At 32.4% G+C, this 54427-nt stretch overlaps 2 protein-coding genes and 1 pseudogene across 2 annotated transcripts; 2 read left to right on the forward strand and 1 right to left on the reverse strand.

Annotated features, from left to right (window-relative positions):
• Nucleotides 1-10798: 10798 nt before the first annotated feature.
• On the forward strand, nucleotides 10799-11656 carry LOC134265749 (uncharacterized; the record flags this gene model as incomplete). Its single annotated transcript, XM_062747970.1, has 1 exon — nucleotides 10799-11656. A coding segment is annotated over one exon (636 nt), but the record flags the coding sequence as incomplete, so codon positions are not given.
• A 4636-nt stretch (nucleotides 11657-16292) lies between these two features.
• On the forward strand, nucleotides 16293-19773 carry LOC134265747 (uncharacterized; annotated as a pseudogene).
• A 155-nt stretch (nucleotides 19774-19928) lies between these two features.
• Nucleotides 19929-38972, reverse strand: LOC134265748 (uncharacterized). Its single transcript, XM_062747969.1, has 3 exons — nucleotides 38529-38972; nucleotides 37830-38006; nucleotides 19929-20459 (listed from the first exon to the last, which is right to left on the reverse strand). Exons 1-3 carry the CDS (start codon nucleotides 38970-38972, stop codon nucleotides 19929-19931), a joined length of 1152 nt encoding a protein of 383 aa, XP_062603953.1.
• Nucleotides 38973-54427: the final 15455 nt, after the last annotated feature.

Below are 54427 nucleotides of genomic sequence, written 5' to 3' on the forward strand. Positions count from 1 at the left end.
TTGTTAAGGAAAAATATCTGATTATAAAATAATACGCTAGTGAAAAATTGCTAAATTGAGACTTAAATAACACTGAAAGGTGGCGGAAAGGTCACTGAAAGACGACAGAAAGGTCACTGAAAGTCGACGGAATGGTCACTGAAAGACAACAGAAAGGTCACTGAAAGTCGACGGAAAGGTCACTGAAAGACGACGGAAAGGTCACTGAAAGTTGATGGAAAGGTCACTGAAAGTTGATGGAAAGGCTACTGAAAGTTGACGGAAATGTGTCCGCTGAATGGTGACTGAAAGGTATCTGAAATGTGACTGAAAGGCAATTGAAAGGTCACTGAAATGTATGTGCCATTCAGTGGCTGAATGGCCACTGAAAAATTACTGAAAGCCGCCTTTCAGTTTTAACTGAAAGGTCTTGTTTCTTCCTGTGTTGTTTTGTGTATGTGTAATTAAAATGGTTTCAAAATTTGCATTTTCATGTGGATGGCAAAAAGGGGCAGGAAATACAAATTAAGGAGGAGGAAGGTCAAGGTCACAGAAATGTGCAAGGTGAAGTTTTTGATGCAGTTGAATAGCTCTCACTAATACATATCAGCATATTATGTTTGATAAAAATATCTTGAATGATTTAATGAAACTGAGCTTAATTCACTTTTTTTAAGAAAAGAGCTCGAGAGGTCAAAGAAAAGGTTGGGGTCAAAATGTTGTTGCAGTTGAAAAGCTTACATCAGTATGAATTTACTATTAGCATATGAAGTTTAAAAAAAATATAATTAATGGTTTATTCAAAACTTAGATAAACACATATTTTAAAAAGTGAGGTCAAGGTCAAAAGAAAATTCAAGGTCAAAATAAGTTGATGCATTAATAGCTCTCAGCAGTATCTATCAGCATATGAAGTTTGATAAATATATCTTGAATTGTTTATTCAAAACTGATCTAGACATTAATTTTAGAAAAGTGAGGTCAAGGTCACAGGCAATGTCAAGGTAAATAAGAGTGAAGCATTGTAAAGCTTACATCAGTATGTATCATCATGTGAAGTTTCATTACACAACTTGAATGGTTTCTTTAAAATAAAGCTAAACACTAATTTAAAGAAAAGTTAAGTGAAGGTCAAAGGAAAAGTCAAGGTCAAAAGATATTGCTACAGTTGGATAGTTTACATCAGTATATGCATCAATATATGAACTTTGATAAAAATATCTAGAAAGTTTCTTTGAGCTCGATGGAAAGACAGATGGAAGGGTGGAGGACGGACATGACTGTATTCCTAATCATGGCGTGACATAAAAAACTTGAATCTACATTATATGTGGATGTTTCCATATCAAGATTATACAAGCAAATTCAAAGAATTGTGGTCCTCTGTTTTCTGTGTCTTATTGAATGGGATGCCATAATTTATGGCAGATTGTGTGTCAAATATGCACCCCTATCATATGTTAATTTATGAAAATTAGGTCAAAGGGGAAAAAATCATAGCATGCTCGAAAATATTTTTTTTGTTGCAGGTAATGTACATTTCAAATATGAAAGTCCCATCTCTTTTCAATCAAAAGTTTTATATATATATACATATATATATATATATATATATATATATATATATATATATATATATATATATATATATATATATATATATATATATATATATAATTTTTTTGAAAAGTAGGTTTAACTTCTAGGTCAAGGTCACAGAGTCAAAGTCATGATATATTTAGAAAAGTCTTTTCACATGTAATATACATGTATAATTTGAATGCCCTATCTTTTCTCTTTCAAAATTATTAATTTATAAGGTTATTTTTTGGAAAGGAGGTAAAACTTTAAGGTCAAGGTCTCAGTCATAGTACATTTAGAAAGTTTTGTGGTAATGTACATGTGAAATATGAAAGCCCTATCTCTTATTATTCAAAAGTTATGACCAAGGTTAAATTTATTGTGACAAAGATGGACAGACTAACAGACAAATAAGATTTAATGTCCCTCCCTTTCCCAAAAACGGAGGACAATAATGCCCTGCTCTTCTTGAGAAGAAGATTTATGATGAAAAAAATCCCCTGCATATTTCTTAACGCAAATCAATATTGTGTTTTTTATGTCATTTGTTTGTTTGTTCCTCCCAGTCCCTCCCAGAAAAAAGAATTCCGTATCTTGTAACTGAATGTAACGTCGATAACGGGCGATAACTCTTTAGAATGTGAAATTCGTCTTATTGCAGCATCGGATGACCTTTGATCCTTTAAACTTTAACCTAACCAGTTGCATTTCAGACTAATTTACCCAAATCTATACCAAAACTTGTACTTACCGACTGTCATAGGTCCCGTAAACTTCATGAAATATAATCCAATTAAAACACAAAATAATTCCTACTGACATACATGCAATTATATGTACACCACACGAGTACTGCACGTGCAGTGCAATCTGAAAATGATAATGGTAAAACTAGTACTTAATTTGGGTACGTGACGCAAGCCCAATGTGATGCAGGTCTTCAGATATATTTATAGTACAAGAACAAATTTTTTTAAATTATCATTTGCAAAAGATGTTTTATCTTAACTTTGCCATCTAGGCCTATTTCCTAAAACAGGCAAATAGGGTGTGTGTGGGTCACATGGTCACTTGAGAATATTATGCTCAATTTGATGAATACATGTATTATGTAAATTATTGAATTATATTTTATACCTTGGTAAAGCCCAATTTGAAGGAGTGTGCATTTAGAGGCAAACACCTTAGTGCAGGTATTACTGTCTCGTGACAGCATGTAGTTAAGGTAGGTCCGTACTTTCAGAATTTTCTGTCAAACTGATAATTTTTCAGTTTCAATACTTTGAGCAAGTCTTAAACTTACTAAAACACCCTTAAAAGACATATCTTTGCAGATTGATTTTCATACAACATGTCTCAGCACACATACCTCTAAAAACTCAACAGCCAATATTGTACATAAAAATGTGTGATATCATACTGCTCTTAGTTATGCACCAAATCACATCAAATTTATGTTAAAACTTATGAAGATCAAAAATATTCATTTACCAAGAGAAAATTTGAAATCTTTACTGCAAAACATTAACAAATCAGTGTTGAATCTGTCCATGCCTTTCAGAAAAAAATCTCAAAATATCTTTTTTTAATAAATTCTTAAAATCCAAAATGTTTAGAGGCCATTTTTTCTTTAAAACTATTGAGAATTATATCTAATGTTAACAAAAACAGCTACTTTATTATGATTGACCAGAGAATTTTAACAAAACAGTCTTTTGAAGACGTATACCCCCATTTTTGGAATATCATTTTTTTCAATTATTCAATGTAAAATTTTTAAATAATAAAAATTAAATGGATGATATAGGCTCTAAATCAATAAAAATAGATCTCAGGTTAGTTTGCTTAAAAGAAAATTAAAAAGATTTAGGTCTATAAAAGCAATTAAGAATTTTGTGTCTTGATATGTACTAAATGACATATAGGTCTTATGGACAGAATGCAAAGTGTTAATTTCCAAAAATAATGTATATAATATGCTTCATATGCACAATAACACTATAGTAAACAAATATTTACTTGATAAATCATTCTCAATCACCCAAAAAGATTTATATACATAGAAAAGTGAAAGTCATAATTTTATATTGATGTGTAAAATTAGAACCGGATCCGTAAAAGTGTGGGCCTGCCTTAATCAAATTACTTTGACTTTTTCTTCAATTAAATAACAATTAAATTACAGGCTTTCTAAGACATGTAATTAATTAAATTACAATAACTTTAATTAATTAAATTACAAATTACATTTTTTTATTTATTTTTTTTTTTTGAAATATTTTATAATCATATGAATATTCAGAACCGGGATCATTCACTTGTATATAAGCGCAGCCTCTGCATAAACAATACAAGAAATATTAATTATGTTATATGGGCATTTTGTATCTTTGTAGTTTAAATCATTACTTTTATGTTCAAAACAGCAAAGAACTATTCAAGATCAGTTTGATGCAACTGTCTCCACACAAAACCTACATATACACAAATTGCAAGGGTATTTTAATAGAGTAAAATAAGTCACAACTATAACCTCTCAAATTAAATATTTCTTTTTAAGGTAACCTTAACATCCTAAATTGCTATTCATTTGGTTAGAACATTTTTACTTCATAAATAATACTTGTACAGAACATAACTTTTTCAGATACAAAATTCATTCATAAAATTCTGTTTAGATGTTAAAATAATTATCAAATTGAAAGTTTTTCTTTTCTCAAACTACCGGTGGATTTTTAATTGAAATAATTATCTTCATGCATTGGCTTTGTCATCATAACCCATACCACTTTCAGGGGTTGATTTGCTTTGCTTGCAATTTACAGCTGTGACCTGGAGGGCAATTATCTCTTAATACCAATAAGAGAGAACCTCATAAATGACACAAACATTCCTTTTTTTTCTTGACACACACATTCTTATTCTACATTGATCAAACAACAGAGATTAAAATATATTGAATTATGTGTGTTTCATAGCTGAATAGACCTAAGAATGGTGGTGCAAAATTCAGATAAACATAAAACAAAAGAATTCAAATTTTATACAATGATTAGAAAGAAACTACATTATAATTATAAAATAAATTGTCTTCTGTATAATTGAAGGACTGAGGATATGTCTTGCAATAAAATAAAAGATAGTATAATGGGGAGGTCGTGGTGACAATATATCATGCATGTGTATTATATAAAGTAATTGAATGTACTTGAAAAAGTAATTGAAATTACATGGCATTTTTTCAGTGTAATTAATTAAATTACAATTACAAGTAATTGGAAAAATGTTCAATTAAAAATAACATTCAATTACTTCAAAAAATGTAATTAATTACAGTCAATTACAATTACTTTTTTCAATTACCCCATCCCTGCTGTATACAGTATTGTATTTGCGAACTATTCTGTATCTAAAATACAGCACGGTCGAAAAATAAGTCTGATTCAATTTAGCAAAAGCACCTACAAATGGTTTCCTATCATAAATTTTGGAGAAATACCCGGTATTTTCCTGAGAATGTAAAATGTCAAAATTTCTCAATCACTTTTTAAAAACTTATTCCATACAGAATCTACACGTGATTTCGATCCAAACTAAAAGGAAAATTCACAATAACGGAAAAAATCTTCTACAAGTAAAATCGATCCAAACGAAACGGAAAATTTGTAATAACGGAAAACATCCACTCTCCTCGTGCAAAATCATTCAAGTCCATTTTTTCCCGCGTTTTTATTTTTTAAAATCCTTCTAGCTGATGACAGCTACACGTCTCTTTCACTTCGTTTTTATTGTTGCAATTCAATTTGAAAATAAAAATCCTTGACATCAAAGTCCATCAAAGAATTTTCTGTATAAATCCTGTTTTTGTAAATCTAGTTAAACCGGAATTTTATTTAAGACCCCTGAAATATATTATGACCAATTTCCATCTACAAAAGATCACTACAACGACGGTTAAATCATCCACCTTATCCATTAAGATTGATTATCACTCGATTACGTCTACCCCGTTAAATTGTCAAAACTAATCTGACCGAATTTTACGTTTTGCGTGGAAAAATATATACTGCGGTTGCGTACTCCCCGTCGGGGCCTCATCTACCGAACTCTGGCGGAATTTTGGATGCTGCTTAGTTATATTTTTATTTGTTTATTCACCAATCAAGGGCCCTCTGGGGGCATATACAATTAAGAGACAAACAATATTATCATTATTATAACAATGCAAAATTGACATGATCCTCACTTGTAAAAGTTCTCAGATTTGAAATACTGATATACAGGGTAGTTCACAATGAAATATTAGCATTACATATAATATAATAATAATAAAATATGAAGAAAAAAAATAATAATAATAAAATACCAAGCTCCTTTATACTACAATGACCAGGCGGATAATAGCAAACAAGTACATGTAATCAAATTATTATTAATAATAATCATATTATTACGGTGGGCGGAGCTCTTTTTGATTGATCCTGTCACAAATCATTTAGAGAACTCGACAGGTTCTGTATCGTAGATACAAATTTGGGGATGGAGACTCGTGCTGCGCACTCGTTCACCCCAAAATTTGTATGTACGATATAGAACCCGTTTCGTTCTCTAAATAATACTTAAAATAACACTGATTTTTCCAAATTAAATTAAGTACAGCTCCGTAAAAAAATCATACAAAATAGGCATATAGGTGATATATGAAGGTTCTCAGAATTTCATGATTTTCTACTCATAGATTTCTCTCACACTATGAACCATGAATGCAAAAAAGAAATGTTTTGGTTCATGGTTACTATGGAAACGAGAGTAAAGGAAATTTTCTTAGCAAACAGCCAATTTTTAGCTTTGATAAACAAAAAAATATCTTAGTTTTCGAGCACTAATTAAATGTAACTACTAAAGGAATTTCTTTTTTATTGCTTTTATTCTCAAGAATAACATCTTAAGTGCTTTCACAATTAAAGACATAGAAATATAATTTAAGATATTTGTATGATAGATATGGGTATATATACATGTTTTACCTTTTTTGCTGACTCGGCATTTTCACTGATTTTGGAATTATTCAATGTCGAATTACTCAAATGATGGACCTGATACAGACATCGTGTGTACATAATATAAAAGCAGAGGATATTTTCTTTTAGAATTTGAATTCCGAAGCGTATAATTTTTCCTATTCGTTGCCTAGCAACAAAAATGGATGTTTTTATGAATAAAAAAGAGAAAAAATGTAAAATCCTGAACTCATAAATCACATAACTTCTTAACTTTAAATACTTTGAATAAATTAAAAAATGAATTACAATTTTTGAAACTTTTCTACAAATTAGGGACCATTTTACAATTTCATATCTCCATGGTAACAGCAATTTCTACATAGCAACACATCATAGAATGTTATTTTTAGCACGTCCATGTATAATTGTTAAAGATTCTTCAATCCGTTTTTATTTAACTTTAATCAGGCAGATGTAAAAATGCAATTAGCATCTTATAATTTTCTTTTTAACCCATGGCAACGTTTTTGAGCACATAACAAACAATATAATCTATGAAGAGTTGATAGTCATACTCTGTTTCGCACTTCAACAGTTTTTGGTATACAGAATCAAGATTACGTGACATTCATTATTGACATATAAAATGATTGCTGGTAGAAAATATGTATTAATATACATGTATACATTCTGCAAACAAGTCTTAAAAAATTAATCTTAGAATATATCATTACATTTTTGTCTCTCCTTTTTCATGCCGAGTTCATTCATGTTTCTAAAAGAAAAGAAAAACGAGCATACACGCACGGATTTACAAGTTTTGAAAAAAAAATGTTAATGAACTTTGTTAATCGGCATTTTATGAAAGAAATGAATTCAATATTTTTATTAAAATATTTAATAACCAAAATGTTGTGTAAATATGCTTCATTAGAACGATGATAAAAGATAAAGTCAAAAACCTGGAAAGTGCCTGTTAAATGATCATATTTCATCGTGATTTTTTTGTTGCCATTGCTAACGAAACATTAAAAGAGAGATTGCAATCTAAGATATATTGATCCAACATATATGTATATGATTTTAAACAATAAACCTTTTAAAATTATTCATTTTAACTATTCATTTTAATTGTCAAAGACATTTAAGAGCTGGTTCTGAGGCATTTAAAATTAATAGATGATGTTATGGATTAAAAAATCCCGCTTCAATTTAACATTTTCAGTATGCTTGCATGGTTGAAAAATATTTACAGTTAAAAATCATAGCTTATAAAAACAAAGTGATTTTATAGCTAGTTGTAAGGGGGTCAGCATTTCTACTTAAGTCGTAGGTCTTTTAAAGATCATTTTGTTTGTTGTTTATCTCATTGACCTCCCCTTTCCAACTTCCACCACTTTTTAAAATTTCATTCCTAATTTAGATTAAAAAAGAAGTTTTATAAAATAAGTTTATCCATAAAAAAAAGATATGGACCGGATACGAATTCTGAAGTTTTTCTTTCAGTGACCTTACACTTGCCAAAAGGAACTTGGGTCAAGGTCTTGACACACCCTACGATCATAAACAATATTTTTTTCAAGTACTAGATTCAAGTTTATCCGTAAGAAAAATATGGATTGGACACAAATTTCAAACATTTTCTGTCAGTGACCTTGAACTTGCAAAAATAACCTTGGGTCAAGGAAATGACACACCCTTAGGTCATACCAATCTTTATTTAAAATGGGAACTCACCAAGTTTATCCGTAAGAAAGATATGGACCGAACCTATATGGTACAATGAATCTTACATCACTGAATTCACGGGAGGGGGCTTCCTCTAACATTTCGATACTTTTTTTCTTTCAAATGCCTGAATTTGCATAGTTTAGTTTGACCTTCCGGTAACAAAAGGGGTGGGGGCTTCCAATCAAAACTTACATATCAAAAATACAGCAAAAGATAATTCTCAGAAAAAGTGAGTCTCCCTCCCACCGCATACTGCCGGGACAATTCAGACAATTCTCTTAATTCATTAAAATTTCTCAATAATATATTCTTGTCATGTTTATGCATACTCCTTTTTGTGATTTTTTATGCACATGTTTAAAAGTTAGTTTCTTAAAAAGATGATCCAAAAATGGCATAGCTAAAGTTTGCTGGAATTTTCAGATGAAATCAAAGTGAAACCTTGCATGTAACTTTTGGGTGGTTGGTACCCAGGGCCAAGGTTTTGAAGTTACGTGAAGGAAAGGAAATACGCAAAACTCTATCTAGCGAGCAGAAAGGGCAGATATTGATCTACTTATTTCATTCAAAATATTAGATCTAAAAATATCTATAATAATACAGAAAATCAAAATCTCTCTCTCTCTCTCTCTCTCTCTCTCTCTCTCTCTCTCTCTCTCATTTTCTGCAAATTGAAGGGGACGTTTCACCCCCCCTCTGGATCCGCCAATGAAAGCATGTAAAATCCACCACATGCAAAGGCGGATCTTGTAAACCCCCCCCCCCCTTGATTTTTTTTTTTTAAATTTTGTTTGTATTATCCTATAATCAAGGAAACACCTGTTTTGTTAGAATTCCTCACTGAAAAACTGCTGCGGGCTTCAGTGCAGCCCTTACCCCCCCCCCCCCTCCCATGCCTTCTACTGTGCCCCCATAATGAAAATCCTGAAATTAAACGAATTACATTTATAACGAATTAGATTCCAATCCATGGCACTTTAATGTTTTACTGTCTATAGAAAAGTTTGAATTTCTTTCCTCAAGAATAACAAAGCCATGATTATTATTAGTAATATTAATTCAGAAGCATCCTAAGTGCAGATTCAAGTTTGTTCAAATAATGGCTTAGGGTGGTGATCACAATAGACGATAAAACGTGTAAAAAAAAATTTGTAAAGCTATGATTAGGTGAAAAAATGAGGAAGCATCTTCAATTAGTCAAATAATTCAAGGCCACTATCTTATTTCAAGTTTTCAATACCAAACTTTGAAGATCTGACTTTTTTAAATTCACTACTACATTACCCTTATTTGGCTATACTACAACAAAAAGTGAGTTATGTTCAAGACACGATGTACATGTAGTTACGATATCGACATAACTTTTCCCCTGCTTTCACTGAAAGTGGGGGTATCAATATCGGTCTGTCTAGCTGGCCGTCCGTCTGTCTGTTTTTCTTTTTGTCTGTAACACTTTCCTTTCCCCGCGATATCTCGAGCACCCTTTTGGATTTCACAATGAAATTTTACATATGACCTAGAGGAGATCCCTACTGATTTTGAGGTCAAAGGTCAAACACCAAGGTCATAATTTTATAACTTTTGTAATTTTCAATACTCTCATTTCCGCACGATATCTCGAGAAACCTTAAGTTTTGCATTGACATTTTATACCACAACTCCATAATGTTCTTAGGAAGACCCCTATTTGTTATACATTGAACATTGACAGAAGGAAAACTCATTAAAACAAAAAGTATTCTAATATACACACAATAATAGAGACAATTCAAATATTATAGCTAGGATCAATATCCTATCTTTTTTTTTTTTTTTTTTTTTTTTTTTTTGCTTCAGTACATACATTTAATAATTCTGAATATCTAGGAGGGGGCTTTGTGGCAACACACTTTGAAAAAATTACGCACTTTTTTTTTCAAAGTGCGATAACATTGGGACAAAATCAACACACTTTGAACTTGTATTTTTCAGTTACGTTTGTAAGTTTTATATGCGTAAAACAAGTAAAGATTTCAGCAACTTTTATCCATATCCAAGAACGTTTTAAAATATTTTTATGTTTTCAAGCCCAATTTCAAAAAAAAAAAACATCATCTACTCTTTTATAAAAAGAGCTGAAATTAAGCATAATTAACTATTTCACATTGATATTAAAATTATTATTCGATTATCATTGAAATCCTTTGCATTCAACAAAGATTTTAAAGCCAAACTGACAATTGTATTGAATTATATGGGTGCAAAATGTAGGCGGGAATAGTGAGTTAGCATACATATTTCTTAATAAAACTTGCCGCAATGTAGTGTTTTATAAAAAAAACATAAATGTCTAAGAGAGAGGGTACAGTATAATCAAGGATTAATGTTAAAATGTACAATTTTATAAGCAACGACAAGATGACTGACATCCATGTTGTGACGAACTCAGCACAGGTTTTACGATTTAAAATAAAATTTAGCAAATGGAAAGTTACAGTCAAAATTATTTAAACACATGAATATGCCCTCATTACCAGCCACAAAAGAATTTGACCCCTTTCTGCGGTGCAGAGGATGTTCTATCCAATTTTTACCCTTGCGATTTGGATATCTTTGGAATGAAACACAAGTCGGCTGAACATGCCTTTCAGTACATTAAGGCAGTAAGATGCGGTGACCCAGATTCGGCCAATATCATCAAAGATGCCGATGATGCCCTTACCGCTCTACGCTTAGGCAAAAAAATAAAATCTAACGAGCAGTGGGATTATACCAAAGAGGCAGTGATGGAGGAGATCTTGGAAAATAAATGTGTCCAGGTCCCTGTTTTCCGCGATAAGTTGTGTACTTCAAAGCAATCGACAGTATTCGTTGAAGCAACATACAACAACGAATGGGGCTCAGGGCTTGACCGTGATGGTACATGCAACACCAAACCCGAACAGTGGCCAGGAAAAAATATTCTTGGTGTCCTGATGATAAAAATCGCAAGAAAAGTTCGAAAGCGAAAGCTGAGTGATTCAGCAAAAAACGAAAGAAAACAAAAACAAAAAGATCATTCGAAACAAAAAACAATACCGCAAATGCTTAATAATCTGAGAGAAATGTCCGACAGTGATGAACCTAGCACGGAGAGTTGTGATGATGATACGTGTAAGTAACTGTATTATCTCCGGTCAGACTGATGCAGCATTTCATGAACTTCGGTATGTGCTCAGTTATATCTATTTACAGACAATTTTGGCATACTTTAAAAATGCTGTAATGAATTGGTATGTTCTATTTTTACTTGTTAAGTGATAAGACCTAATTTATCCCCCCTCCCTTTTTATAACATTATTACACATTTATATCAACCATACAAATGAACAATTTAAGTTTACTTTCGGTGAATGTAAGAGGTCTTAATTCGCCGGAAAAAAAGCAAAAATCTTTACATGGTTAGAAGAGTGTAAAATAGATATTATACTTTTACAAGAAACTCATTTTGTTGAAAAACATGTAGAAAACTATAATAGAAAATGGAATGGGAAAATAGTTCATGCTTTTTCAGATTCTCCTTTTAGTAGAGGAGTTTCTATTCTTTTTAGACAAGAATGTAATGTAGATATTTTAAATGCCCATAAGTCTAATGATGGTAGGAAAATACTTGTTAATGTAAAAATAGACGATGACTCATTTACAATTATTAACGTTTACGCACCTAATAAAGAGTCAGATAGATTAGCCTTCTTAACAATTCTTAATTCATATATTTCTTCGTTTTCTGCGCAAAATAGTACAATCATAATAGGAGGTGATTTTAATTGCAATTTTGATAAAGAAAATGATAAATCCAATAAAAAATTAAATAAACTATTAAATAAATTCGACTTAGTCGACGTATGGCTTAATAAAAATTCTAATATCAACGGTAAAAAATATCATTGTCAGACGAATTCCTGGTACTCACAATAATGGTTAAGTGACCACAGATATCTTAAATGTACTTTAAATCTTAGTAAATTAGATAGAGGTGCAGGTTACTGGAAATTGAATGTATCTCACCTTGACAATGATGATTACAAACATGGTATAGAGGAAATATTTAACAATATTGATGAAACGCTAGATCCAATTTTAAAATGGGAAACGTTTAAAATAAGTGTACGTGATTATTCTATTAAATACGCGAAACAATCCAAACATAATATAAATATAAAGTAAAATTACTTGAGGAAAAAATCGATAAAATTGAATGTTTGCCTAGTCTAGAAATTGATATGAATGAAAAGCGAAAACTAGAGAAAGAATTAGATGCAATGTATGATGAAATTGCTAAAGGAGCTCAAATAAGATCAAAAGCGCAATGGATAAGCGAAGGAGAGCGAAATACTAGTTTCTTTCTAGGTTTGGAAAAGAAACATCAAACGAATAATACAATAACTGAATTAAAAAAGAATAATAAAACCATTGCAAGTAATAGTGAAATTTTACAAGAAATGTGTCTTTTTTACGAAAACTTATATACAAGCAAATCTGTTGATGGTAACAATATTTCTTCATATCTACAAGACATTGAATGTCCAAAACTCAGTGATCGCGATAGAAAGTTTTGTGACACATTTCCAACATTTGATGAATGCTCTGATGTGGTATACAATTTAAAAAGTAACAAATCTCCCGGATTAGATGGATTACCAGGGGAATTTTATAAATGTTTTTGGAATAAGATTGGTCCTCTCTTTTACGATGTAATATTAACTATATTTGAAAAAGACGAATTACCATATTCTCAGCGATTGGCACTTATCACTCTTTTATTTAAAAAGGGCGACAAGAATAATCTTAAAAACTATAGACCATTGAGTTTAACAAATACCGATTACAAGATTATAGCTTTTGTTCTAGCCAAAAAATTACAAAGCGTCATAGATAAATTAATTAGTAATGAACAATCAGCATATATCAAAGGTCGTTACATAGGTATTAATGCAAGATTGATTTTAGACATTTATGAATATTGCATGGATAATGAAAAAGACGGAATATTACTATTTTTAGATTTTGAAAAAGCTTTTGATTCAGTCGAGTGGAATTTTCTTTTTCAAGTTCTAAAAAAATTTAACTTCGGTGATAATTTTCTTCAATGGATCCAAATTCTATATAATAAACCAATATTCAGAATTAAAAATAATGGTTGGATTTCTAAAACATGTAGCATGAATAGAGGTATCAGAAAAGGATGTCCTATTTCAGCTCTATTGTATCTATTTGTGGCAGAAATACTGGCCTTAAAAATTAAAAATAACAATGAAATACAGGGTATTAATGTTTTAAACATGAAAAGGGATATTAAAAATATTCAGCATGCAGACGATATCACATTGGCTTTAAAAGATATATCTTCTTTGAATGTTGCAGTTAAGACTGTTAATGATTTTTGTAAACACGCTGGTTCAAAGGTCAATATAAGCAAAACACAATGTATATTATTGGGCAGTCTAAAAGATAAATACACTAACATAGACGGCATACATGTAACAAATGATGCTGTTTGATGTTTAGGTATACACATTGGCCATAATAAAATTCAATGTTATGAATTGAACTGGCTAAAGACTTTTCAAAACATGGAAAAACTCTTTGAATCGTGGAAAAAAAGAAAATTGACTATTTTTGGGAAATCATGTGTCGTTAACTCTTTAGCTACGTCAAAACTTATATACATGGGTTCAATATTACCAATGCCCGATCCCGAACATATTCGACAAATTAAGAGAAACATATTTAACTTCATATGGAATAAGCGCGATAGAATTAAAAGAGATACTGTGATCGGAAAACAAGAAGATGGAGGTATAGGTGTGATAGATATTGAATTGAAATTCAAGGCCTTAAAGGCGGCATGGGCTAGATACTTGATAGACAAAAAGTGTATAATAGGCGAAATAATAAGAGGATATTTAAATAGTCTTAATATTGATATCAACTATCTATTATCATTATCGGAGACAAAATCACCAGACTTTAAAATCATTTCAAACATGTCGGTTTTTTATAAAGAAGTATTTTGCAGTTTTAATGATTGTAAAAGATACATCGATGAAACTAAATTGTCTAATGTAAGTTTTGCTCAGCAACCAATATGGAATAATAATATGTTTAAATATGAAAACAAAACAATATGTTACAAAAATTGGATCAAAAGTGGGATAACACATGTTAAAGACCTTTTTAATAAAAATGGAAAATTTAAAACTCTACAAGAATTGTCCGATGATTTAAAACAAAAATCAAATTGGATGTGTGAATACAAAATATTAAAAACAGCGATCTATAAAAAATCTTTAAGATTCAATATGACTTGCTGTGCATACATACAGAATATAGGGGAGCGTTATTTTGATTTTGTAAATGGTGTATATTGTATTGAAGATAAAAAATGTAATTTTTTTTACGATAATTTACTCTGTAAGAAATTTAAAGCCCCAAGCCATCAATTAATGTATAAAAAATTATTTTCTGTTGCTCAAGAGAGTTGGAAGGATATATATAGAAATAAGGTTAAAGACATCTATGACAAAAGAATATGTGAATTTAACTATAAATTGTTGAATAATATATTGTGTTGTAACAGTTTTCTTTTTAAATGCAAATATAGAACTTCTGCTTTATGTAATATGTGTGATGAAATTGAAGATATTAAACATTTACTTTTTGATTGTGATCATGTTCATATACTATGGAAAAATCTGAGTTCTGTGTTAAATTTTGATGTACAGTGGAAACATGTCGTCCTAGGTTTTTATTTTGAACGGAATTCCAAAATACAATTTTTAAATACTTTTCTTTCTTTTTTAGCATACAAGATATATAAATTTAAAATGTTTTGTAGAGTTCAGAACAAAACTGAAACAGAAGATTTGTTATATTCCTATGTAAAAACAAATATTATAAACAATATGAACATTTTACTGAATTCAACAAAAACTCACATGTATAAAAATAAGATGGTGACATTTGTAGAAATGCTTTAACTAAATATATGTTACTCTATTTTTTTGTTATACTAACTATCCTGGCCCGGGTTAGTTAGGAATTGTAAACGGGTTTGCATATTAATGATTAATAAAATTATTAAAATTTAAAAAAAAAAAAAAAAAAAAAAAGAAAAACAACATGAATATTTACATTCGTTTCCATGGCAACATTTTTGGTTTGGGTTTTAAAGACTTGATTGCATAATTTATAAATTTACGTGTATCTTCAAATTCTTTTGGCAATCATTTTAAATACCCAATTTTCCGTGAAATTGATTGTGTATACCAAAACTGTTGAAATGCTTTCAACTTTTCATACATTATATATTGGTTGTTATGTGCTAAAAAGCGTTGCCATGGATTATAAGAATTAAAGTAAAAAACTTTTATAAGATGCTAATTGCATTTTTACATCTGCCTGATTAAATTTTTACAAAATGGATTGAAGAATCTTTAACAATTGTACATGGACGTGCTGAAAATATCATTCTATGATGTGTTGCTATGGAGAAATTACTGTTACCATGGAGAGATGAAATTGTAAAATGGTTCCTAATTTGAAGAAAAGATTCAAAATTCTTATTCATTTCAAAGTTTATTCAAAGTATTGAAAGATAAGAAGTAATGTGATTTATGACTTCAGGATTTTTCACTTTTCTCTTTTTTATTATAAGAATATCCATTTTTGTTGCTAGGCAACGAATAGAAATTTCAAAAAATTATACGCTTCGAATTCAAATTCTAAAAGAAAAAATCCTCTGCTTTTATATTATATACACACGATGTGTGTATCAGGTCCATCATTTGAGTAATTCGATATGAATAATTCCAAAATCAGTGAAAATGCTGAGTCAGCAAAAAAGGTAAAACATGTATATATACCCATATCTATCATACAAATATCTTAAATTATATTTCTATGTCTTTTATTGTGAAAGCACTTATGGAGCGACTTCATTTGGAACTATTGTACAAACTATAGTTACTCGCGTAACATATGAACAGGTTTTTTATCAACAAAAGTGACATCACTTCAACTTTGACCTTTATCCGTGATGAACACACGTAGGACCCTTATACTCCTGTGGTAAGCGAAGATCAAATATGGCGGAAACAGTAGACACGTGAGTGCAGAGAAGTTGATTTTAATTGTTTTCAGGCTTTGTGCAATGATTTTGATTAAGTTTTCTAGTGTTTTCGTATTTTACATGCCGTCACTTTTATTTTGCATGATTTTAAAAAACTAATATGTTTTACGGTGTGACCGTTGGGGCGAGCGCAGTTGTACCATCAAAAACACTTGAGATCAGCCACTTCGAACGTCAAGCCGCGCGAGACATCTCGACTAGCTGTGACGTCATACGACGTCACGAAGCTCGTCGGAGCTTACGGAGACAGCCGAGCCACTCTCCCATGCAGAGTTGTCGTCGATGGTAGAGAGTGAATGTATGAGCCGATGGTAGAGAGTGCAGCCGAGCGTCTGTTTGAAACTATAGAACTAGTGCAATTTGGGTCGAAAAACATTGCAGAGTTATTTCTTGTTTCTTTGAAAGATTTCTACAAACTGAAAGCCTGATATATACATTACGTTATTATTTATTTATTTATTCGGCAATATTCGCGCAAAGGACATTGGGTAGTGCAGGAATTCTGGGAATGTTGCAAAGAGAAATTTTTTTGGCTGACGTATGTACAGATTTCAATCCGAATTTCCTCTGTTCTTACACGTTAGTCTATTGAGCTCGCTTCGCGACGCTCGCTGCGCTCGCTATAATGCGTTATAGGTCGCTAAAAATGTATGGATCTGAATTTTTCTGATCCATGTAGAGAAACTAGTTATCGGTGCCTCTAAAATTGAAATCTGGATGCGCGAGCAAGGAGGGGAAGATGGGGGTGGGGGTGGGGGGTAACAGACGATGACAAAACTGTAAATAAAGGTCATCACTGTGTGACAAACTGAAATACTTGAGCCCCTAAACATTTCACATGTAGCGTATGCACTTTTGTTTTTAAGCTAAGCTTTCACAATTTTATAGCTTATATTGCATTACCTTTATTTGAAATCAACTTACATGTAAGTTAAATTCAGACATATCACTATCAGATTTAGTCAACGGTCAGCTGGTCAGCACTTGTATGTTATCATAATCAAAATTATTTTTTTATATAGAATAATAGAATAAATTTAATGAGACAACCTCACAACAATTTGAAAAATATTTAGAAATATAATTTTAAAAATAATCACAGGTTTCCAATTTCCAAATTGCTAGCATGTTATTGTGTCATTTTAAAAGAAGATATTTTATTTTCTGTTCACTGTTTTCTACCTAAATCTGGTTTAGTACTTAATTATAATGCTCTGTTTTAATTTAGAGTTCAAATCACAGTGAGGAGGAGGAACACAGGACAGGAATGTACTTGTGTTATGTCCAAGGATCTTGCAACATTTTTGAAGGATCCCAAAGGAGGTAGGTATAATATTTTTCAGTACAGGAGAGTGGTATGAGAGTGGTATGACAAAAAGATTTCATATATTATAAATGCTTAATTTTTTATTCCTATTAACTGAAATCTCTTAGGTTTTTAACAGAAATAAACTGATTTCTCCCTTCATGGTTGTCACTCATGTTTACCATCTGGTAAAAATGTTTTAAGAAGTAGTCTGGAATCTGTAGCGTTTACCACTTTACATTGTATTTATGTAATTTATTGTTTTTATTATTCAGATCCAGACACTAAGGAATCTATTTACAAACTTATGTTTGATTCTCCATCTGAGTCGCCTTCTGAATCACCTGCCTCAGCTGCATTGCATCCTGAATCAGTGGCTACAAATACACAGAACTTTGAATCACCTGCCATGAACATGCAAAAACCTGAGTCAGATCCTGAATCACCTACTGCAAATGCACAATTACCGCCTGCTAATTCATTGCCAAAGACAGTTCCTATGGAAGATGGTGATCAAAAGGTACATTTTGGCCTTAATTATAATTTGGATGACGGAGACAAAATTCTGAACTGTTATTCCCCCAAACTCTTACAGATATATTATTCTGAATCATCTGAATCTGGGTCTTTTCCATCGTCATGCTTGGCCTCAACAAGATGTTTTACCTCATCTTTATTCACTCCATCTTCTCCTTATCTGTATACAGAAAATAACATGATTCAAGTGGGCCCTAAAACATTTCTGACCCCAGAAGAGTTTCAATCAAATATTAATTTGAAATTAAAAGACTTCAATAGCTATGGAAAGAAGAACAAGAGAAAAAATAGGAAGAAATCTAAATGTTGTAAGCTTATATATATATCATATACATGTATTGCTAAATATTTAATTAAGGCACGTTTATTTTTTTAACAGTTAAAAGTAGAAAAAGTAATGACAGGTGGTTGAGAAAGTGATTTCTTTACTGCAGATGGCTAATTAGACACATTATAAATTAATTAGCTGTGTATTTTGTTCAATAAATAAACTTTTACATCTTTACTTTGACTTTAAATATTGTATAGTCTACATAGCCATCAGAGCAGATTCATTACAAGTACCCTGTTAAATGCACCATAGTTTATATGAAATGCTCTTTCTAAAAGTGTACCTGATATTACATTTATAGAAAATTTAATTCACAAAGAACTCTTTTCAGGTTCACATATGGGACGAAAGTGAAGAAAGGCAACTAATTTTCCAACGAACCAATATGGATGAAGCCTTCCATAAAAACAAAAATCATGACACGTTATGGAATAAAATTTCTGAAAACATGAATGCTGAAGGAATCAAGGTTTCTAAGCTCCAAATCCTGAATAAATTTAGAAATATGAAAAAAAAATACAAAGAAACTATCGACTTAAATAAGCAAACTGGAAATGAAAGAATTGAATATAAGTACCAAAAAGAATTCGATAATTTATTTGGCAACAAACCATCAACCAAAGCAACAGTATCGTTTGACAGTGGTGCAAGTGTTGCAAAGCAAGAGAAAGAGATACCGATAACTGATAAGAAAACAACTGATAAAAAATCAACTCACCCAAAGAAAAGGTCAGCAGAAATGATTTATACTAAAATGGAAACTATGCATAAAGAAATGAGGGAACAGATGCAAAGGCACCAGGAAGAAAAGCTGCAACGCTTTGATAGACTTCTTGATATTTTCGAGAAATCTGTTGATAAAAAGTAAACTTTAAAGTGTCCCAAAATTGCCTACATACATGTATTAGGCTCAATTTAATTTCAGAAACCTCTGATTACCTGCCTTCTTTTTTGTTGTATTTTTACAAGTAGTAAAGGAATATTTTGAATTCATAAACTTTTATGTTACAGATAAACAACCTTTTTCTGTTGATACATAGTTACATGTATTAAACGTGTATTGAACTACAGTTTTAATGTACAGTTGTGTGATTTACCCAAAATATGACAATCATATATTTTTTTTGTCTGTAAATCAGAAAATGAAATTGTTTGTTTTTTTGTTATTTTTGTTGCTCAGATTTTAATTTTGTTAAGTTTGTTGTTCTGAAGAAAGATATTCAATGAAAAAAAACAGTTAAATTAGCTCGCCTTTTTTATTCTGAACTTAAACAATGATGGTTTTAAATTTGTGCAACTAAAAGCAAAAAGTCATGGAAGTCCCTGAACAAGCTGATTCCTCTTTTGCACCCCATCTCTTCCATCAGGGTACAGGTTGGGGTAATTATTAGGGTGTCCATTGCCATCGTTAGGATCATTTGTTAAGAAATCTTCCACACTATCATGATGCAAGATACAAAGATTGTGTAGTATGCAGCCAGATACAATTGTCTTGACAATCTCATCAGAGTCATGTATTCTTATAGTCGTTACTTCTTGTAGTCGCCGAAACCGTTGTTTTAGATGACCAATAGCCCTCTCTACTACCTGTCTTGCAGATGACAAAACTCGATTAAATCTCCTCTGATTTATGTTTAAGCGACCGTTGTCTTTAAACGGAGTTATTAACCAAGCTTTTAATGGATATGCACTGTCTGCTATTATATACTTATTCACGTCAAAGTACTGTCCAGCTGTAGCATTGGTAAAAAGACTTGAATTTCGTAGTACGCGAGCATCGTGAGTTGACCCCGGCCAACCAGTGTATATGTCCCTTAACATTAAATCATCGTCAACTACTACCTGTAATTTAAAAAAAATGTATATTTTTAGTGTGTGTTATTCATTAGCAGGTAGTAACTTACTCAATAGTCAGTATCATATTTATGTTCCCCAAACGAAGTTGGGGAACATATTGTTTTTACTCTGTTTCTTATTAGGGTCTTCCGTCTTCAGCGGAAGACCCTTCTATTATTCTTCGGTTTCTTTTTTACCTTTATTAGGGTCTTCCGTCTCCAACGGAAGACCCTACTATTATTCTATTGTTTCTTTTTCACTTTTATTATTATTATTCTTTTTTTTTCTTTACAATTTTTGTGCAGAAGATTTCTCGGAGATGGCTCGACCGATTTCCTTGAAATTTTCGGAGAAGATGTATCTTCATCTAAACCTTATACGTTTTTTTCATTTTTTTGAAATTCACTTCCGGTCGGAAGTTATCGCCCTTTGATCGAAATTTTGATGACCTCCATGTCTGTGATGGAACTCAATAACGACTCAAGCTAGAAAGCTAATTTTTTCAGGGATGATAATGGACATGTTGCCATATTGCAACATGGTCAGGAAATTTTCCGGAAGTGCCTAGTATGGAAGCTCGGTAGGGGTCAAAATTTAGGACACGTTTTATGACTGATTTTTTGAGACATTTTGCATCATATCTTTTAAAGTATCATTATTTTGTGAAAACATATTGCACAGAATTTGTGCAGAATGACAAGATCTTTAATATGATATCAAGAAAAAAGTGCTGACTCATCACATTAAGGGCAAAAAGGGGCCAAAAGTCTTTTTTCGATAACTCTTTAGCAGTCAATATTTTGTTATACATTACTGAAGCAAAAATGTTTATCTCAACTATCTACAACTATATATTATGATTTGAGTGTCGCATGGTGCATAATAAGGGGCCATAAGGGGCCAGAATACTAAATCTTTGACGCTTTATATCACAAAAGAGGGAAATATTTTGTTAAGTAATATTGAACAAAAGATGTTCAAAATAATGATCTTAACAATATGCAACCTTTAATTTTTCGCTATACGTCCCTTTTAAGGAGTTGAAGGGTTGGCCCCTAAATATTTCTATTGCAAATAACTCGAAAACGAAAGATAATTTCTGAATAGTTGTTGAACAAAAAGTGTTTAAAATTCTGAAAGCTTTAAGATGAGATCAAGAAAAAGGGGCTGGACACTCAAATTAAGGGCTGAGAGGGGCCAAAAGTCTTTTTTCGATAACTCTTTAACAGTCAATATTTTGTTATACATTACTGAAGCAAAAATGTTTATTTCAATAATTTACAACTATATATTATGATTTGAGTGTCGTATGGTGCATAATTAGGGGCCATAAGGGGCCAGAATGCTAAATCTTTGACGCTTTATATCACAAAAGAGGGAAATATTTTGTTAAGTAATATTGATCAAAAGATGTTCAAAATAATGATCTTAACAATATGCAACCTTTAATTTTTCGCTATACGTCCCTTTTAAGGAGTTGAAGGGTTGGCCCCTAAATATTTCTTTTGCAAATAACTTGAAAACGAAAGATAATTTCTGAATAGTTGTTGAACAAAAAGTGTTCAAAATCCTGAGAGCTTAAAGATGAGATCACGAAAAAGGGTCTGGACACTCAAATTAAGGGCCAAGAGGGGCCAAAAGTCTTTTTTCGATAACTCTTTAACAGTCAATATTTTGTTATACATTACTGAAGCAAAAATGTTTATCTCAACTATCTACAACTATATATTATGATTTGAGTATCGTATGGTGCATAATAAGGGGCCATAAGGGGCCAGAATACTAAATCTTTGACGCTTTATATCACAAAAGAGGGAAATATTTTGTTAAGTAATATTGAACAAAAGATGTTCAAAATAATGATCTTAACAATATGCAACCTTTAATTTTTCGCTATACGTCCCTTTTAAGGAGTTGAAGGGTTGGCCCCTAAATATTTCTTTTGCAAATAACTCGAAAACGAAAGATAATTTCTAAATAGTTGTTGAACAAAAAGTGTTTAAAATTCTGAAAGCTTTAAGATGAGATCAAGAAAAAGGGGCTGGACACTCAAATTAAGGGCTGAGAGGGGCCAAAAGTCTTTTTTCGATAACTCTTTAACAGTCAATATTTTGTTATACATTACTGAAGCAAAAATGTTTATCTCAACAATTTACAACTATATATTATGATTTGAGTGTCGTATGGTGCATAATGAGGGGCCATAAGGGGCCAGAATGCTAAATCTTTGACGCTTTATATCACAAAAGAGGGAAATATTTTGTTAAGTAATATTGATCAAAAGATGTTCAAAGTAATGATCTTAACAATATGCAACCTTTAATTTTTCGCTATACGTCCCTTTTAAGGAGTTAAAGGGTTGGCCCCTAAATATTTCTTTTGCAAATAACCTGAAAACGAAAGATAATTTCTGAATAGTTGATGAACAAAAAGTGTTCAAAATCCTGAGAGCTTAAAGATGAGATCACGAAAAAGGGTCTGGACACTCAAATTAAGGGCCAAGAGGGGCCAAAAGTCTTTTTTCGATAACTCTTTAACAGTCAATATTTTGTTATACATTACTGAAGCAAAAATGTTTATCTCAACTATCTACAACTATATATTATGATTTGAGTATCGTATGGTGCATAATAAGGGGCCATAAGGGGCCAGAATACTAAATCTTTGACGCTTTATATCACAAAAGAGGGAAATATTTTGTTAAGTAATATTGAGCAAAATATGTTCAAAATAATGATCTAAACAATATGCAACCTTTAATTTTTCGCTATACGTCCCCTTTTAGGAGTTGAAGGGTTGGCCCCTAAATATTTCTTTTGCAAATAACTCGAAAACGAAAGATAATTTCTGAATAGTTCATGAACAAAAAGTGTTCAAAATCCTGAGAGCTTAGAGATGAGATGAAGAAAAAGGGGCTGGACACTCAAATTAAGGGCCGAGAGGGGCCAAAAGTCTTTTTTCAATAACTCTTTAACAGTCAATATTTTGTTATACATTACTGAAACAAAAATGTTTATTTCAACAATATACAACTATATATTATGATTTGAGTGTCGTATGGTGCATAATTAGGGGCCATAAGGGGCCAGAATGCTAAATCTTTGACGCTTTATATCACAAAAGAGGGAAATATTTTGTTAAGTAATATTGAACAAAAGATGTTCAAAATAATGATCTTAACAATATGCAACCTTTAATTTTTCGCTATACGTCCCTTTTAAGGAGTTGAAGGGTTGGCCCCTAAATATTTCTTTTGCAAATAACTCGAAAACGAAAGATAATTTCTGAATAGTTGTTGAACAAAAAGTGTTCAAAATCCTGAGAGCTTAAAGATGAGATCAAGAAAAAGGGTCTGGACACTCAAATTAAGGGCCAAGAGGAGCCAAAAGTCTTTTTTCGATAACTCTTTAACAGTCAATATTTTGTTATACATTACTGAAGCAAAAATGTTTATCTCAACAATCTACAACTATATATTATGATTTGAGTATCGTATGGTGCATAATAAGGGGCCATAAGGGGCCAGAATACTAAATCTTTGATGCTTTATATCACAAAAGAGGGAAATATTTTGTTACGTAATATTGAACAAAAGATGTTCAAAATAATGATCTAAACAATCGGCAACCTTTTATTTTTCGCTATACGTCCCCTTTAAGAAGTTGAAGGGTTGGCCCCTAAATATTTCTTTTGCAAATAACTCGAAAACGAAAGATAATTTCTGAATAGTTGTTGAACAAAAAGTGTTCAAAATCCTAAAAGCTTTAAGATGAGATAAAAAAAAAAGGCTGATCCCTAATATTAGGGGCCTTGAGGGGCCAAAAGTCGATTTTTTGTTTGTTTACAGAAATGTTCAATGTATGTTTACAGACCTGAAAGCAAAATTGTTTTTCTTTACAATCTTCATCCTTATATAAATTATTTTAGAATGAAATTCTCAATCAAAATCTTATCTCATCAAGAATCGGACGGAAGACCCACTCGTTGCTCGCAACGAGATCGTATCTAGTTAAGGTCTTCCGTCTTCAGCGGAAGACCTTCTTGTTATTCTTAGGTTTCTTTTCCACTATTTTTAAGGTCTTCCGTCTTCAGCGGAAGACCTTCTTGTTATTCTTAGGTTTCTTTTCCACTATTTTTATTATTTTTATTGTTTTTTTTCTTACCGATTTTGTGTACAGGATTTCTCAAAAACGGCTCGCTCGATTTTCATGAAACTTTCAGGACTGATAAAGCATCAAACAAAGTTGATATATAATTTTTTGTTTTGATGACGTCACTTCCGGTTTTGAGATTTTTGCGATTTAGTGATTTTCAGGGGGTCAGTTTGTCCGCGAGTTTTCTCAAAAGCGGCTTAAGATATAAACTTGATTTTTTTTAGCAATGATAGAGCAGTGTCTGTAGATGTGACATACGCATTTCTTTTTTACCGGAAGTGCTGCACGCCGACGCTCGCTATGGTCCAAAAATGGACATGTCGAGAATTTTAAAATTTCTAACACCTTTTCTTCGATATCTTTTCACATACAAATATTTTGTTAAGAGATATAGAACAAAAGAAGTGTAGAATTACATGATCTTTCGAATGATATCTCGTAAAAAGGGCTGGCCCCTAAAATAAAGGGCCTAGAGGGGCCGAAAGTATTTCCTTTATATCTCAAAAAGTATTGAGAATTTGTTATACGTCTAAAAAGCAAAGTTGTTTAAAATGTCAAGCTTAATCTTTTGAAGTCGTCAAAATGCGTCCGGCGACGTCACTTCCGGTCATACCGGAAGTCGTCAGAATATGCATATTTTTGCCGTTCTTGAGATATTTTTGGGTAACATATGTATCTGGAAGCATAAAACTTCATTTTCTGTCCGTTGACATCACTTCCGGTCAAACCGGAAGTGACCGGAAGTAGCCAAAAATAGCTTATTTTTGAAGGTTTAAATACAAAATCAAAATTATAAAGTCAATGGAGACCACTTAGCTCATTTGCTTTCATTTGTTGACATCACTTCCGGTCAAAACAGGACGGAAGACCTACTCGTTGCTTTGCAACGAGCTTTGCTCTAGTTATTATTATTATTATTGTTTTTTTTTCTTACCGATTTTGTGCACGCGATTTCTCGAAAACGGCTGGATAGATTTTCATGAAACTTTCAGGACTGATAGAACATCGAACAAACCTGATATATAATTTTTTGTTTTGATGACGTCACTTCCGGTTTTGAGATTTCCGCGCTTTAGTGATTTTCAAGGGGTCTCATTGTCCATCATTTTTCTCGAAAATGCCTTAAGACAGAAACATGAGATTTTCAGCGATGATAGAGCAACGTGTGCTCTTTTGTCACACACCACTCTCTTTCTCCGGAAGTGCGGCTCGTCGGCGCTCGCTATGGGCCGAAAAAAGTCCTATCGCGAATTTCCAATTTTTTGACACCTTTTCTACGATATCTTTTTACCTAGAAATATTTTGTTAAAACATGTAGAACAAAAAAAGTATAGAATTCCAAGATCTTTCAACTGATACCTCGGAAAAAGGGCTGGCCCCTTAAATTAGGGGCTGAGAGGGGCCGAATGTTTTTTCTTTATATCTCAAAAAGTATTTAGAATTTGTAATACGTCAAAGAAGCAAAGTTGTTCAAAATTTCAAGCTAAATCTATTGAAGTCGTCAAAATACGTCCAGCGACGTCACTTCCGGCCAAACCGGAAGTAGTCGGAAAACACGTTTTTTTGCCGTTCTCAACAAGATTTTGGGTTACATTTGTCTCTGGGAGCATAAAAAGTAATTTTTCCGTCCGTCGTCGTCACTTCCGGTTAAACCGGAAGTAGCAAAAAATGGCTTTCTTTGAAGGTTTTGATGCAAAATTGTAATTATAAAGTCACTGGAAACTACTTAGCTCATTGCTTTCTTTTGTTCCGTCACTTCCGGTCAAAACCGGACGGAAGACCTACTCGTTGCTTTGCAACGAGCTTTGCTCTAGTTATTATTAGGGTCTTCCGTCTTCAGCGGAAGACCCTTCTCTTATTCTTATGTTTCTTTTTCACTTTTCTTATTATTATTATTATTCTTTTTTTCTGCACAAATTTTGTGCAGAAGATTTCTCAGAGACGATTGGATGGATTATCTTCAAATTTTCAGGGATGTTGCAGGATTATCTGAAGTTTATACCGGCTGAAGGATTTTGTGAAAATCACTTCCGGTCTAGAGTTATCGCCCTTTTATCAAAATTCAGAGGACCTCCTTGTCCGTTCATTATCTCGAAAACGGCTTGAGCTAGAAAGCTGAAATTTTCAGTGATGATAGAAGACATGTTCCCATGTTACTGGGAGTTTGGATAGTTTCCGGAAGTACCTAGTATGGAAGCTCGGTAGGGGTCAAAATTTAGGACACGATTCATGAGTGATTTTTTGAGACAATTTGTATTATATCTTTTAAAGTATAATTATTTTGTTAAAACATACTGAACAAAAATTGTGCAGAATGACAAGATCTTTAATATGATATCAAGAAAAAAGTGCTGAATCATCAGAATAGGGGACAAAAGGGGCCAAAAGTCTTTTCTCGATAACTCTTTCACAGTCAATATTTTGTTATACATTATTGAAGCAAAAATGTTTATCTCAACAGTCTACAACTATATATTATGATTTTCATGTCGTATGGTACATACTTAGGGGCCATAAGGGGCCGAAATGCTAAATCTTTGACGCCTTATATCTCGAAAGTGGGAAATATTTTGATAAGTAATATTGAACAAAAGATGTTCAAAATCATGTTCTGAATAATATGCAACCTTTCATTTTTCGCTAAATGTCCCCGTTAAGGAGTTGGAGGGTTGGCCCCTAAATATTTCTTTTGCAAATAACTCGAAAACGAAAAAGAGTTTTTGAATACTTGTTGAACAAAAAGTGTTTAAAATCCTAAGAGCTTTAAGATGAAATCAAGAAAAAGGGGCTGGGCATTCAAATTAGGGGCCAAGAGGGGCCAAACGTCTTCAATGGATAACTCTTTATCAGTTAATATTTTGTAATACATTACTGAAGCAAAGATGTTTATCTCAACCATTTACAACTATATATTATGATTTTTGTGTCGTATGGTACATAATAAGGGGCCACAAGGGGCCAGAATGCTCAATCTTTGACGCTTTATATCTCGAAAGTGAGAAAAATTTTGGTAAGTAATATTGAACAAAAGATGTTCAAGATAATGTTCTGAACAATATGCAACCTTTTATTTTTCGCTAAACGTTCCCATTAGGGAGTTGGAGGGTTGGCCCCTAAATATTTCTTTTGAAAATAATTCGAAAACGAAAAAGAATCTCTGAATAGTTGTTGAACAAAAAGTGTTCAAAATTCTAAGAGCTTTAAGAAAAAATCAAGAAAAAGGGGCTGGGCATTCAAATTAGGGGCCAAGAGGGGCCAAACGTCTTCAATGGATAACTCTTTATCAGTTAATATTTTGTAATACATTACTGAAGCAAAGATGTTTATCTCAACCATTTACAACTATATATTATGATTTTTGTGTCGTATGGTACATAATAAGGGGCCACAAGGGGCCAGAATGCTCAATCTTTGACGCTTTATATCTCGAAAGTGAGAAAAATTTTGGTAAGTAATATTGAACAAAAGATGTTCAAGATAATGTTCTGAACAATATGCAACCTTTTATTTTTCGCTAAACGTTCCCATTAGGGAGTTGGAGGGTTGGCCCCTAAATATTTCTTTTGAAAATAATTCGAAAACGAAAAAGAATCTCTGAATAGTTGTTGAACAAAAAGTGTTCAAAATTCTAAGAGCTTTAAGAAAAAATCAAGAAAAAGGGGCTAGGCACTCAAATTAGGGCCCAAGAGGGGCCAAAAGTCTTCAATGAATAACTCTTTATCAGTTAATATTTTGTAATACATTACTGAAGCAAAGATATTTATCTCAACCATTTACAACTATACATTATGATTTTTGTGTCGTATGGTACATAATTAGGGGCCACAAGGGGCCAGAATGCTGAATGTTTTACACTTTATATCTCGAAAGTGAGAAAAATTTTGATAAGTAATATTGAATAAAAGATGTTCAAAATAATGTTCTGAACAATATGCAACCTTTCATTTTTCGCTAAACGTCCCCATTAAGGAGTTGAAGGGTTGGCCCCATAATTATTGTTTTGCTAATAACTCGAAAGCGAAAAACAATCTCTGAACCTTTCTTGAACAAAATGTGTTTAAATGAATGAGAACTTCAAGATGATTTGAAGTAAAAAGGGCTGGCCCCTCATATAAGGGATCAAGAGGGGCCAGAATTCGAATTTCTGATTATTTAACGTTCAATATATTTTTCAAAAACATAACGGCATAATCGTTTTTCTTAACATTATAATCATTGTAAAAAAATCTCAATCAAAATCTCATCTCATCTCATCAAGAATTGGACGGAAGACCCACTCGTTGCTCGCAACGAGATCTCATCTAGTTATTATTATTATTCTTTTTTCATAGTTATGGCGATATCTCAGCTGTGTCTGTACAGATTTCAAAGATTTTTACAGGAAAGATGGATCAAGTTAATATCTCCAGACGTGTTTTTCATTTTTTCAAAATTTGCTTCCATTCGCGATTTTGGGGGAAATTTGTATTTTTTAAATGGATTTTTGTACACTACTTTTCTCGAAAACGGCCAAAGATATGACATTGAAACTCATGGACATGAAAGAGCATCAAATGTAGATGTGCCGAACGTCCTTCGTTTTTTTGTCGTTCCTACTTCCGATCGCAAACGGAAGTGAATTCAAAAAGTATCATTTTTCAACTTTTTTGTTTTTCAATATTTTTCTGTCGGATTTACAGGGTTTATAGAGCATCTTCAAAGATATCTATATATGTTTTCATTTTTTTCACGCGTGCGTTTATTGCAAAGATATGACGGAACCAAACTTTGTCTTACTGTCGGGGGTTCGAATCCCGCTCGGGGCGTTCCCCAAATTTTTTCTTTGTTTTTGTCTTTTTTCAGTTGCAAATTACTTTTCATTCTTTTATAACATGTGTGGAAGATTTTGCCGATTTTTAAAATCTATATTTAGAGATATTTTGTGAAATACCTGGAACAATCACGATCTTTGTTGAGAAACTACTGTAAATGAACATAAACGAAAAAAATACATTATGTAATCTATTCCATGGGATGACACAGCATCGATTGCAAAAGACAAGTCGGTCGGAAGACCTGCTTGTTGCCCCAGCAACAAGAACGCATCTAGTTATTAAGGTCTTCCGTTTCCAACGGAAGACCTTATTGTTTTCGTTCGGTTTCTTTTTCCCTATTATTATTCTTTTTTTTTCTTACCGATTTTGTGCACGCGAGTTCTCGAAAATGGCTCGACCGATTTTCACCAAACTTTCAGATCTGATAAATATTTATCTGAACCTTGTCGGAAATTTTAGTCGTCGATGACGTCACTTCCGGTCGTGAGATATGGACGATTTTCTGATTTTTATAGGGTAGGCTTGTCCTGGAAACTCCTCCGGAACCACTTAAAATATTGACTCAAGATTTTCAGTGAAAGTAAGGGAAGGTTGGCTGAGTTGCAGGCAGGCGTCCAAATTTTCATAGCGCAAAAGGCGCCGAAGCTTGGTAGAGCCAAAAAAATGTCTCGGAAACATCTCACAAAATTTGACATCTTTTGTTTTATATCTTCGTATCTATTCATAATTTGTTAAAACATATAGAAGAAAAGTTGTACAGATTCACGGGACCTTTCATATGAAATCAAGAAAAAGGGGCTGACCCCTCAAATCAGGGGCTCAGAAGGGCCAAAACTCTTTCATTTATATCTCTTTATTGATCAATATTTTGTTATACATTACAAAGGCAAAGATATTCATCTTAACAATTTGTAACAATATCTTATAAAATTTTGATTATATGTTACGTAATTAGGGATCACAAGGGGCCAGAATGTCACATCTTTGACGCTTTATATCTCAAAAAGGGGGAATATTTTGATAAGCAATAGTGAACAAAAGATGGTCAGAAAAATGTTCTAAACAATATGCATACTTTGAATTTTTGTAAAACGGCCCCATTAAGGACTTGGAGCGATGACCCCTAAATATTTCCATTCAGCATATCTCCACCAAGAAATCTCTGAATAAGTGTTGAACAAAAAATCTTTTAAATGACAAGACCTTTCATTTGATATCAAGAAAAAGGGGCCGACCCCTAAAATTAAGGGCTCAGAGGGTCCAAAAGTCTTTCATCTATAACTCTATAATGATCAATATTTTGTTATACATTACTGAAGCAAAGATATTCATCTTAAAGATTTGCAACAATATATTATAAAATTGAGATAATATGCTACGTCATTAGGGGTCACAAGGGGCCAGAATGTCAAATCTTTGACGCCTAATATCTCAAAAGGGGGGAATATTTTGATAAGCAATATTGAACAAAAGATGGCCAGAATAATGTTCTAAACGATATGTATACTGTGAATGTATTTTTAATTGGCCCAATTAAGGACGTGTAGGGGTAGCCCCTAAATATTTCCATTCAGCATATCTCCACAACGGAGAGAAATCTCTGAATAAGGGTTTAACAAAAAGTCTTTGAATTTAAAAGCCCTTTCATTTGATATCAAGAAAAAGGGGCTGACTCTTCAAAATAGGGGCTCAGAGGGGCCAAAAGTCTTTCATCTATAACTCTTTATTGATATATATTTTGTAATACATTACTGATTAAAAGGTATTCATCTTAACGAATTGCAACAACATCGTATAAAATTTTAATCATATATCATGAAATTAGGGGTCACAAGGGGCCAGAATATGAAGTGTTTTTTCGGTTTATATCTCGAATAGGAGAAATATTTTGATATAAGCAATGTTGAACAAAGGATGGTCAGAATAATGTTCCAAACAATATGCACCGTTTTAAATATTGTAAAATCGCCCCATTAAGGACTTGAATTGGTGGCCCCTAAATATTTTCATGCAAGATATCTCTTTAACGAAAAGAAATCTGTGAATAGGTCTTGAACAAAAAGTGTTCAAAATCACGAAACCTTTCATTTGAAATCAAGAAAAGGGTCTGGCCCCTCAAATTAGGGGCCGAGAGGGCCCAAATCACTTTCATCTATAAGTATTTGAGATTGCTGAATAAATCAAAAGAATTTAATCAAGCGAGAGAAGTCATGATATTATTTTGTAACAAATATCATGGTCAGAATCATATCTCATCTTATCGAAAAATCGGACGGAAGACCTACTCGTTGCTCGCAACGAGATCTCATCTAGTTATTAGGGTCTTCCGTCTTCAGCGGAAGACCCTTCTATTATTCTTATGTTTCTTTTTCAATTTTCTTATTATTATTCTTTTTTTCTGCACAAATTTTGTGCCGACGATTTCTCAAAGATTTTTCGATCGATTTGTTTCAAATTTTCAGGGTTGGTGCACAATTATCTGAAGTTAATTCCGGCTGAAGGATTTTTTGAAAATCACTTCCGGTCTAGAGTTATCGCCCTTTTCTTAAAATTCAGACGACCTCCGTGTCTGTGATAGAACTCAATAACGGCTTAAGCTAGAGCGCTGAAATTTTCAGTGATAATAGAGGACATGTTGCCATGTTGCACCTGGGTCAGGATATTTTCCGGAAGTGTCTAGTATGGAAGCTCGGTAGGGGTCAAAATTTAGGACACGAATCATGACTGATTTTTTAAGACATTTTGCATCATATCTTTTAAAGTATAATCATTTTGATAAAACATACTGAACAAAATTTGTGCAGAATGACAATATCTTTAGAATGATATCAAGAAAAAAGTGCTGACTCATCACATTAAGGGCCAAAAGGGGCTTAAAGTGTTTTTTCGATAACTCTTTAACAATCAATATTTTGTTATGCATTACTGAAGCAAAAATGTTTATCTCAACAATCTACCACTGTGTATTATGATTTTAATGTAGTATAATACAAGATTAGGGGCCAAAAGGGGCCAGAATGCTAAATCTTCGACACTTTATATCTCGAAAGTGAGAAATATTTTGACAAGTAATATTGAACAAAAGATGTTCAAAATCATGTTCTGAACAATATGCAACCTTTAAATTTTTGCTAAAAGTCCCCATTAGGGAGTTGAGAGTTGGCCCCTAAATATTTCTTTTGCAAATAACTCGAGAACGAAAAGGAATCTCTGAATAGTTATTGAACAAAAAGTGTTCAAAATCTTAAGAGCTTCAAAATGAAATCAAGAAAAAGGGCTGGGCACTCAAATTAGGGGCCAAAAGGGGCTAAAAGTCTTTTTTTGATAACTCATTAACAGTCAATATTTTGTTATACATTACTGAAGCAAATATGTCTATCTCAACAATCTACAGCTATATATTATAATTTTTATGACGTATGGTACATAATTAGGGGCCACAAGGGGCCAGAATGCCAAATCTTTGATGTTTTATATCTCGAGAGTGAGAAATATTTTGATAAGTAATATTGAACAAAAGATGTTCAAAATCATGTTCTGAACAATATGCAAACTTTCATTTTTCGCTAAACGTCCCCATTAGGGAGTTGAAGGGTTGACCCCTAAATATTTCTTTTGCGAATAACTCGAAAACGAAAACGAATCAATGAATAGTTGTTGAACAAAAAGTGCTCAAAATCCTAAGAGCTTTAAGATGAAATCCAGAAAAAGGGGCTGGACACTCAAATTAGGGGCCAAGAGGGGCTAAAAGTCTTTTTTCGATAATTCTTTAACAGTCAATATTTTGCTATGCATTACTGAAGCAAGAATGTTTATCTCAACAATCTACAACTGTATGTTATTATTTTTATGTTGTACATTACATAATTAAGGGCTAAAAGGGGCCAGAATGCTAAATCGTTGATGCTTTATATCTCGAAAGTGAGAAATATTTTGATAAGTAATATTGAACAAAAGATGTTCAAAATCATGTTCTTAACAATATGCAATCTTTCATTTTTCGCTAAGCGTCCCCATTAGGGAGTTGAAGGGTTGGCCCCTAAATATTTCTTTTGCGAATAACTCGAAAACGAAAACGAATCAATGAATAGTTGTTGAACAAAAAGTTCTCAAAATCCTAAGAGCTTTAAGATGAAATCCAGAAAAAGGGGCTGTACACTCAAATTAGGGGCCAAGAGGGGCTAAAAGCCTTTTTTCGATAACTCTTTAATAGTCAGTACTTTGCTATGCATTACTGAAGCAAAAATGTTTATCTCAACAATCTACAACTGAATATTTTGATTTTTATGTCGTATATTACATAATTAGGGGCCACAAGGGGCCATAAGGCAAAATCTTTTACGCTTTATATCTCAAAAGTGGGAAATATTTTGATAAGTAAAATTGAACAAAAGATGTTCAAATCCATGTTTTGAACAATATGCAACCTTTACTTTTTCGCTAAACGTCCCCATTAGGGTGTTGAAGGGCTGGTCCCTTAATATTTCTTTTCGGAATAACTCGAAAACGAAAAAGAATCTCTGAAATAGTTGTTGAACAAAAAGTGTTCATAATCCTGAGAGCTTTAAAATGTTATAAAGAAAAAGGGCCGATCCCTGATATTAGGGGCCGTGAGGGGCCAAAAGTCGATTTAAGAAGTCTTTATTATTCAATGTCTTTTTACAGATTATGGTTAATCATTACTTTAGAATGAAAATCTCAATCAAAATCTGATCTCATCTCATCAAAAATCGAACGGAAGACCCACTCGTTGCTCGCAACGAGATCGTATCTAGTTATTATTATTTTTATTCTTTTTTCTTCTTACAAAATTTGTGCAGAAGATTTCTCGGAGATGGCTCGTTCGATTTGCTTGAAATTTTCTCGGTAGATGCGTTATCATCTGAAGTTAATTCCGGCAAATTATTTTTTGGAAATTCACTTCCGGTCGGGAGTTATCGCCCTTTGATCAAAATTTAGAGGACCTCCTTGTCTGTGATGGAACTCAAAAACGGCTCAAGCTAGAAAGCTGAAATTTTTAGTGATGATAGAGGACATGTTCCCATATTGCACCTGGGTCAGGATATTTTCCGGAAGTGCCTAGTATGGAAGCTCGGTAGGGGTCAAAATTTAGGACACGTTTTATGAGTGGTTTTTTGAGACATTTTGTATCATATCATTTAAAATATGAATATTTTGTAAAAACATACTGAACAACATTTGTGCAAAATATCAAGATCTTTAATATGATATCAAGAAAAATGTGCTGACTCATCAAATTAAGGGCTGAAAGGGGCCAACAGATTTTATTCAATAACTCTTTTAAAGTCAATATTTTGTTATACATTACTGAAGCAAAAATGTTAATCTCAACCATTTACAACTTTATATAATAATTTTTATGTAATATGGTACATAATTAGGGGCCACAAGGGGCCAGAATGCTAAATCTTTGATGCTTTATATCTCGAAATAGAGAAATATTTTGATAAGCAATATTGAACAAAAGATGTTCAAAATAATGTTCTGAGCAATATGCAACCTTTCATTTTTTGCTAAACAGCCCCATTAAGGAGTTGAAGGGTTGGCCCCTAAATATTTCTTTTGCTAATAGCTCAAAAACAAAAAGGAATTTCTAAACAGTTGTTGAACACAAAATGTTCAAAATCTTAAGAGCTTTAAGATGAGATCCTGAAAAAGGGGCTGGGCACTCAAATTAGGGGCCAAGAGGGGCCACAAGTCTTCAATCGATAAGTCTTTATCAGTTAATATTTTGTAATACATTACTGAAGCAAAGATGTTCATCTCAACCATCCACATCTAAATATTATGATTTTATGTCGTATGGTACATAATTAGGGGCCACAAGGGGCCAGAATGCTAAATCTTTGATGCTTTATATCTCGAAATGGAGAAATATTTTGATAAGCAATATTGAACAAAAGATGTTCAAAATAATGTTTTGAACAATATGCTACCTTTCATTTTTTGCTAAAGGGCCCCATTAAGGAGTTGAAGGGTTGGCCCCTAAATATTTCTTTTGCTAATAGCTCAAAAACGAAAAGGAATTTCTAAACAGTTGTTGAACACAAAATGTTCAAAATCTTAAGAGCTTTAAGATGAGATCCTGAAAAAGGGGCTGGGCACTCAAATTAGGGGCCAAGAGGGGCCAAAAATCTTCAATCGATAACTCTTTTTCAGTTAATATTTTGTTATACATTACTGAAGCAAAGATGTTCATCTCAACCATCTACATCTAAATATTATGATTTTTATATCGTATAGTTCATAATTAGGGGCCACAAGGGGCCAGAATGCTAAATCTTTGATGCTTTATATCTCGAAATGGAGAAATATTTTGATAAGCAATATTGAACAAAAGATGTTCAAAATAATGTTCTGAAAAAATATGCAACCTTTCATTTTTTTGCTTAACGGCCCCATTAAGGAGTTGAAGGGTTGGCCCCTAATTATATCTTTTGCTTATAGCTCAAAAACAAATAAGAATTTCTGAACAGTTGTTGAACAAAAAATGTTCAAAATCTTAAGATCTTTAAGATGAGATCCCGAAAAAGGGGCTGGGCACTCGAATTAGGGGCCAAGAGGGGCCAAAAGTCTTCAATCGATAACTCTTTATCAGCTTATATTTTGTAATACATTACTGAAGCAAAGATCTTTATCTCAACCATCTACAACTATATATTGTAGTTTTTATGTCGTATAGTTCATAATTAGGGGCCACAAGGGGCCAGAATGCTAAATCTTTGATGCTTTATATCTCGAAAGGGAGAAATCTTTTGATAAGAAATATTGAACAAAAGTTGTTCAAAATAATGTTTTTAACAATATGCAACCTTTCTTTTTTTGCTTAACGTCCCCGTTAAGGAGTTGAAAGGTTGGCCCCTAATTATATCTTTTGCTTATAGCTCAAAAACGAAAAAGAATTTCTGAACAGTTGTTGAACAAAAAATGTTCAAAATCTTAAGATTTTTAAGATGATATGAATAAAGAGGGCGGATTCCTAAAATTAGGGGCCGTTAGGGGCAAAATACCGATTTTTAAAAGTCTCAAATGTTCAATGTCTTTTTACAGATTGTGGTAAATCATTATTTATGAAAAAAAATTGCAATCAAAATCTTATCTCATCTCATCAAGAATTGGACGGAAGACCCACTCGTTGCTCGCAACGAGATCTCATCTAGTTATTATTATTTTTCTTCTTGGGAAAATTTTGTCCGCGAATGATCTTGTAAAGTACACATCCGATTAAGGGGAAACCTTTTTAGGATAAGTAGGCATGTTATGTAGATTTGCGGAACGAAGGTCATTTTGCCCGCACGTGCTTGCAAGAGCGCGCACGTGCAACACGTGAAATGACCAATATACTTGAAATTGCCGTAACTTTTACATTTTTTGATGTAATGCTTTGATATTTAGAATATATAGACATATTATAAATGTAGATAAGATGACATTGTCAACATGCCATTTTGCCCGCATGTGCTTGCAAGAGCGCGCACGTGCAACACGTGAAATGACCAATATAATGGATATAGGCGTAACTTTTCTATTTTTTTTATGAAATCTTTTGAAATTTATAGTGTACGGATATATTAGTAGCGTAGACAAGATGACATGGTCAAAATAACAAGATCTCACGCGCATGCACGTGCGCTTCGCTCTGATTCGCTGAAACTTAAGTCTCTATATCTTTCTTGTTTTTCGACGAAATCCTATGAAATTTTGAACATAGCCATGCATTAAGATATCCTACAACATGATATATAGCAATTATCATGAAAACACGTGCATGCACGTGTGCTGCAATCTGAATGGCTTAAACTTTAAATAGCTATAACTCCCTTGGTTTTCAACCAAACAGGATGGAATTTGGAACATAGATAGATATAATGAACTTCTAGAAGAAGGTATAGTCACTATGCACATGCATACACGTGCATGTACGTGCGCTGTAATCTGATTGGCTGAAACTTTAAACAGCTATATTTCCCTTGGTTTTCAACCAAACGGGGTGGGATTTAGAACATAGATAGATGTAACGGACTTCTACAAGAAGATATGGTCACCATGCTCATGTTTGCACGTGCGTGCACATGAAATGAGATAAATCAAAAATACAATTGAATGAGCGTATTTTTTAATACTATTGGATTAAATACTTTAATATTTAGTATATAAAAAATATATAGATTGTGTAGACACGATGATATGGTCATTACGCACATGCATTCACATGCGCACGCATGCAATGCTAAAATTTGAATGAACTTTGCGTTGTTAAAGTCTCAAATGCATAGATTTTGTCCTATTTAATGAAGCTTACAGGGAATATGGCACCAAAAGGGAGCTGGGGAGCGTTTGGGGAACATCTGTAACGGTCCCCGTTACAATTAGCACTAGTTTATCACCTGGAGTTGTATTGAGGGGTAATGTTTCCTGTTAATATAGTCGTTATCTCCACCAATGCAAGAAGATAATCTTATGTGCGTCCCATCCAGAGCACCTATTATGTCTGGAAGCCCAGATTGAAGCTGAAAGTGTTGTGCAATTCTCTGTTGCTCGATGAAATCAGGCCATTGGATAATCTAAAATGATTGTAAAAAACATCTCTGAGGAAAATTATATACTAGTACATGTAGAGATGTACATGTGTGATCTTGGCTTAAGAAGGCAAAAAAAAAATCTTCACATGACTCAAGACTTCAAGGTCAAAATCAGTTTTTTTTTTCACATGGCCTTAAAAATATCACAGGTATAAAATGACATGCCAAGGGTGATCTATTGAAATAATGGCAAGACACTAAAATGGGAGATTGTAGTATCAAAATCAAAAGTTAGATCAGAGCACATAGTTGTTTTTAAATGAGCTTTGGTCCTCTGAGTCTGATATGTCAAATAAACACACGCCTTAGATTTTCACTATAATTTGCTAAGAGACCAAGATCAAAAGATTAAATCTACTTTTATATGCAACTCAAATTTTAGCAATAAGGAAATCCTCTAAATAAAAAAAATGCAACACTTCTATATAATAATTGCATTGTAATTATGTGGAAGGGGGGGGGGGTACTATAAAAAATTCAGGTGTCCACCTTTTAACACAATACCTTCGAAAGGTTTTCGTTGAATGCGCTGTTGACCCTTTTCAACACACCATGCACTGTGGATTGTCCTATGTCAAAGTAATGACCAATTTCTCGCATTGTCACTTTATTTGACATATAACACATGAATACAAGTAGTTGCTTAGATGGAGGAATCCCTTCAATGCCCCCGCCGTGGTTAGATGTGAGGTAGGCACCAATATTGACGAGTATTTCCTCGAACATTTCTTTGCTTATACGATAATGGTACCGAAAATTGTCTGTAGAAAACAGAGGAATAACATTTTCAACATAACCGGGTACTCGTGGTGACACCGCTTTTGTGCAATGATGGAGAACGGCCCCGGTTAGAAGTAAGAAGTTACTATATTCGTATGTAAATTCATCCTCAGTATCATCTAACAAACTTTCAAACATAAAAAAGCATAACATCTTTTTCTGCGCCATTTTGGAAAAAAACATGCGTATCTACTATCGTTGTTCAGTTGATTTTATGCAAATTTGGGTTATATTTAGACAGATGACGTCAGTTATCGATGTACAATAGTTCCAAGTGAAGTCGCCCATGATGTTTATCTTGAGAATAAAAGCAATTAAAAAGAAATTCCTCTAGTAGTTACATTTAATTAGTGCTGGAAATATAAAGGATTTTTTCGTTTATCAAAGTTGAAAATTTGGTGGTTGCAAAAGAATTTTTTTTATCCATGTTTCCATAGTAACCACAAACCAAAACATTTTTTGTTTTGCATACATAGTTCATAGGGCAAGAGAAAACTATGTGTGGAAAAATCATCAAATTCTGAGAACCCTCACATACACGTATCACCCTTTGCATGATTTTTACACGGAGCTGTACTTAATTACTTTTAATTACTTTGACAAATGTAATTAAATATATTCCAATTACTTAAGTTTTATTTTTACAAAATCTTGAAAACAAATACATATATAAACCGATACACAAGATTCCGGTATTATCTACAGAATTGTTTGTAACAGTTTTGAGTTCAGTGTAATCATTATCAGAAATATAAGATTCACAATGTTTTCTTTTAGTTTTAAAATTTACAGTAACATTTTGTGTGAAATTAAATTGATCCAATACTTTTGAATTCATGTTCAGTTCTGAATAAGATTTTTTTCTATAGTGAACTTTTATTCCACGTTTTTTCCTTGGGTATGAGAGGAATTTACATCTGGACAAAATTAGACAAAAAATGTCGGAAATGAAATAAAAAAAATTCGGAAATGAAATGCAGCGAAAATCCTTACACATGTTACAAGAAATCAGACTATAATTGTTATCAAAACAAATTTCACACCTATTGTTCTGTATCTAGTCATCAAATGTGTGCAAAAGGGAAGCAAACCAAATTAAACATTAGGAGATATTTAATTATTGATCAAACACAAGCTCATGTCATACATGTATGGGTATACAAACTTTGTATCAATAAGAAACTTTTTTATAAACTTTCAACTTGAAACAGGTAATTAAAATGTAATTGAAAAGTAATTGAAAATACATGATATTTTTTGAAATGTATTTTAATACATTCAATACCTTGTAAATGAAGACAGACTCAAATACAAATTACTTCCAATTACTTTGAAAAATGTATTTAATTACACTCAATTACAAATACTTTTTTCAATTACTGCATCCCTGATAGATATAGGTTGAAAAACACTATCTATATTGCTATTACATCCATAGGGAAAGGCTACCCCAAGTTTTCTTACCCAAAATTCTTCTCGTTGTTTACGGAAAGGTGTACTCAGTGAAGGGCTATTTGTGTGGTGATACATCTTTTCGAGAATTTTAACTTTCATTGACAAAATAGAATGATCAGGTAGATTAAATTGTTCGAATAAATTCTGCTGATCTTCATGGTATGAAATCGATGACCTGATATTCTTTTATTACGTGATGCTTTGGTTTTATAGTCTGGTCCGATTTATAGAAAAAAATACTTCTAACGGCAAATAATTATTATTTTGTCCAGCATAGTTTTTTAACCTATTTCGAGTATGTTGAATCCGAAAAAATATGCTGGCCTTCATGAAAATGGGTTAAAGAGGTAAAAATGACGATTCAAAATGGCGGACGTCCAATTTTTCTAATTTCTCTTAATATCGTTCACAAAGGAGAAATAATGTGTGAATATCTCACTGAGTGTAATACAAGTATAAAACTGATAATAGAATGCTAACATTCTTAGCTAAACTCAGAAAATTTGGTCGTTTCTACACTGCATTCGAATTTTCTCTGATTATTTGGTCTATTGTTCTATATTTCGCTTTGTTCAGGATTTTACATAATATCCATACACTGCAGATTTGTATTTTTTTCCTCTGCATCTCACTATTCTACAACTGAATGATGGCGCAGCTGTAAGTTAAAAGTCAAAATGGCCATTCAAAATGGCGGATATTAATCTTTTTTAAAACTATTTCTTAATGTCGTTTACATAGGAGAAAGGATTTTTGAATATCTTACTGAGCGTAGTACAACTATGTAACATGCCAACAGAACTATTAATTTGATCACTTTAAATCGGAAAATTTAGTCGTTTAAATTTGAATTATGTTAATTAGCTCAAAATGGCGATTCTAAATGACGTCTGATACAGTGGAATTTCGTAGAAACCGCTTAATTATGGTTCGTTTTGCAGAAAATAAATTGCAGTTTGTTTTTTATATATATAGTATATTGATTAGTCCATTAAATATGAACAAAAAATGCTTGAAAAGATTCATTTTTTTTTCTGGAAATAGTTAAAACAAACTCAACTTAAGAGTTCCAAATCCCCCCCCCCCCCCTTCGTATTTGACCGTACGTGTTCCAAAGCCTTTGAGCTCCCGTCCACCAAAAATCACTCCCGATTCCTGACATTATCAACTCTCACTTCTACCTCAACATCCCTCGGCACACCATAAAATATAACTAAAGAAATTCTTGTCCCATTTCATCGAACACTTTGTTCTAGCTTTTTAGCACTCATAAAAACTTAGTATTAGCCCCTAACATTTTCTATTCCATCTTTATTTGGTATATGTTTCACTCTGTCTTCGGAATTTTGGTATTTTCAACACTCAAGTAAAATGGTGCCCCGGGTCAAGAATGACAACCCCATTGGCATGTAAAAGATCGTTTCTCTGGAGTTCGAAAAAGAGTAAGCTCAATGGGGGCCGCCAGAGAAACCTAAATCCTTCAAAATTAGATTATTTAAACTGATTGTCCGCCGAAACATTGCTGAAAAATTGCCGACTCGGCGTTAAACAATATACAATCAATCGACCAACACTCAAGGAACAACACATTTATGTTCAGATGTTAAAAGTATATTTTGCTATCCAAAACCATATGCAAAATGAACTAAAGATACTGTGAGCAATTAGCTTACTAAAGGATACCCCGGTCTCCCATATGAATATAATGATAGTGTCAATGTTCTTCTACGGGAAACCCAAAATATGATGTGTCGGATCAAAAAGTAAAATAGGATGTAACAATGGCAATATGTAATAAAGATTCTGTGAAAGTTTCATCAAATTTCATTCAGTGGTATAAGAGGAATTGCGGATAAGAGATGGGTACCCCAAAGCATAACAGACGGACGGACGGACATACCGATTACTCTATACTCTTCCGCTTTTTAAGCGGGGGTATAAAAAATCTCTGATATTCAAGACATGTAGCTCTTTATTTTGTGACCTCGAACAGATTTGTTATCTTTTAGTGTAGAAAAGTCATTCTATTAGCAAGAAAATTCTCAAACTTGATCATCTGAAATCACATTGTGTGCATATTTGGTGAGAAAAGTTGAAAAATTATGCAATTTAAGAGCGCCTGTAGATTCCTCGTGATTCCTATCACTTACAAGCCTTCGTACTAATAGGCCTAAGCCATTCCTGATTTTGATCTAGTCAATATTTCTCTTGACAACAAAATTTTCTTGAACACTTCAAGACCTTTACAAGGCAACTTGAAAAGTGTCACGTGACTAAACATGGAGTAGCTGTGTTTTACAAGAGCTCCGCAATTTTTGTCGAATTCTCAGGGAAATGGAGATCACAACTGCATATATTACTCCTTAAGGTAATCCATGTTATCTTTCAAGCATATTTTGTGTTCAAAGTATGAAAGAACTGGATATTTGTGATTATTTTAAATTCGCACAATACAAAGGTACTGCGAGCCTATTGAGTACTTTTCACGTATAGTATAATCAACAGCGGATGCCTTAAATTTACTGTGTATATCGTTTGTATTTATAATGTGATCTTTGCATTCAAAAAACAATGGGTGGAAGAGGAAGAGGCAATGTACCTAGATCCTACAATAAATCATACAATAAATCATTTCAAAATGCACATCCTACAAAGAGGTCAAGGCCTAATTCAGACTCTGATGTCTCGCAAAACATGTCCCAAGACCTATCCCATCTCAGTGATCTCCTTGACAATATTTCAAGTGAGAATGCACTATTACAACAGGCAACAAATATGATTTTGAACAAACCAGCTTTCAAAAGTAGCATAATTGACAAACTCGCATCAGAAGTCTCCGATCTTGAGTCCCGTCTTGATGATGTTGAACAATACTCAAGAAAGACCTGCCTAAAATTTACAGGAATTCCTGAGATGAAAAACGAGGATACTTCCAAAGTTATTCTGAATACAATCAACAACTGTGTTCTCAATCAAGTTCAAGCCACTCTGAATATAGGAGCTATAAGCACCTCCCATAGGTTAGGACCTCCTCGAAATGACAGACCTAGAGACATCATTGTCCGATTCGTTAGATACGATGACAAGGCCTTAGTCTATAACAACAAAAGTAATCTCAAAGGCTGGAATGACAACCCAACCAACACTTATAAGATCTACATAAATGAGGCCCTCACTCGCAAACGATCCATGCTATTTGCAAAAGCCAGAGCAGCTGTTCGTAATCACCGAGCTCAGGGATGCTGGACTTATGACAGTAAAATTTATGTCAAGATAAACGACAAAAAAAGGGTAATTATCTAAAACATCAACGATATAGATAATCTGGTGAGCGAAGACAGTTTGGCAGGTGACGTAGCAGATGATGAGATGGAGGAGGGTGAGCGCTCATATTCGACGGTGGTCAAGGCCAGCCCGGTTGACTCATCGACCTCAAGTCCTACCGGAGATCAAGGTATGACCGGTGATAAAGGTGTGACTGGAGATCAAAGTACAACCCTCGGTGATGATTTAAATGGCTGAACATATTTATATGTTTGAGTTTAACATACTTACATCACTTGTAATCTGCCTATTTATTACCATCCCCCCTTTTTATCATTATACATAAAAATTGCGGATATAGCGGACTGTGTATGCCTTTACACGTAACATGTCTAGGACTATTTTTGTTTAGTACTTTAGTTTTGTTTGCATCCAATCCTATATTATTAGGGTTCAAGTATGATCCCTTCTTTTTTTCATTGTACATATGTTATTTGCCCTTTACTGCTACCCAAACAATTTGTTTTTCTGTTTTTCTCGTGACTGTTTTATTTGTTTCTTTTTTGTTAAATCGTTTCTTTTTTTATGTTACAAAAACAAAATGTGATTGTCCACCTTCTTTCCAGAAAATTCTTTTATTTTTTGATTTGACACTTATATTTATTCCTATATGCGGCCTGAGTACCAACCCTACATTATCATGCCTTAAAACAATAAAGGATAATGGGTAATACGCTTATGCAGCATCGTGCCGCTACATGTATAGGAAACTTCTATCTAGCATGTAGATGTATAAACATATCTTCCATTTTTGTATATAGATTTGGAAAGCTATTAGAACACGTACTCAAGATGCTAAAAAAGTTCTTTTCTAAGGACTTAACAAAAGTAATAAGATCATTGGTGTCTGTAACTTTTTTCTTTCACTTTAGTATGATTATTTTATTGTTGTCGGGTGATATTGAGGTCAATCCCGGTCCCACACACGAGAGTGTCCTTGACATTTTCCACTTAAACATTAGAAGTATTAGAAACAAGTTAGACTATTTAAAAGCAATGGTTCACGATTTTGACATTGTGTGCTTTACTGAAACTCATTTAGATAGCAACGTATTGAATGATGATCTACAAATTGATGGGTTTAACAACATTATTCGTAAAGATAGAAACTCTTTTGGGGGCGGTGTAATGATATACTTGACTAATTCAATATCTGTACGTCGTCGAGTTGAACTAGAACCGACAAATATTGAGTGCATTTGGATTGAAATCGAACATCCTACCTGTAATTATTTATTATGCTGTGTATACCGCCCGCCTCAGACTGGTAATGTCTTTTGGAGAAACTTTTCCTGGTCATTAGATAAAGCCCTTGATTTATCCAATAGAATAATAATTGTTGGCGATATCAACATAGATTTTTTAAACATTCCTCCTTCACATGAAATACACGATATTATAAACAATAATAATCTCACTAATAGAATCCATGTACCAACGAGAGTCACGAATACCACGCAAACACTTATTGACCCGATTCTAACAACACATAACGTTGACGCAAATGAGTCAGGTGTTCTAAATATAGATTCCTTTTTAACTGATCATAAAGCGACCTATATATCAATTTCACAACACTATAATCTTAATCGTGCATATAAACGTAAAATTTGGCGTATAAAAATGCCGATATTGAAAAATTGAATAATTTAATTGAATCCCAGTGACTGGGACAGATTAATTTGCAAATCAGGAAATATAGACACAGCCACTGAGCTTTTTACCTTACAGTATCTGTCATATGTTCGTGAATGCATACCTGAAAAAACTATAACTATTAGACCCAAAGATAAACCGTGGATTGATTCACTTTTAAGGAAACACATCAGAATACGTAATAGACTACATAATAAGGCGTTAAAAACTGATAAAGATTCAGACTGGGCTAACTTTCGAAAAATAAGAAACAAAGTGAATAATATGAAAAAAATATGCAATATCTAATTACTACGATAATATTGATATACAAATTAATGATGCGAATAAAAATGACAACAAATTGTACTGGAAACTAATGAAAGACACTTTCGGGGTCAAACTTTCATCAGATATTCCCCCTATTCACTTTATTTCTGATAATGGAAACAGTACAACTGCATTTACTGATCTTGAAAAAGTTGAAGCACTGAATAAATACTTCTCCTCTATATCGAATATTGAAGACATTGGAAACAACCTACCCAACCAATACCTATTGTGTAACTATATGCTAAGTGAAATCGTCATTCAAAAGCAGGAAATGATGTAATATCAGTACTTCCAGTAAATAAAGCTATCGGACCAGATTGCATTAGTCACAAAATGTTGAAATCAACAATTCTAACTATTTCAGAACCGCTTTGTATGTTATTTAATAAATCTCTGAAGGAAAACTCTTTTCCCGATTCCTGGAAATTAGCTCATGTTCTCCCTCTATTTAAAAAAGATGACCCTTCTATAACATCAAATTACAGACCGGTCTCTTTATTGAGCTGCGTTAGTAAGGTTATGGAAAGAATAATATTTAAACACGTGTATAACCATTTCCATGCAAATAATTTGTTCTACAAGTATCAGGCAGGTTTTTTACCTGGCCACTCAACTGTTTACCAATTGCTGGAAACATACCATAGTATAGTTAAAAGTATTGATGAGGGGAAGTCATGTTGTATGGTCTTTTGCGATCTATCAAAGGCCTTCGATAGAGTCTGGCACAAGGGTCTTTTTTTTAAACTGCAAACTTACGGAATATCCGGCAATCTTTACGAATGGTTTAAATGTTATTTAAATAGTAGGAGCCAGAAAGTATTGTATAAAGATATCTTATCTTCTAGCATGACTATCAACGCCGGGGTACCGCAGGGCTCTGTACTTGGTCCCCTACTTTTTGTAATATACTCAGTATGTAAATGATGTTTCAGAAAACATGTCACTATGTAGATTATTTGCAGATGACAATTCCCTACAGAATTCTTCGTCAAATGTTGTCAGTATGGAATATAACATTAACCACGATATAAATATTTTAGACGAATGGTCTAAAAAATGGTTACTCAAATTCAACCCTTTAAAAACTAAAGCTGTTTTCTTTACACTAAAAAAAGATTTTGAGCTTCCTAAACTTCCTACACTTTACGATATAGAAAAACTAGAGAAAGTCCAGCTAGCTACAGCAAGAACCATCACTGGTCTCCCGATTTTTATTTCAAGAGAAATTCTCTATTCAGAGACAGGATTGGAACCCCTAATAACAAGAAGAAGAACAGCTAAATTAACCACTATGTTTAAGGTACACAACAATGTTGTCCCGATTAACTCAAACAAATATTTCCAAAAACTCGCGGAATTGAATCTACATATAATACAAGAAACACAGAAGATTACTCTATTCCCAAATGTAGACTTGAAACTTTTAAAAAATCTTTTGTACCCTCTGCAATTAATTCCTGGAATTCCCTTTCTAAAGACATGAGAGACACAACCTCTATTAGTAAATTTAAAACAAGAATATGTTCACATCCCTCAAAGCCACCTTCGTATTTTTCATATGGGAAACGCTATTTAAATATAATTCACACAAAATTAAGGCACAGTAGTATACTTAATAATGATCTTTATCGAAGAAATATAATTGACTCTCCTAATTGTTTATGTATACCATTTCTTTTTTGTATGTAAAAAATATGAGCGGCCAAGAAATTGCCTCTTAAACAATATTTTACAATATAATCACTTGGCAATAGTCAACTCCCATCTCTTATTATTTGGAAATGATTCATTGTCAGTTGATGTGAATAACAAAATATTTCACTGTGTCCAAAGGTTCATTCGTGATTCAGGTAGATTTTGATCCGTTTTTCTTCTTCTGTTTCTTTGTCATTTAATCATACCTGTACAACTTTGTTTGTTTATGATGCAAGAATTTTACTTGTGATCATGTTTATTATTTATTATCATTATTGTCATATATATATATTTTTTCCAAATAACTGTTATAATTGTAATCATTTACATGTATCATTATAGATCTACATATTGTAAGAACTCTGAATCTTCAGTAAGTGTCTTAACTTGAAATATTTTGTATTAACTTGAAATATTTTGTATTTATCATGCATATGTATAACTTTACACCTTAAATTGTTATTTTGGCAATCACTAATTTAATTATTGTATATATTACAGGGAGAGGTTTTTTTTAGTTGCAAGAACTTGTAACCAATCCCATTGTATAATTTATACAATAAAATATGTTCAAAACAAGGCAACTTGATCCACACTTCTTTGTTAGGATAGTGTAAGGTTTTATCAAGAATCGAGGGGGGATTGAACACAAACATTTTCTTCTTTCAGATTTTGTAAATTTCAAAATTTTTGAATTTATATACACTTTTCAATACAAAATTATCCGTTCACAGCATGAAATATTTGAGAATGCAGTTGAATTTTTGACTGAGAATAACAAAATGCAAATGTAGGGACACAGAATCAGAGCTGGACAGTCAAGAAAATTTTTGGTTTACGTATATTATACTGATAATTCTTAAAATATATGTTTACATTTGGATATTATAATATATTCAGATTTATATGATGTAACAATTACTAGACCTATAATTTGTTGTGGTCAATCATTTTAGAAATAATACTAAGTTATGTTGCACTAGACCTTCCACATGAACATAAACATTTTTTTTCTTCACTGGACTAAAAATAGATCAGGAATTCCCAACAACTGAATGTTTACTCGCCTTAATGCTCGGGGGATACTGCTCTTGGGGTAGCATAATTTTCATATTTTCCTCAAAACAGCAATTATTGTATGATATTATTAACTTTTTATATGAAGAAGCATGGTGAGACAGGTAAAATGTAAAATGTCTTCGAAATTGTTGTCAAAAATTAAATTAACAATAGAAGTAATTAAACAAAAATCCGTGTTATAAAAATCCTAAGTCATTAACAAAAATATCCTCCAACTTTCATTGCATATTTGAACATTATTTCATGAATTAAAAAAACTGTAATTTATTTTCTGCAAAACGAAACAGAATTAAGCAGTTTGGGTATTTTACGAAATTCGAGTGTAAAAGACATCATTTGAATTGCCATTTAAAGCTAATTAACACGATTCAAATTTAACGACTAAATTTTCCAATTTAAAGTCATCAAATTAGTGTTCTATTGTCATTATACATAGACTTAGTTGTACTACGCTCAGTAAGATATTCACAAATCCTTTCTCCTATGTAAACGACATTAAGAATTAAATAATTTGAAGAAAAATATGAATATCCGCCATTTTGAATCGCCATTTTGACTTTTAACTTACAGCTGCACTATCATTCAATTGTAGAATAGTGAGTTGAAGAGGAAAAAATACAAATCTGCAGTGTATGGATATTTGCAAATGTAAAATCCTGAACAAAGAAGAGTATAGAATCAATAGACAAAAAAATCAGAGAAAATTCGAATTAAGTGTAGAAACGACTAAATTTTCTGAGTTAAACTAATAATGTTGGCATCCTATTATAATTTTTATAGTTTTATTACACTCAGTTAGATATTCACTCATTACTTCTCCATTTTGAACGACATTAAGAGAAAATTAGAAAAATTGGACGTCAGCCATTTTGAATCGCCATTTTTACCTCTTTAACGCCATTTTCATGAAGGTCAGCATATTTTTTCGGATTTAGCATACTCGAAATAGGTTAAATAACTATGCTAGATCAAATAATAATTATTTGCCGTTCGAAGTTATTTCTAGCCTTCTTTTTCAAAATCAGGACCAGACTATTACTAATATAATTAAGTCCACACAGATTACATTCTATTCCGTAGACAGTGAAGTTAAGATTTCCTCAAGTTTTGGTTTAGAAGCTATGTCCAGTAAGATTACTGGTGAAAGAAGTGTTAGTTTTCAAAATGTCACATGATTTACATTTCTTTCACAAATCATTATGAAAAAGAAGACTTGATCAAAAAAATAATTATTAAATATATCTGTAATAAAAACCTTACATTCGTTCAATTTTTTATGATGTATTGGTTTTATACCAAAATTGGGAATCTGAAGACTGTACATTTGACATATGTTTAATATCCCTGAGCATTATCCTAGGGGCACCAAATGAACTCCTTGAGTCTGTGTCCCTTATAGACTAGAAGGAATTACGCCTCTTCATACTGCATGACGCACCTGCCAGTATCGTTTCGTTATTCTGTGTACTCATTTAAGAATATAGGTCCCGATCGAAAAGAATGTCTTCCTTAGAAAGAAATCTATGAGTATAAGTTGGATTACCACTTGCAGAATTAAATCGAAGCTCTTCTAAAATACAATTTATAAAATAAGGCTTATAAAGAAACAACAGAATACATATAGAAGGAAAAAACTATTTATTTATGTAAGAAAAGATTGAACATTTTTAAAACAAAGCTTGACATAATTACTCATATCTTCATTTTAAACAGCGATTCATAGTAAAGATAGTAAATTACCAATATGAAAGTATAATATACATGCGTCATATCTTTTTTATAACTGACTCCTTAGATTAAAATCGGTAAAATTTGTTTGAGTCGTAATTTGAAATTCTGAAAATATACTTTTCCAGTTAAGGTCAAGATCTAGTGAACGAATTTAGACTATTTTTGATGCTAGATCCATTATGACTTCAAATTCAATTTCATCTTTTTCCTTACTTTACGGCTCTGATAGAATTATGTAGAAAATACAGTTTTTCATGGAATTCAATTTGAAGTCACATGAAAAGTAAGCCCGATAGTTATATTAATTCAAAGAAGAGGCAAAGAACATACACATTACCGTTTTCCGAGGAACTGTAGGCAATCTGTATATATTTTCTTTGTCTGATAGGGAAATAACTCCCATTTTCATTACTGGTTTCTTAATTTTTTATTAAATATGACTGTTCAAAATATGATTTTCATCTTGTTTACCTACAAATTATACCCCCCAAACACCACATTTGACTAAGCTAAAGTTATAAAGCATCACTTAAGGAATTTATTTCTTGAATTTGGTATATCTGTAGGCACCTATCATTTACTAGATCTTGACATTAGTGTCCGGATTAGGCAGTTTTCCATTTCCATGAAATGGATTTCATATTCATGAGTACGAATTGCAATTGATTGATAAGATAACGCATAAATGTGCTTCCTGGAAACATTTTCGTGATTTGTATTTCTTGCATTCAGCTTATTCTTATATTAAAACATATCTTGAGAAACGTTTAACTTTTGAGATAGAAACTTCATAAATTGCTTAGTCAATATACAAAATACTAATCATGTCGATAATGTTATTATAACTCACGTTAAAAAAATGCGGATGAAAATTTACTTATATAATGTTCTTTGTCATAAAACATTCAAATATATTTTTTTAAATCTTGTATGATACAATTTTGCATCTTGTCTTACTTGCATTTTTCTTAGTTTGATGCCATTCTGGTTATAAATGAAACAAAAACAATATTTCAAAAGAAACAGTAAGATACACATGTTTAACTTAGAGTGACAAAAATGTACAAATTCTTGATTCATTATCTACAACAATATCAGAAATTTAATAATATTGAAGTTAGCTAGTATTTACTTCTTTATGTTGTAAACAACAACAAAATCGGTCTGACTGTGGACAGTCACAATTTCCGAAATATGTGCGGCAAACTGCTACGGCATGAAGAAGCATCAGCACCTTTAAATATTTGCAAGAGAAAGAAGCAGTTAACATTGTACAACTGTTACAATATAGAAGTGGTTGATATTATTATTTTAAACAATTCCAATCAGTTAATCATAAGGTAAAAAGCTCATTAAAAGATGTGTATATAGTTGTTGCTTTTTAGACCAATCAGTAAATACACACCTGATAGACAAAGAACTATATGCGGTACATTGCATATTTTTGCCCCCCACAAAAGTAAAATTTTGAAAAATTCTTGAAATATGCTGAATTCTATAAATTGTATGAGGAATATAAATTAACAGTACATATTAAAGTTTCAAAGTAGTTTATTGACAATTTTTGTTTTTATGACGTTACAAACTAGTCCGATTTTATATCATTTTTCAGAAATAGGACAAAAGGACACAATTTCAACAATTTTGACTTAAAAATTTATAGAGCGCACGTTTTCTCAGGAACAATATTTACACATTTCATTGATATTATCATTCTACACATTATATCAAAATATTGATACTGATCAGACCTGCACTCGGTGACTTTTACTCAAAATATCGACGAAATATATACACTTTTCTGGAGAAATCATGGACATTTAAAATTTACGTCATTTCTGTGAAGTCATTTCAAACATATGACGTCATTGCTTATAAAAATATTCAGTGCATATTCAGCATATATCCCCCTGTTTAAGAACATAATAAAATATTTCTCCGTCAAAGTTTGATTGAGGGGCAAATATTGTTTACTACCGAATAGAGTTCTTTCATCTTGTTTCCAATTGAACCAATTTGAACTCTTTTAAAAAATTATTAAATATTATCTATATTATAAAAAGCTAGGACCACGATTCATTAGAAATTACCCCTTCTTGAAAATAAACAAATTTCTGCTAAAAGACTTCGGGTTTTTTAAAATAATAATTTTGTTTAAACATATACATTCTATTTTTTAAAAATGCGAAATGACAGAAATTTTACAGAAATTTGCAAAGGGAACGTTTATTTCTGTAACGAAAGTGTGAGTTTACATGTGAGAACATATGAGATCATCTTTGAAAAAATGAAATATTTGTCCACTCCCGAAGAACTGGTTTATTTCATTTTATTCTGGAAGAGAAATGAAATATATGGTGAAAACATTTTTCAAGCTCAATTATCATTAATAGAGTATTCTACTTAAGTATAGTAGCGTGGTTCCTTTTTATACCCTTGATTTACTGGTTAAATATTAGCAAAGAGTATTCTGTTTGATTTCATTTTGTATAACAAAGTATTTCTAATTAAAGCATTGTGTACTTATAATGAATAATTAAACATATTTAAAAAATACAAGCTGATTTTAACACCCATCGCACTAAAAAATGCTGGAACATTTTCTTTCATCAGACTACGGTTTCTCTTTTACATGGAATCGGGTGGAGACATTTAGATTAGATACTATAAAAAGAATAGTCTTGTAATTGATATTTTTCTTTCTAGGATGAACTATACTAGATTCACAATCAACAATAAATAGAAATTTCTAATTATATAACTTGAGCAATGAAACACTATAAAAAGATTAACCAAACAAGTCCATATTGACAGATATAAAACTGAGTACCATTCGACTGAGAGCTAACAAGCACGTTTACTAGTATACTGAGGGCATTTACCCGTATCGACACAAATCCACATGGTTTAATATGATTCTAAACAGGTCATAAAGAGGTTAATGACATGTAAATGAAGAAAAAGAAGAGGTTTAAAATCATAATACTTTTAATTAGAAAACTGAGCACAAGTTTGTTCAACAAAGATATTCTACTCAACCTTAACACATATGATATACACATTATATATCAATCTCGACTCTGGACAAACCTGTGCTCAGTGTTTACGAAAGCTCTAAAGCGTGTACTTGTCAGTTATTTCTTTTGATATTCAGGAAAATCAAAGGACCCCAAGTTCAACACGCAGTTTCGTATGTTGCGTATATCTATTATTTGACATTTTAAGATGATATCTCAAGTAGTAAAGACAGCAGTTAATAATAAAATTTATTTTTATAGCTTTTGATAAATAAGGATATGAAGATAACGAACAATATTCGATCTCAAAGTCCATTTAACAATACAAAATTGTATCAGATTAAACACGAACGCGCAAAACATCAGAAGTGGGATCAGGAGCCATGGAAGAGTGAGCATCCCCTGCTGACCGGTCACACCCGCCGTGTGCTCTTTGTCATGATCAGGAAATAACGGAAAAATCCATTGTCAATTCAGTGTTTAAATAATGGACTAACATCAGTCAGCATTTGACTCAATGATAAATTGTATTTGCTGAAAAGGTCATTTCATCGACCATAGAACTTACGAAATGATGACTTTAAACGAGACTGCTGATATTCTTGTTTCATCAATTTGCTTGTCAATAATTTCCCTCGTTTTAGAAATTGTTCATACGTAGAGCATGCTCTTGCGTATCGAATCAACTGAGATATATATACTCCGTATGCAGGTGATGAAGGTATATTGCTTATAAGTAAGGGAAGTTGACGATAGAAAAGTTAAAGTCATCACGTTTATCATAAAGCTTGGTTGTTAGATTACCATTAACGTCTTACCAAGTAAAATATCCAAGTATGAAACAGATGTGTCAGACTCTGTGGAATCTTTTATCTCAAGCTCACTGGGATATATCGTATCGACGTAGGAATGGAAATTACCATTGTTCATTGATACAGAAGCCCATTTAGGACCTATCGAAAAATATTTTTAATCCGTATAACAAATTGTCGAATTTGTTATAACGAATTTATTTCGTTATAACAATTTCTTTGTTATAACAAATTCAAAGAAATTGTTATAATGAATTAAATTCGACAATGCGTTATATCAAATTTCAAAAATATTTTTATAGGTCCTAAATGGGCTTCCATTGACAATACGTCGTCGATATATCTAAATGTCGAGTTGAAGGCCACAGCAAGTGTATTCTTCTTTTCACGCTTAAATGTTCGAAATTTGACAAGTAATCGGTGGTATAAGAAGAGTTGCTTATAAGAGATTGGTGCATTTATGAAGTATACTCATGCACTTTACAATAGGGGACGATTAATGCATGGTTTTATTTCTAAATATTGCTTACTTTGATTTTTA

Source organism: Saccostrea cucullata, unplaced genomic scaffold (genome assembly GCF_032062105.1).
Source record: "Saccostrea cucullata isolate Sc308-1 unplaced genomic scaffold, CSIRO_AGI_Scuc_v1 ctg1749, whole genome shotgun sequence".
NCBI lineage: Eukaryota > Metazoa > Mollusca > Bivalvia > Ostreida > Ostreidae > Saccostrea > Saccostrea cuccullata.

What these genes read in the sequence shown, in the direction of transcription:
- LOC134265748 (XM_062747969.1), bottom strand. Translation starts at nt 38,972, where the DNA reads ATGGCGCAGAAAAAGATGTTATGCTTTTTTATGTTTGAAAGTTTGTTA. An exon ending in TCAACGAAAACCTTTCGAAG is followed by an intron (nt 38,007 to 38,528) that starts GTATTGTGTTAA and finishes CAATCATTTTAG; the next exon opens with ATTATCCAATGGCCTGATTT. An exon ending in ACCCCTCAATACAACTCCAG is followed by an intron (nt 20,460 to 37,829) that starts GTGATAAACTAG and finishes TTTAAATTACAG; the next exon opens with GTAGTAGTTGACGATGATTT.